The following is a 72089-nucleotide window of genomic DNA, read 5'->3' on the forward strand; positions in this document are numbered from 1 at the left end:
ACCCGACAATCCAGAGACTTTGGTGAGCAAATCAAGTCATGGGCAGATTCAGCATTCGACTCCATTGTGCTGTAAATGTTCCTGCTTATGTTTTTATTGCAATAAATTATCCTTTAAAAAGTTATACTTAGTTTCAAGTATTTACTATTTATTTTGAAATATTATGAATGAGGAAATTATCCATGGCAACTTTAATGTAATATAGTTTGGTATATTTACCTTCGCTTCAGCCCACGGCTCGTGATGATATTTGGTTTTTGGCTCTTTATACGAAAAAGTTTGGGCACCCCTGCTCTACAGTATATACCAGGGGGTCCTGGAGGCCCAGTGTCCTGCAGATTTGAGCTCCTACTCCCAATCAGACACACCTGGGCTATCTAATCAAGCTCTTTCAATTGTGATGAGGCAAGTTGGAGCTAAAATCTGCAGGACACCCAACCTCCATAACCGAGAACCCCTGGTATATACTACAAAACAAATTGGCTATAGTGTATGAGTGTGTGTGTGTGTATGGGTGTTTTCCAGTACTTGGTTGCACCTGGAAGGGCATCTACTGTGTTTAACATATGCTGGAATAGTTGATGGTTCATTTCACTGTGGCGACCCCTGATGAATAAGGGACTAAGCTGAAGGAAAATGAATGAATGAGTATATACTATAACTAAAGTATCTCAATGCATGATTTAACATATTGATCCAATATTTTCAACGTAGGCTCAGTGGGAGAATGTGCCCTGGTGTACATTTTTGAGAACCGAGAAATATGTGCTTGAGGGTACATATGGCTGCATTTTATGTATAAAACAAATGCTACCGGGTGATACCAATGAATGCTTACCTCAGTATGGATGGCTTTTCTAGCATGACTGGTTTGCTTGGCCATGTACTTGGGACTTGAGATGCACAGTGGAGCGGAACCGGGGTTTGAGTCCGACAACGGACGGTTCCAGAAACCAGGGAAAAAAAAAGACAGTGTGAGGTCGCAGTGGAAGCATAGTTTGCTTTTGAAAGCACTATGGGTTGGGTTTAGGGGTGTGTGGGTCAGTCCATATTAAGCTGATATATTATGCATGATGACAAGCCGACCACCTTCTCTCACTACCACGCATGAGAAAAATGTTAATATGCACAAAAATGCACACAGCGGCCTCTGGTGGATTTACGGGAAATGGCACGTATGAGTACCCCAGTAATGTTTTTGAGATAGTTCAAAATGCACACAGCGCCTTCTAGTGGATTTGCAAAGAGCAGCAAGAAATGTAGTCCAGGGGACATATTTACAACGAGCCTGGGTTGCACATTTGCTTATTTTATTTAAATGCCCTGCTGAAAACAGCAGAGATCAGGACACCAATTGTAACTGGAATGGTTTTAATGGTTACAATGAAAACTATATTGGTTTAAATAGAAATAGTAATATCAATCTGCTGTAATCTGCGCTATTGGGGAATTGATTAACTAAATTGTCCGTAGTGTATGAGTGTGAATGGCTGTTTCCCAGTACTGGGTTGCGGCTGGAAGGGCATCTGCTGTGTAAAACATATGTTGAAATAGTTGGCGGTTCATTCCACTGTGGTGACCCCTAGTAAATAAAGGACTAAGCCAATGGATAAAATATGGTAATTCTTATAGTTTAATAAAATGGATTTGATTTTTGGAAATCATCAAGCGACCCCCCCTTCATTGCCTTGCGACCCCCAAGATGTCCCGACCCCCATTTTGATAACCACTGGCCTAAAGAATAACAATATTCAGTAGCAAAATGAACATGGCTAATTTCATTAGATGGGTCTGGATGCAGACTTGTTACAAAAGCAAGCTGAGCTGCATGCAATGCTTTTAATACAGTGTACACAGTTTAATACAGTGACGTCACTAGCTCCATTGAGTGCATTGTCTGACACTGCAAGTTTGAGATATGCAGGTTTAGCTTGCAAATCCAAGTCTGCATCCAGACACTATTGAATTTCATATCTGCTGTAGTGCGCCCCCTGGTGTTGATCTGCATCTCTACAGTGGTGTGCTGTTGCATCTCTCCAGTCCTCTGAGTCTGAACACTCGCGGTTCTGCTGGAATCTCCTCCGGAACGGACAGCGTAGGGTTTTCGTACCCCTGACCGGATGGTTTTTGGGGGTCTGCGGGCTCCACCAGCAGCTCTGGGTCCCTGATGCGCAGAGGGCTGCAGCACAGAGCTGTGCTCCGGGAGATCAGCTTGTCTAGAGGCTTCAGCGAGTGCATCCACTGTGGCAGAAAGTCCCAGCTGCGCAGCGTTTTGGGCAGATGAGCCGGACTGCGCGCCTGCATCAGGTTTACCAGCAGGACAAAGAGTGTGAGCGCGGCAAACGGAGCTCCGACGCCCACCATGGCCTGCCAACCGGCCAGAGAGAGGCCGAACACCAGACACGGCAGCAGCAGAAAACACAGCAGCAGGTACAGCACCGCAAACCAGCGGTACTTAGCGGTGCGCTCGCCCAGAGCCGAGGCCATGCGGATGGGCAGACGAGTCGGCGGGAATGGGTACCACAGCAGAATGCCAAAGATGTTGAAGTAGAAATGACACAGTGCGATCTGGAGGAAGATATGAAGAAGAGAGGAGGATGGTCACCTTTGGGGTGGAGTTAGCTTATCTTTAGTTGATTATTTACATTTACTTTTAGTCATTTTTATTATTTACTTACTTTTTTACTTTAATATTACATTAATTTTGGACTTTATCAGCCATTAAGCTGTTTAGAGTCAGTTTCCTTCACCAAGTGTCCACAAACACAAGGACTTTTTGTGGTTTACAGGAGCTCAGTGTGCTTAAATGCATATCAACACAAGAGGACAGAAAGACCCAATCTCAGTTCTACCCCTTAGACCTTCCCCATACCCCTCGTTTTGCGCGTTCATGTGAAGGGGTAGGGGTGTCCCAATTCTCTTTAGCTTGAAAGTGTAGGTCTAAGGGGAAGGGCTAGATACCCCTTGAAACTGAGATATTCCAGAAGCACACTCAAAACCAAGAGGTGTGAAAATTTACCAGAATACACCATCTACAACAGCAGCATGGCTGCACACGGCAGTGAGGTGATGCACAACTTAGTATTTCTTGTACGAACGTAGGCAGGTAGGCAGGTAGGCAGGTAGGTAGGTAGATAGGTAGATAGATAGGTAGATAGATAGATAGGTAGGTAGATAGATAGGTAGGTAGGTAGGTAGATAGATAGATAGATAGATAGATAGATAGATAGATAGATAGATAGATAGATAGATAGATAGATAGATAGATAGATAGATAGATAGATAGATAGATAGATAGATAGATAGATAGATAGATAGATAGATAGATAGATAGATAGATAGATAGATAGATAGATAGATAGATAGATAGATAGATAGACAGATAGACAGACCTCATTAGCATAAACAGCAGCCCTGAGTGAGAAGCAGCCGTCTGTCCATTAGCCATTAGAGTGTTTGAGCTGCTGAAGATAATGTGAGCATAGACTAAGAGGATTCTAGATGTGGAGTTTTAGATGAACAGCGACAGGAGCGACATAGACTGACAGAAGCATCAAGCACACACTCACACTGAAGCACACATGCACACCTGACCAACACTGACAACACTAGACCTGTTTTACATCTGTCACTATACTGATGCATAAACATTTGAAGCTCCGCCCTCTTTTAAAAAGAGCACAATCTCATTTGCATTTAAAGCGACAGTCACCAAAACGCCACAATTAGAATCAAAGCCTGAAAGGGTCAGTTTCAGAGAGCTGGAGAACAGTATCTGTGTGCTATTTTGAGCTCAAAATTAACACACACTCTCATCTGAGATGCATTTTACATGCATTTTGCAGGCGCCCTTTAAATTCGTACTGATGAGAATGAATGCATGCTAACTCATGTGAGTATTCTTGATGGTTTTATTGCTTAATGTAAAATAAAAATGGATCTGATGAGTTTGAAGAGTAAAGTTGCCTCTGTCCACGATCTGAGCTGTCGATGGGATGATTTATTGATGTTCACAGATGATGCAGAAGGAGAAAAGCTCTTCTGCTGAGGGATCTGAGCAAACCCCAGAGCTCCAGCAGAGCTTGAGCAAACAGTGCTAAAGTAAACGCATTAATAAAGGCGCTTTCCCTCATCACTCATTTAGAAAAACAAGCAGAGGTTACCGGTAAAGCCAACCTGGTCTTTTGAGGATATTTACTGGCATTACTGTGTTAAAGGGGGTGACGCAGTGGTTAGCACTGTGGCCTCACATCAAGAAGATCGCTGGTTCGAGTCCTAGCATGGTCAGCTGGTGTTTCTGTGTGGAGTTTGCATGTTCTCCCATGTTGGCGTGGGTTTCCTCCGGGTGCTCCGGTTTCCCCCACAGTCCAACGACATGCGCTATAGGGGAATTGATGAATCAAACTGGCCGTAGTGTATGAGTGTGTGTGTGAATGAGTGTGTATGGGTGTTTCCCAGTACTGGGTTGTAGCTGGAAGGGCATCCGCTGTGTAAAACATATGCTGGAACAGTTGGCGGTTCATTCCGCTGTGGCGACCCCTGATGAATAAAGGGACTAAGCCAAAGGAAAATGAATGAATGAACTGTGTGTGTGTGTGTGTGTGTGTGTGTGTGTGTTTGTGTGTCATGTGTGTATCTGTGTGGTGCGTGTATGTACTGTGTATTCATTTATGTGTCTTATTTGCTCTGTATGTGTGTATATGTATGTGTGTGTGTGTTTGAGCATGTGTGTATATATAAATATATATAGGCACACGCACCTGTTGTGTTGTGCATGTTGTGTGTGTATATATGTGTGTGTGTACATATGTGTGCGCATGAGTGTATGTACGCTGTGTTGTGTATGTGTGCGTGCGTGTGTGTGTACGTTATCTTGTGTATGCGTGTGTCTACATGTGTGTGCGCTGTCTTATGTGTGTGTGCGGGTGCTTGTGTGTGCGCTGTGACGTGTGTGTGTGTGTGTGTGTGTGTGTCTGTCTGTGTGTGTGTGTGTGTGTGTGTGTGTGTGTACCTGGCAGGCGGCGGGCAGCTTCTCTTTGGGGCTGGCGAGAGCGGCGAGGATGGCAGTAGTTGTAGTACCGATGTTGGAGCCCAGAGTTAAAGGATACGCTCGGTTCAGACTGATCACACCAATGCCTGAGGATCACACACACACACACACACACACACACACACACACACACACACACACACTTTTAAGCAGTGTCAAGTAGCAAAGTAGAAACACTTCCTTACCTTATTTAAGTAGATGTTTTGAGTATCTACACTCACATTATGACACATTTATCTGTATTTTCTCCTCCTTACTTTATAAAAATGCATTGAAATGTGCATTTCTTGTTCAGTGTGTTGAACTAATGACGACAGCATATTTATTTCTGGGTGTACCGTCTCTTTAAATGAGCCTAACGAAGCCTCTAAGAGTCCAGAAATGCAGATGTCGTCCTCATAATGAATGAAACGAGCTCTCGGGTCGCGGCTTTTGTCAGCGCTGATGATCTTGTAACCCTCTTTTCACTATATTAATAATACATCCGGTGACAGTTTAGCACTTCAGGGGCTTTAATAAAAGATGATCTCCATGGCGACTGCAGTCTCAGTCACACGGAGGCTCCCCATTGGCTGAAAAAAAGTTAATAATTATCATAATCATGTGGCAGCGGATGAATCAGTGCTGGATAATGGGTGTAAATTAATGATGAAATAATTGGAGGGGAAAGCAGTGTATTTGCACAGAGGTGAAGCGCTGCTAATGTTTAATCCACACTCACTTCTGCTCGACTTTCTGGAGGGAAAAAACTAAAGCGCTGATTACTTGTGTTGGTTTATTTAAGAGCTGAATCATCACATTAAAGGGGCTTTTCTGAAAAAATACTCATCTTTCAACTTGGCACACATATTAAATATATGTTATATATATGTTATAAGACTGTTTAGATCTTTTGCAGTGTGCATGCTCAGTTTTTCCATGCATGCTCCACACTGAAAAAAGTGTTGCATGCAAAACTGTTGTCAACAATTTATTTGTGTTGAATTTAAAAAAACAAATTAAATTAACAATGTTCAACTTAATTTGTTTGTTTAAATTCAGCCCAAATAAATTGTTTACAACCACTTAACGTAAAAATAAATTGAGTAAATCCAAGGAATCATCTTTGAATAATTTTTTCAGTGTATGCATATATACATTTATGATATTTTAAGTAGAACATAAAACACAAATATTCTAGCTTTTTAATAATCAAAATTTCTGGACAAACCTTTTTTTTTAAATGTCCTTGTATTTAAATTAAATACAATTTAAATTAAATTAAATGTTATAAATTATTTATTCAATTTTTATATATATATATATATATATATATATATATATATATATATATATATATATATATATATATATATATATATATATATATATATATATATATATATATATAATCTTTTTACTTTATTTCATTATTTAATAAATGAATTAATATTTCATTTTATTTATTCATATTTATTCATTACATATATTTTATTTTATTTATAATTATTTATTCATAAAATTTAGTTTATTTGCTTATTTTTATTTATTTATTTATTCCTATTTTTTCTTTATTACATTTTATAAAAAAAAATTTATTAAATATTTTATTTTTATTTATTTTGTTTATATTTGTTTATTTATTAAATTGTATTTGTTTATTTGCTCATTTTTATTTATTTATTTAATTAGTTACTTTTGTTAATTTTTTCTATTTATTTCCTTGTACAGTATTTTTGTTTTGCTTTTGGTACAAATCTAAAAAATCATAAATGAAGACAAGCAAAAATGATTAAAAAGATATATATATATATATATATATATATATATATATATATATATATATATTATATATATATATATATAATTTTTTTATCTTCCTTGTATTTATTTAATTTAATTTTATATTTATTTAATATTTTTGTAAATATGTGTTATGTGTATTTATTTATTTATTTATATCATATTTATTTATTTAATTTTATTAACTTTATTTAATTACTCATTATTTAATTTCATTTATTTATGTTACTTTTTAATTAATTATTTTATATTTTAATAATTAATTTATTAATGTTTTTATTAAATGTTTTTATTATTTAATTTAAACATTTATGTAATTTTATTTATGTTATTTTTATTTATTTATTAATTTATATTAAATTTATTTATTTGTTATTTTTAATGATTTATATATTTTTTTAAATTATTCATTTAACTAGTTTTATTTATTTATTTAATTTTCTTTAATTTCTTATTCCGTTGCATTTATTAATTTATTTATTAAATTTTATTTATCTTTTTATTTCCTTGTATATTATTTTTGTTGGTGACGTGGCGGTGCAGGGGGTAGCGCTGTCACCTCCCAGCATGAAGGTCGCTGGTTCGAACCTCGGTTCAGTCAGTTGCCGTTTCTGTGTGGAGTTTACATGTTCTCCCCATGTTGGTGTGTGTTTCCTCCAGGTGCTCCGGTTTCCCCCACAGTCCAAACACATGTGGTACAGATAAATTGGGTAAGCTAAATTGTCCGTAGTGTGTGAATAAGACATGTGCTGGATAAGTTGGTGGTTCATTCTGCTGTGGCGACCCCAGATTAATAAAGGGACTAAGCTGAAAATGAATGAATAAATTATTTTTGTTTTGTTTTTGGTACAAATTTTAACAATTCCGAAATGAAGACAAAAGCAAAATGATAAAAATATATAAGCCCTTGTTTTGTTCTTACGTTTATGCTTAAATGGAGTCAGAAATATAATCTTGTTTCTTTTTTCAACTGCATCATCAGAAATTTTCAACAAAAGCGCTGATTATTTGTGTTGGTTGATTCAGAGCTGAACAAAACCACTGAATCATCACATTAAAAGGTGCTTACTGAAAAAAACCTATCGTCATCTTTGAACTTAGGACTTCTTCCAAAGTTTTCGAGCTGCACGTAAAGATCTTTCTTTTATTTCTGTACTTCTGCCTCAGTGAAGCATGAAACACAATCCTCTCTGTGGATTTTCACAGCTGCCTGAAACTATTTGCCCAAAAACACTGGAAATTCTGCTGCGTTTTGTTTATCAGACTCTTTTTCACAGAATGACTCACTATATTTAATGCTTTTTACAATATAAATATAGAAACAATCTAAATATATAAAGATTTATTTGAGAAGCAAACTGACAGAAGATTAAGTCTTGTTTACTGGCAACATCACAAACAACAACAAACATAGTCTCGTTTTCCTCATGAATTTATGCGTTTTTTATGACCCTGCTGGCAGATATTGGGCCTTAATTTTAATTTCAATTCATTTTTGATTAAACACTAAGAAAACAAGACTTAATATGTCATTTTGCTTCTCAAGAAAATGTTCATTTAATATATTTTTTTAGATATTTAACATGAGACATTCCTTATTCCTTGTATTTTTGTTGTTTTCCAGCACAAATCTAAAAGTTCTTAAATAAAGATACAAGCAAAATAGTATAAAATATATTATTTACATGTTTAAATGCTTAAATGGAGACATACAGTGGGTGACAGTTCAATATGACCATTACCACCGCACGTGACGCCGCAACAGGACTAAGGGATCAAGAACGTTTTTTAGGTGTAATAGCAGTTTGCAGTTATGCCACCAGGGGGCATGAAGGGACAGGATGCGGATAAACTGAAATGTACAGTAGCTGTAAATACTCTGCTACTTGTAAATGAAGATGAAATAACGGAACAAAGCATTAAAATTCCTTCATAAATCATTAATAACTTGTTAACAAGCTTTATTATCATTGTTAACTTGTTAAGTGCAATGAGGATTCATTTTAGAAATGAAAACTAAAGCAATAAAAGACAACTAAAATGAAAGTTCAAACATAAATAAATAAACAAACAAACAAATAAATAAATGAAAAATTTCATTAAATTAAATAAACAAACAAACAAACAAATAAATTAATTAATTAATTAATTAAAATAAAATAAAATAAAATAAAATAAAATAAAATAAAATAAAATAAAATAAAATAAAATAAATAAACAAATAAATTAATTAATTAAAAATAAAATAAAATAAATAAATAAACAATCAAACAAACAAACAAACAAACAAACAAATAAATAAATTAATTAATTAAAAATTTAATTAAATTAAATAAACAAATAAACAAGCAAAAAAACAAATAAAGTAATTAAAAATTAAATAAAATAAATAAACAAACAAACAATCAAACAAACAATCAAACAAACAAACAAACAAACAAACAAACAAATAAATAGATAAATTAATAAATAAATAAATAAATAAATAAATAAATAAATAAATAAATAAATAAATAAATAAATAAATAAATAAATAAATAGAAAACCAAACTTAACATCACAAACCAGAACAAATACAGCCTTGTTTTTCTTGAATTTTTTAGTTTTTATCTGGCAGATATTAGGTCTTATTCTAAATATGAATTTATTTTTGATTAAACACTGACAAAACAAGACTTAATATGTCATTTTGCTTCTCAAGAAAATGTTCATTTAATGTTTTTTTAGATATTTAACATGAGACATTCATTATTCTGTGTATTTTTGTTTTTTTCCAGCTCAAATCTAAAAGTAAATGTAATGCTTTAATAAAAGCACTTTTTCTGTTATTTTACACACTTAACAGCCGAAGGAGAATGAATGAATGAGTGAATGAATGAATGAACGAATGAATGCATGCATGAACTTTAACTCTTCTGATGGAGATGAAGTTTGTAGATGGAGCAGAAACTGACCGATGAGTGGAGTGAGGGCGGAGGTGAAGACAGAGCTGCTCTGGATGATGAAGGTCATTCCTGCTCCCATCAGCATCGCCAGATATCCAGACAGCCATCCCAGAGGATACGGGAAATCTGATGCACATACACACACACGCACACACAAATACACACACACACAACATACAAAGATCCATTGGAAAACACACTTTACTTGATTTAGGCATAAAAAATGTTGTAAATTTTGTTTATTATTATTTATTTTTATTTATTCTGTTTAGAAATATATAATATTAAAATAATATATAAATGAATAATATAGATTTATAAAATACATTTTAATAAAACACACCAGCCTAAACAGCACCACTCATGGTTTCTACACCACGGTAAACCTTGAAACTGGTTACCGTCCCATGCAGACACTGACCTGTGTTGATGACCCCTTCGATGACCTTTGCCACTTGACCTTTGAGGAGTGAGTTGAGCACTTTGACAATGAACAGCAGGCAGGAGCAAAGCAGCATCAGAGATCCAGCCAGCAGAATGAGTCCCACAGCCAGATCCGACAGCCCCGAATCCACGAACACATGACGACCTAAGTGGAGAAACACGATTTATATATATATATTTATATATATATATATTTATATTTATATATATTTATATATATATATATATATATATATATATATATATTTATATATATATATATATATATATATATATATATATATATATATATATATATATATATATATACATACAGACACAGCAACACAAGTTTATTGGAAATACATGCTTCAGACAATGGGTCCTATCATACACCCTTTTTTGCTATTTCAGACTAGCGCAGGTGTCATTTTCATGTTTTGCACCATGTTATTTAAATAGCACATGCATTTGTGCCACTTTGTTCATTCATGGGCATGCTGGTCTGAAAAGGAATTATGTTAAGGTGCATTGTTGACGAGTCGCTACTTTGAGGCATCTGAAATAGACTAAAAATGTAGACAGCGCCCTCTAGTGGACTTGACGTGAAATGTACAACAAAGTGTACTGTGAGTGACATTTGAAATTTACAAAAACAGCGCCCTCTAGTGGATTTATCATCTAATATTTCAGATTCGCAAAAAAACGTGAAAACAGTGCCCTCTAGTGGATTCATCATCTAACATTTTAGATTCACAAAAAAACTAAAAACAGCGCCCTCTAGTGGATTTATCATCTAACATTTCAGATTCACAAAAAACTAAAAACAGCGCCCTCTAGTGGATTCATCATCTAACATTTCAGATTCGCAAAAAACTAAAAACAGCGCCCTCTAGTGGATTCATCATCTAACATTTTAGATTCACAAAAAAACTAAAAACAGCGCCCTCTAGTGGATTCATCATCTAACATTTCAGATTCGCAAAAAACTAAAAACAGCGCCCTCTAGTGGATTCATCATCTAACATTTCAGATTCGCAAAAAACTAAAAACAGCGCCCTCTAGTGGATTCATCATCTAACATTTCAGATTCGCAAAAAACTAAAAACAGCGCCCTCTAGTGGATTCATCATCTAACATTTCAGATTCGCAAAAAACTAAAAACAGCGCCCTCTAGTGGATTCACCATCTAACATTTCAGATTCACAAAAAAACTAAAAACAGCGCCCTCTAGTGGATTCATCATCTAATATTTCAGATTCGCAAGAAACTAAAAACAGCGCCCTCTAGTGGATTCATCATCTAACATTTCAGATTCGCAAAAAAACTAAAAACAGCGCCCTCTAGTGGATTCATCATCTAACATTTCAGATTCGCAAAAAACTAAAAACAGCGCCCTCTAGTGGATTCATCATCTAACATTTCAGATTCACAAAAAACTAAAAACAGCGCCCTCTAGTGGATTCATCATCTAACATTTCAGATTCACAAAAAAACTAAAAACAGCGCCCTCTAGTGGATTCATCATCTAACATTTTAGATTCACAAAAAAACTAAAAACAGCGCCCTCTAGTGGATTCATCATCTAACATTTCAGATTCGCAAAAAACTAAAAACAGCGCCCTCTAGTGGATTCATCATCTAACATTTCAGATTCGCAAAAAACTAAAAACAGCGCCCTCTAGTGGATTCATCATCTAATATGTACAAGAACACATACACTAAGTGATGCATTTTAGATTCGTAAAAATATAGCCAGCGTCTTCTCAAATACAGATAAACAAATAAAACAGTTTAACAAATAAAACACATTGGATTTTGAATAAATGATCGTATGTTGACACTCACATTTCTCGGTGTTGATGTGTGTGGTGATATTCTGAGTGATCCAGGTCAGATCTCCGTGCTTCCCACAATGCAGTTCAGAGCAGTTTCGGACTGCCGTATGAGTCACATTCACCGAGGACTGCAGACAGAAAGAAAAACCAAGTTTCTCCAAAAGTACTGCAGCAAACAGCGAGTGTGTGTGAAGCGCTGACACACACACGGTCTTGTGAATTATGACATGACAGTGTGAAGAGAATGATGAATGGCAGAAAAGACTTGACAGCAGGAGCTTTTCTTCTCAAGAGCCTGTAAATAGTCTGAGAAATGTCTTTCCAAACACAACCGGACCAGGAGATGTTTACTTTTCTCCTGCAGGGACGGACTTATAAAGCTACTTTAGACTAGCACTCTATAAACCTTGCCTAGATATTACTTCACAACAAATCCAGAGCTATGGAGAAAACACTATCTGACGAAAGTCTTGTGGCCTATCCAAGTTAAGAAAAACAAATATTAACTGGACTTCTAGTTGATCATTTGGTATCAGAAGTGGCTAATATGAAAGGTAAAGGCCTCTAGATGACGCTTATTTGACCAAAATAAAATATAATCATGTCTTGATTATGAATGATTTCATTAGGACAGTAAGGTCTGACTCTGCTTAGACTAAAGTCTGCTCACTGAACCTTCAATAATGTCCAGTATAGAATATGTGGTCATGCTGCAGTGGAAACAGAATCAATATTGTGTCTGACTCCATCATGAGCTTGGAGGACTGCATCCATACATCTCTGCAATGACTCAAATCACTGATTAATAAAGTCATCTGGAATGGCAAAGAAAGCCTTCTTGCAGGACTCCCAGAGTTCATCAAGACTCTTTGTGTTCATCTTCAATGCCTCCTCCTCCATCTTATCCTTGACACACTCAATAATGTTCATGTCTGGTGACTGGGCTGGCCAATCCTGGAGCACCTTAACCTTCTTTGCTTTCAGGAGCTTTGATGTGGAGGCTGAAGTATGACAAGGAGCGCTATCCTGCTGGAGAATTTGCCCTCTCCTGTGGTTTGTAATGTAATGGGCAGCACAAATGTCTTGATACCTCAGGCTGTTGATGTTGCAGATCTCTCGCACGCCCCATACTGAATGTAGCCTCAAACCATGATTTTTCCTGCACCAAACTTGACTGATTTCTACGAGAATCTTGGGTCCATGCACGTTCCAAATTATTCAAATTCAAATTCAAAATTATTTGTTGTTGTTGTTGTTATTGTTGATGCTGTCATGTTTTCTGAAAAAAAAAATATTTTTATAGTTTTAGTATAGTATTATTAATATAATAATTTTATACTATTATAGATTATATTATATTATAAATATTATATATTATATTATATATTATATTCTAGGCTTTCTTTTTGAGTATTATTTATTTTTTGGCACAAGTAGCAGATATTTTATCTTGTTTTAAGCATAAGTAATATGTTATTTTTATATATAAATAAATTTTAATAATCTTTATTTAATAATAAAATAAATTCATAATTAATTATTAATTAAATAATAAAATTATTATTAATGAATAATATAATTAATAATAATTAATTTAATAATAAAATAAATATATTTTTTACATTATTTATTTTTTAAATCACAATTTTAATTAATCCAGCCAAACTAAAATAAAAAAGACTTCCTCCAGAAGAAAAATATAATGGCTAAACCTGTGAAAATATCTTAGCTCTGTTAAAAAGTACTTTAAAATATTTAATAAAAAAATCACTGTATAATAATAACAACAACAACCATAATAATAATAACATTTATTTTATTAAACGTTTTTAGTACCTTATAGTACAAAATAAAGTTGAAGTATCATTAAATATAGGGCGGCACGGTGGCTCAGTGGTTAGCACTGTGGCCTCACAGCAAGAAAGTCGCTGGTTTGAGTCCCGGCAGGGTCAGTTGGCATTTCTGTGTAGAGTTTGCATGTTCTCCGTCATTTGCATGTTGGCGTGGGTTTCTTCCGGATGCTCCAGTTTCCTCCACAGTCCAAACACATGCGCTATAGGGGAATTGATGAACTAAATTGGCCGTAGTGTATGAGTGTGTATGTGAATGAGTCTGTATGGGTGTTTCCCAGTACTGAGTTGCGGCTGGAAGGGCATCCACTGCATAAAACATATGCTGGAATAGTTGGCGGTTTATTCTGCTGTGTTGACCTTCTGATGAATAAGAGACTAAGCTGAAGAAAAATTAATAAACAATAATAATAATTATTATTTTATACTTATACGTTCATTTAAAGTTTATTTCTATTTTATATAGCTCCCAGTGCTCAAGAATGCTCCGCAACAAAAGCAGGAGAACAAGAAAGTCAAGCAAAGAGAGTTCCAGAAAGTAAATATTGAAGAAGAAAAGACATTTTAGATATAGAAGAAACAAAAACTTGAGGTGAAAGAGAAAGTTTAAGGGGGAAGTGTGATTACGCTGGGTGTGGATGTGCAGATTAGGAGTGTGATAAATGTGTGTGTTGGGTTAATGTTACCACCAAGACGGAGGATTTGCACCAGACTTTGATGAGGCTGTGATTCCTCATGGACTCGTCGCCCAGAGCAATGCCTGTGATGACGGATTTATCCAGCTGGAAGAAGAAAAAAAACACCAGTATTACTGCAGGATACTGACAGAAAACACAGCTCAGAACACACAGACTCATCACAGCACTCAAACATCCATAACAGTAGCATTCCTCCACCAACATCACTGCAATATTCATTCAACATATCTGCTCTAATGCTACACACTGCTAACATGTTCACGCATTAACTAACCTGTTTTAGCATGTTGTTAACATGAATTATCAACTACATTACTTAACATGTGGGTAAAATATTTTAGCATGTTTCTAGCACATAGCTAGCATGAATTAACATGTTTTAACACTAGAATGTTTGTATGGTGCAGCTAGTATTATTTAGCATGTTGCTAATGTGTTTCTAGCATGTTTTAATATTATGCTAATCATGCTAGAAATTGAGTAGCAACATGTTAGCATGCTAATAATGTCTAAAGAATGAATTAACATGTTTTAGCATGTTGTTAACCTGAACTAGCTACCACATTTCTTGCATGTATTAGCATGTGGGTAAACATTTCAGCATGTTTCTAGCACATAGCTAGCATGAATCACCATGTTTTAACACTAGAATGTTTGTAAGGTGCTGCTAGTATTATTTAGCATGTTGCTAATGTGTTTCTAGCATGTTTTAATATTATGCTAATCATGCTAGAAATTGAGTAGCAACATGTTAGCATGCTAATAATGCCTAAAGAATGAATTAACATCTTTTAGCATTTTGTTAACATAAATTGGCTAGCACATTTCTTGCATGTATTAGCATGTGGGTAAAACATTTCAGCATGTTTCTAGCACATAGCTAGCATGAATCACCATGTTTTAACACTAGAATGTTTGTATCACGACAATCGATTAAATTAGCATGCTAACTATGTCTTTAATATGTTGCTTGAATGAATTAGCATATTGCTACCAAATGTCTACCATGTTTTAGCCCACTATTTTTACCAGCTAAAATGCTTTAACATATTAATTAACAAGGTGCTAACATGTTTTTTTTTGTTTTTTTTGAATGATCACATTGTTGTTATGTGAATTAGCATGTTTTAGCACACTATCAATATGAATTAGCTACCATATTTCTAGCATGTTTTAACACAACCAAAATGTTTTAGCATGTTTCCAGCATGGTTAGCACACAGCTAGCATGCATTTAACATGTTACAAGAAAGTTTTATCATGTTACCAGTATTATTTAACATGTTGCTCACTTTTTTTGACACCTACTGTGGTCCAGCATGTCTAGCACACTGCTTGCATAAATTAGCATGTTATTAATGTTTAACATGTTGTTTTAAAAATGCTTTAACATATTAATTAACATTTTGTGTTTCTAGCACCAATTAGCATGCTTTTTTAGCATGTTTACCATGAATTAACATATTACCATGTTACCACCTATTTAACATGTTTCTAGTATAAAAACAAACATGTTGTTCACTCTAACACACACACTTGTATAGCTATCTTTATGGGGACTTCCTATAGACGTAATGATGTTTATACTGTATAGGCATATTCTGTCACTCTACTTCTACCTCTAAACCCAACCCTCACTGGAAACATCTGCATTTTTACATTTTCAATCTCATTCTGTGTGATTTATGAGCTGTTTTCCTCATTTGAACCCCCAATGAGGGCAAAATTTACTGGCATTACTATACTTGTGGGGACCTTTGGTCTCCACAATGCAAGTAATACAAGGTACACGCTCACACACACACACACACTCTCTCTCTCTCTCTCTCTCTCACACACACACACACACACACACACACACACACACACACACACACACACACACCTGTATGATGAGTGTGGTGAAGGGTTCGGTGAGGGTCTTCAGCAGTTCTGGAGCTTCTTCTCCACTGTGCATCTGAAAGCTGCTGACCGTCACTCTGGCCAGAAAACTGAGCAGACCCGAAAACACCTCCAGTGGCAGCAGAACCAGCACAGAGAGCCAGTTAAAACAGTCGTGGATCGTCGCTCCCGCAAACGCCCTACACACACACACACACACACACACACACACACAACATCACTGATGCCTCGCATTCATAACTGCTGCTCTTCTCAGTGTTGGGGAAAGCTACCTCTGAAAGTAATGCATTACGATATTGAGTTACTCCCCCAAAATAGTAACTAATTGCATTAGTTAGTTACCTTTGATGGGAAGTAATTATGTTACTTTAGAGTTACTTTAGTGTTACCTTTTCTGACCTCACTGAGGCTTGATCTCTTTCAGAACTTTAATAGAGGAGCTCTGCAATTAACAACACACTGTATAACCTTTGTTTACCTTTAATAAAACACATAAAATAATAATAATGTAGGATAATATTATCTTCTGAGCATATTTATGCTGTATATACAGATTAATGCCAGTTTAAAGCAGTGTTTGCTAGTTTTGTACTTTGTCATATTAGTAAAGTAAAATCACTGTGCATTGAGAAAAAGCCCTATTCCTTTCCTTCATGCGTTCAGAATAATGAGAAAACTTCCAATCACAGAAATGTAAGCCAGAGCCATCTTCATTTCTGTCTGAAACTAATTTTCTCAACATGATCAAGTTAATCTTCATTCAGAATTTATTTTTAAAGCTAATTAGCTCAACTGAGAAGTCACTGGCATTACATTTGTAATAAGTAACTCAAATATGAATCTCTTTAAAAGTAATGCATTACTTGTTACTTAAAGTAACACTATTAAATAACTTGTGCAACCTGTTATTTCCCCCAACACTTATGATGTGAGTTTTTATGGAGAAGTTCAGAAGCCAAATGAAATGAGTTGCTGAATGTTCTGGAAGGAATTTGCAGCACATTTGATCTGTAATGTAATGGAAATGATAAATGACGCACGCCTGTGTTGCACATCAGGAAGCATCCAGAGCTGAATGTAAACGACTTTCTGACCAACACTGAAGGTCAGAAACTCACTCCTCATTATTTGCTGTACTGATGCAGGGATGATGGATTTGCAGGCCAAATAATACTATTTTTATTATAGGCCAAAACTAGAAAACAAGCATTTATCTTCAGGTTTTGAGTCGTTCACACAATAAATCTAAAATCTGTTGTTGTTTTTTACTCGTATTCAACCATTCAATATGTAATGAGGAGCCAAATGTATTCATATTGCTCAGCTTATGTTTTTATTTGACTCTGAAATGCATGTTTATGATTGATTGTATTTTAGTAACATTAATAAAAATTGTTTTATGTGATTATTTAATTTTATATTTAATGGAAAAACCCTATGGGGTTTGGTAATGAACCATGTTGATGTGATGCACTCTTACTGTAGTATACTGTTATTATTCGATATAACTGCATGGTTTCCGCTACATTAATTCTTCCATGACGGTGCGCCATGCCAAGATTCATCCTGCCACGGCTACATTACAGCTTCTCATTCAAAACATTCTATTTATTTAATAGCGGGTGATAATTGCACCAAAACGTATTGAAGGGTAAGTGAATTATAACAGTGCAAACTTTTCTGTAACCGTAGTAGTGCTGTGCATCATTTATGTAACCCTTTAACGTTACATGCTGACTGACTGGCTGACAGGTGCGTGATGTGTGAGGCCAGCAAACACGACGTATAGCCGTTTTACTTTACTTCAGAACGCATTAATACCGGAGCCATTCATAAATATTCCTAGCAAATCTAATAAATGCTCGAGACATACTCGTTATATTAACGCACTAAATCGCACTTCAGCAGCGTTTATTTGAGAGCACACAAGAAGATCTGCACGCTCTTAAAGCGGCTTATGTTTGAGGGGGCGTGCAAGAAGTTTTTGTGCATGAGCAGAGGAAATCGGCGCGCAAGCAAAGAGATCCACATGCTCGTAGGCTATTACATAAATGTGATATCGACTTCTAATACTGCACTCACGACATTTGTCATTGAAATAACGCCACAGGTAGTTGGTAGATCTGTGTAAAAAAGCCACAGCTGGAAAAAACCCTAGAGGAAACACTGCACTGGCATAACAATTAAACTAAAGGTATTAAACTAATATTTCTGTGAGTTTGCATCACCAAAAAACAATATATATATATGTTTTTTTATTAATTTATTTTCACAATAATAGGCTCAGAAACAAAAACAAACCTGTTTTTTTTTCATTTTGAATTAAGTTATTTCTCCTGATGTTATTCATAGTTTTAAAGAGAAACTGTTCATTTGGGTCATTTTTAACTTAATTTGTTGTATTTTTTGCATCTTGAATAAATGCCTCTTGATTTAAGAATGTTTAGTTATTTCTATGAAAGCATGACAAAATAAATCAGAAGAAAATCTGTAAACTACAGCATCACGATAGCTCATACAAGCTTAGCCGGAATGAAAATGAATGTTTAAAGGCAGAAATGTTCCAGCATTTTGATGAAAGATTAGAAAGACGATTTGTTTTCTTTGGAATAACATGCACTGATAAATCATAACATCACAATAACACCCTGAACATGCTTTGACAATGCAGATGGGGATGATTTAGAGTTTACTGATGACTTTTAGAGATTGCACAATTTACATATGAATTTATAACAAGACACTGTTAAAGAGCAGGTCATGTGGTATTTTAAAGTGTCCTAATATTGTTGGAGCCTCCGAAAGCATTAAGGTCTAATCCGTTTTCTAAATCCGTTTGCAGTCATTCCGATAGGGTTCATTTGAATCAGACATTTAGGCCTGTAAGCCCCTCCCTCTTCCATAAGCCAGCTCTGTTCTGATTGGTCAGCTGGTCAGGTCTGTTTTGATTGGTCTTTCTGTGTCTGAAATATAACAGGCATTTTAGAGTGTTTGTATGCCATAGGTGGGCAGGGATTATGCAAATGAGTTACTCTGATCATGTTGATGTGGATCTGATGCAGGTCAAATATCTATCATGCACTTTTCTGATTAACAACTTTGCAGAGTGTTTCCATTGAAGGGCAGCTATGTTTTAGTAAGTTGTTATGTTAACTTAGTTATGTTAGTTAGTTAGTTAGTTAGTTAGTTAGTTAGTTAGTTAGTTAGTTAGTTAGTTAGTTAGTTAGTTAGTTAGATACTATTAGATATTAATCTGAAATGAAATTCAGGCATCCAATACATAAATTACATAAAGTACACATAAAAAACTGTCAAGCTATCAGGGGTTAAAAGCACAAACACACACGCATGCAAATACACACACATGCACGTACACGTACACACACGCACGTACACGTACACACACGCACGCACACACACAAACCATACACAAACAGATGAATGATTGACTGACAAATTAGTTCTTTGAATAACTGTTTGATTGACTGCATAACTGATTGTTCAACTAATTGATTGATCGGTTGATTGACAAACTGACTGGTCGGTCGATTGACAAATTGATTGGTCGGTCGATTGACAAACTGATTAGTCCGTTGATTGACAAACTGATTGGTCGGTCAATTGACAAACTGATTGATCGGCCGATTGACAAACTGATTGATCGGCCGATTGACAAACTGATTGATCGGCCGATTGACAAACTGATTGATCGGCCGATGGCAAATTGATTGGTCGGTGGATTAAAAAAATTAATTGGACAGTCGATTGAAAAAATTGATTAGTCGGTCGATTGAAAAAATTGATTGATCGGTCGATTGACAAATAGATTGATTGGTCGACTGACAAATAGATTGATTGGTCAATTGACAAACTGATTGATTGGTCGATTGACAAACTGATTGGTCGGTATATTGACAAATTGATTTATCAGTCAATTGACAAATTGATTGGTCGGTTGGTTGATCAACTGATTCCTTGATTGATTGATTGGTTGGTTGGTTGACTTATTGATTGATTCCATGATTAATTGACTGATTGATTGCAAGGTTGGCTGGCTAGCTGGCTGGTTCGTTCGTTCATTCATTCATTCCTTAATGGAATTGAAACTCTTTGTGTGTTTCTTTCAAACTGCAAATAAGGTACTTTTCCAAAAGCCATATGATCTGCTCTTTAAGTGTTCAGTGTGTTTGATTAGATGCTGATGAAAGCAGAGTTTGTACCGCTTGAACTCATTCCTCTCCCCCGCCTGCATCAGAGCCACGATGGTGTTGGTAACGGACGTGCCGATGTTGGAGCCCATGATGATGGGGACGGCAGATTTCACCTCCAGCACTGCAACGCAACACAAAGAAGAGAGTCGTAGAAGCTTGGGGGGGGGGGGGGGGGGGTATTTTACTTGGCCCATCACGTTGGCATTAAGTAGTGATTTAACAAATTTGTAGACACTCCCGAGCAACCACTTATAGCAACCCAACAACCATATAACAGCATTAACAAGCACATGAACTAGAAAGACAGTGTTTTGGTTCTTTTGAGTTCTCTTGAATCTCTTGATGATTATATTGTCAGCTCAACACACAAGCACATCAGTTGACTGCGATATGAATTCTGCTACAGCTAATATGAAAGCTAATCTAAATATTCATAATAAGTAACTTATTGTTGTGCAGTGGATATTCATTGTTTTCCAGGTGTTTCCACAGATTCTTCAATCATGCAATCATCCGGGGTTTATTTTTGTTCAGATGCAGTAGTGCTGTGTGTTCCTCTGCAGGAGTGTGTTTTACATCTTTTTCTACTGTGTGTTTTAGATGAAGACCCCAGTATGAATGAACACACACTCTCACACTCCTGACATTCATTCACAGAGAAAAGCAAAGAGCTTTGTGTGACTCAAGGCTGACTCTGCAAGGCATCGGCTTTTCATCAAGAGACGCGATTCTGAAAGCCACCAGCTCAAATACAGACCCACACACACGCACGCATGCATGCACACACTCACAGTGATACTCAGATGCTAAGGACACTAATGAGAACACTTCACTATTTTAATAAATCAATACACTTATTGAAAATAGCATCTTAGATTGGCTAAAAAAGGTGTTACCTAATATTACCTAATCTGATTATGCTCAATTACAAACATAACTAAAGAATTATATAGAAATATATTTTGGGGAAAAATTGCAATTATTTACTATGCATCTCTATATAAAGTAAATATGTAACTATATAAACATCTTGTAATGTAATGTGTGTTTATATAGCGCATTTATGTGTATGGGGGGTCTCTCCACACCACCACCAGTGTGCAGCATCAACTTTGATGATGCGACAGCAGCCACAGGACAATGGCGCCAGAGCTCCACACACCAGCTATAGGGGAGTTGAGACAGTGATAGAGGCAATTCAGTGGATGGGAATTTGCCAATGGAGATAATTTGTCCAGGACATTGGCTGTGGCAATCTTAATTATAACAGCAAAATTTCTGCTTAAAACAAGAAATATCCTCCAATTGGGCTAAGAAATAGAGTTAATTTAAAGAGTTTTTAATTAAAGTTTTATTTCTGACCTTACTGATACTTTCTATTTATGTTATTGTGTTATCTCAGTAACCATTGCCATATGTTATCCCATTAGCTCAGTAAACAAGGCTTTATTCATTGTAATATATATATATATATATATATATATATATATATATATATATATATATATATAGGGTGACACGGTGGCACAGTGGGTATCGTTGTCGCCTCACTGCAAGAAGGTCGCTGGATCGAGTCCCTGCTGGGTCAGCTGGTGTTTCTGTGTGGAGTTTGCATGTTCTCCCCGTGTTGGCGTGGGTTTCCTCCGGGTGCTCTGGTTTCCCCCACAGTCCAAACACATGCGCTATGGGGGAATTGGGCAAATTAAACTGTCCGTAGTGTATGAGTGTGAATGAGACTGTTTGGGTGTTCCCCATGTTTCAATACATGACTTACAAACCTACAAATACTTACTGAAAGTAAAACTGCTTTAAAATGCTAATGTTTAATGCAGAAGTGTGACTGCCAGAGATAAACAGACTACATGTGGACACAACAACTCAAAGCTAAAGTATTAAAGTATTGGGTTTGACTTATTCGGATGCATGTGTGGAGTTGCATTAAAACTATTACATTAGCAGCATCACACAGTTGCAGTAAATTTACATGATTATGGTTCATAAACTCGATCAGTCTCACAAATGTGTGTCTTTCCCTTAACTTTTAATCATTCATTCATTCATTCATTCCGGGGTTTTCTACGATTTGGGTGGGTTTAATTTTGTTAAACGTGAGCTAATTAGCCCAAACAAATCTGGTGGTGAAGTCTGTGTGTGCATCTGCTGTGATTGAGTCTGAACTATAACTCCACAGATCTGCATATGCACAGCTAATGAGCTCATCCTGACTGATCAAACACGAGCAAACAGCAGCCAGAATCCACTAATAATGCAGACAACACTGCCTCATCCAGACAAATATCTCCAGTACAACACTGTTTTGTCAATCTGGCAACCTGCATGTACATTATAAAGGAGGAGGGATCCAGTGAAAATAAACCCTCTGAGATATTTTGAATTAGGACTGCAAAACCTAGATCAATCCTACATACATACTGCTCTTTACTATGAGTCTGAACCTGTAAATCCAGAGCAGATTTTGCAATTGTCCAAATAGTTTTTGCTATGAAGCAGGTTTATTTCCTACCCCATTAGCAGATTATTTAGCTTGTTTTAAGGAAGAACTCCCTTTATTCTCATGCATTATTTCAGAAATGTCTTTAAGTTAAGTTAAATGCATGATGTTTCTCTTACATCCAGAAGACACCAAGCTGACTATGATGGATGTGGAGGTGCTGGAGCTCTGGACCAAAACCGTAACCAGAATCCCCACCATCAGCCCCGCCACCGGGTTGGTCAGGATCACACTGTCCTGAAAGATATCGCCGGCCACTTTCCCTGCAGAGAAGATCACAACGGAGGATTCACGACACACTTCTGAGCCTGAACTGATCATATTAAAGGGTTCGTTCACACAAAAATTACAACTATGCTATTAATTACTCATCTTCATGTTGTCTCAAACCCATAAGACATTCATTCAACTTCATTTAATTGTTTTATATTATCCAAGTGCTGTTTAACAGAGATTATTTTATTCTATTTCAGAGCTTAAAGTGACATTTAAAGGCTTAACTAGGTTAATTACAGTGGGTTAATCAGACAAGTCATTGGACAGCAGTGTGTTTTTTCTCTATCCAATCGAATATATATATATATATATATATATATATATATATATATATATATATATATATATATATATATATATATATATATATATATATATATATATATATATATATATATATATATAAATATATAATTACAGCCAATCTAAAAAAAATAATACTTTCTCTAGGATAAAATAGTTCTGTGAAAAATGTCCTTGCTCAGTAAGAAGTCACTTGGGAAACATTTGGAAAACAAAAAATAATACTAATAAATATAATGTAATGTAATGTGTGTAATGTAACAAAACAAAAACAGATTTATTATAAGTCAAATGTTTAATATTTGTAACGTTTATGTTTATTTGCGTTTCCCAGTTCTGGGTTGCAGCTGGAAGGGTATCCACTGCGTAAAACATATGCCGGAATAGTTGACGGTTCATTCCGCTCAGGCAACCTCGGATAAATAAGGGTCTAAGCTGAAGGAAAATTAATAAATAAATGTTTATATGCTGTGTAAAGTGTGTTTAAGGATGAATATTTACCTCCGGCGAGCTGAAACGCTGAGCTCAGGACGTCCAGAGAACAGACAAACCCATAAAGCAGCAGCAGAAGCAGAGGAATCCTGAGAAAACTGCTGAACATTCCCGCGTTTCGGCTCTCGCTGGAGTCTGAGGACACTGGAGCACATAAAACAGCAGATATACAGTCACAAAATACACTATCAGATACACGGTGTTCCTCTTTTATTCACACTGTTGCTAATAATCGTTCAGGAACGCGCATGCCTGTGTGTTTCAGACTGACGGACAAATTCACTTTTTCTTTGTCACATACACAGTAAGATATGAAACAAAAAACTATAAAACAAATCAAACACTATCATTAAGAATATATATATATATATATATATATATATATATATATATATATATATATATATATATATATATATATATATATATATATATATATTATAAAGAAATATAATATTGCAAAATTATGATATAGAAATTATAGCTATAGAAAATAAAACTAAATATGAAATATTAAATATATACAGTGCTCAGCATGAATGAGAACACCCCTTTTGAAAATTAATATTTTAATCCATTTCTCAGTGAATATATGCAATAATTTTTGGTGCATTTAAACAAAGTTTTATTAAACAGTTATATTGGTCACCGAACATCTTTAGGAATAAAAAGATAACACATTTAAACTCAAAGCAGTTATTGCAAAAAATTTAATTAAATACAAACAACAAAATTTCAACTAAATACATTTTGTTAATGTTTTTTTCTTGATTTTTACTGATTATTCAAATTAATAGCAGCATCCAGACCAACACGATTAGTGGCCAGCCCAGTATTCTGATCTTAACCCAGTAGAAAACTTGAGGGCTGACATCAAAAAATTTGGTTTCTGAGGCAAAACCAAGAAATGCAGATTAATTGTGGTGTGTGAAACTTTTAGATTAATTAAAATAAGAGTTTGGTCACCTAAAATCTTTAGGATTACAAAGAAAATACATTTAAATTTAAACCAGCCATTGCAAAAAAAAACCCCTACAAAATTCATTCATTTTTGTTTTGGCTTAGTCCCTTTATTAATCAGGGGTCGCCAGAGCGGAATGGACCGCCAACTTATCCAGCACGTGTTAAGCAGCAGATGCCCTTCCAGCTGCAACCCAACACCGGGAAACACTCATACACTCATTCACACACACAACGGACAATTTATCCCTATAGCGCATGTGTTTGGACTGTGGGGGAAACCGGAGCACCCTGAGAAAACCCACGCCAACATGGAGAGGACATGCAAACTCCACACAGAAATGCCAACTGACCCAGCAAAGGCTCGAACCAGCGACCTTCTTGCTGTGAGGCGATGGTGCTACCCACTGCGCCACCGTGACACCCCTACAAAATTTTATCTAAATGTAATTTTTTTTATTCTTGATTTTATTCTTGTTGATTAAAATAAATAGCAGCATCTTGGTTACAGACCAACAAGATTAGTGGCCAATCCAGTATCCCGACCTTAACCCAATAGAAAACTTGTGATTTGACATCAGAAATGCTGTTTCTGAAGCAAAACCAAGAAATGCAGATTAATTGTGGTGTGTGATATTTGTTCAAAGGTGCCAGAAGTTGGGCAACTCCATGCTTATTAAACTATTAGATTCATTAAAATAAGAGTTTGGTCACCTAAAATCTTTAGGAATAGAAAGATAATACATTTAAATTTAAACCAGCCATTGCAAAAAAAAATAAATAAATAAATAGTATATAATTTAGTTTCACTTGATTTTTCCTGTTTATTAAAATTGTATTTAATATTTTTCCCAACATATTAATTGGTGGTATACATTTTTTAATTAACTTTCTTTTCATTAAATTAGCTCCAGTTTTGTCTTTGCTACGGACTAATCTAATGTATATGCACAAATATATTATTGTAAAGCATCCTATATAAAATATGCATTTAAAAGAGACATCTGTGTCATTTGAGCACTGTATATACACTACTACACACTGAAAAAAAGAACGGATTTGAAGTACTGGTAGTATTGCAGGGATGCTTTCCAGTTTCCCAGTGTGTGGATGAAGTGTCGGCATCAGCGTCTCCACAGTTGCTCACCAGATCCAGAGACGAGCTGCTTTTTCCAGCATCATGGCATCCCACTGGATCGGACACAACATAATCAATCTCTTAAGGCCCAAGCACAATACATGTAACTATAAATATATATGTGTTTACACTGACAAAGCAGAAAGAAATGGTGTATTTTTAGTGTGCTTATTAACGCCTCATATATATATATATATATATATATATATATATATATATATATATATATATATATATATCAATAACCACAATTTTATTATATTTATTAACCATATTTTTGGATTTGTTGATGTTTTACTCATTTTTTAGAGTACACACACACACACACACACACACACTCCTTGATATCTTACCACTGATCCTGATGGTTTGTTCTGCAGTGGTGATTCTGATTGGCCGTGAGCACATGGTGTTTCTGTGTAAAGATCAAAACACATTCATGACCATTTCCATTTGTTTCACACTGACACTATCGAGCCTCAAGGATGAGTTCAGACATTTAAAGGGCTACTTCACACATAAAATGAAAATGTATAATTATTTTACTCCCCCTCAGGCCATTGAAGATCACTTTTTCTTAGCTGAATAGCTCTTCTTACGAGCTTTTCTAGCTAGTAATGATTCATACAGCAGCAGTTATTTGTTAAAATTAAAAATATCAACAGATATTAAGGACACAGTCTACTAATACTCAATTGGACCATCAAAATAAAACTTTACCCTTTGATTGATGGTCCATTTGAGTATTAAACGACCGTCTGCTTAATATCTGCTGATTCTGCTCCTTCAACAGACATTTAACTGACTATAAGAAACTTTGCTTGTACATGTCAACTCACACTAACCCTGACCTAACAGCCTACTTATAATCTAATCAGAATTAGTTGGCATGTAGATGCAATATTACTTTAATTCAACAAACAGACCATCAAAATAAAGTGTGCGCCTATTTTTTTTATCAAGTAATTAGAGTACTCCGAGTTCCTTAAACCAATTATAAAAGTAATTTAAATGCGATTGAAATGATGTAATTAGTAATTAATTTAACTTAGAAAATAATTAGTTATAAAAAGCAATGATAAAACATTATTTTAAGGCATATATTATGATCTGAAGTAGTTTTTACTCTAGTTTTTAGCTAAAAAATGCTAAAGTTAACATTACTTTCTTAAAAAGTAACATTTTTATTTACTATTTTTTAAGTGACTTTAAGATTGTGATATATTATTTGGCGACATGGTGTCTCAGTGGTGTCACGCTGTGGCCTCATAGCAAGAAGGTCGCTGGTTCGAGCCTCAGCTGGGTCAGTTGGCATTTCTATATGGAGTTTGCATGTTCTCCTCGTGTTGGTGTGGGTTTCCTCCGGGTGCTCCGGTTTCCCCCACAGTCCAAACACATGTGTATAGGGCAATTGATTAACTAAATAGGCCGCAGTGTATGAGTGTGTGTGTGTGTGTGAATGAGTGTTTCCCAGTTCTGGATTGCGGCTGGAAAGGCATCCACTGCATAAAACATATGCTGGAATATAGTTGGCGGTTCATTCCACTGTGGCGACCCCTGATGAATAAAGGGACTAAGCTGAAGGAAAATGAATGAATACGACTTTTCCCCCCAACACTGCTGATAACAACATAATTATAATTAAAGAAAGAGCAGCTCACACACACACGTCTGAATCCATTTTTTACTTCAGAAAACATCAAAACGAAGGCCTTGCTGATCCATTATTGTCTACTTAATTCATTTCCTAAATCTTTTAGATGAGTGAGCGACTGTCAGGAGCGTGAAGATGACAACAACAACATCTGCGTCTCCCAGCTGAACACCTCAGGTTTGTTTCAGCGCTGTTTTAATAACAGGGAAATCAGCTTTTATGTCAAGGTTACAGTCGAATACGGCGCTTTCTCTCGCAGGACGACGTGCTAATGCATTTCTGCAAGCGGCGGCTCTTGAATGTCAGCGCAATTAAAGTGAATGACAGACGATGCTCTTGTTCAGATAAAATATAAGCACAGGTGCCGAACACCAACACACTTCATACGGGTTTTATTTTAGCTGGCATTTAAAGACTTTAAAATATGATGCTCGGGTTTGCTAGCTCAGGGGTCAGTGAATTAAATTACATTATCTGAAAGCATCGCAGACCCGTTTCACATTTTCAAGACTCTCAGAAGCAGATGCCGTCGAGACTCTTATGAATATTGATAATTGTGATTTTTTTGAATGCTGCTAATAGATTATTAGAGGATGAAACAAGATTTCAGCTTTACTACAATGCTGTTTATTTGAGGTGGAATTTGAAGAGGGTGAACGGGAAGCAGTAGTTTCTGGTATAGGGGGTCCTGTGAGAGATGTTAGAAGTAAACTCATATATTACAGGATAGTTAATCGATATTACTGGACCCCAGTAAGACTGCATAGGCTAGAATTAATGAAAAATAACCACTGTTGGAAGTGTGGTCATTCTGTGGGCACCTTTTTGCATTTAACGTGGAACTGTCATTTGATGGCTGCATTCTGGACAAGAGTTATTCAAAACCTGGAGAAATGGCTGGGACAACCTTTACCTTATTCACCAAGAGTGTGTCTTCTTGACGATACATCCACTCTACGGAAGGGCATATCTAAAGCACAGGCTGGGCTGGTTGTTGCAGGATGTATTATGGCTGTGAGACTGGTGCTGTAAAATTGGTAGAACTCAGATACTCCCTCTTTTAAGCACTGGATTGAGCTGATGACTTCTAACGCATCATATGATCGCATGTTGGCAGGAGTTCAGGACTCCACCCATACTTCAATCAGAAATGTGGCAGCTTTTACAGTATTAGGAGAGCATGTAAAGGAAAACTGAATGGCTGTTGTATTATATTTAATATTTATGTTAAATATACCATCAAGTTTCTCTACAAACTTTACTTTTTTTAGTAAGAGGATGCAACACTATTGCGGTTTTACTACAGAGCTGTTTATTTGTAATTAAGTGTATTATTGGACAGAAAATACATCTCAGATTGAGAAATAAAGAAAAAAATAAGAAAAACACTCAAATAAGTTTTATTTATTATTATTTATTTATTAAGTTAACTTTTAGTGGCAACTTCAGTGTATTTTTGGACTGAAAATACATTTCTTTGGACCAATAGATTGAGAAATTAAGAAAATAATTAAGCAAAAATGATTAATATATATTTTATTATTTATTTATCAAGGTAATTTTAAGTGGCAAGGTTTTTTTCAGTGTATTATTGGAATGGAAATGCATCTCTTTTGGTGCAATAGATTAAAAAAAATGAAGAAAACATTTAAGAAAAATAAGTTTATATTTATTTATTTATTATTATTTATTTATTAACTCATTTTTAGCAGCAATATATTTTCATTGTATTATTGGACTGAAAATACATCTCTTTTTTTGTCCAATAGATTGAAAAATTATATTATATATTACATTGTAAATAAAAAAAATAGATATAAACTAATATGGGTGAAGGAAAAGACATCCCATTTTGATTAAATTCACATTAAAACAGTATATAAAAACATGGGTTATATTTATATAAAGTATTATTTAATATATCATCAAATAATTATTTCAATATATCTCATGTTTTTATTTACTATTTAAATGGCTGTCTTCATCAAAACATCTGAAACTACTAATCAAAAATTTATCCACAAATTTAAAGTACAACAAAATCAAAGAGCACTGTTTAACATGTAACTAAAGCACTGCATCACTCAAAATCAAGCACAAAAGTCCAGATTAAGGTTGAATTTCCCTGCCCTTAAACATGCTTTGAGATGAATGCTTAAACACTGACACGTTCCACACATTTGCAGCAAACATGTGATAATAAGATCAACAACACCATTTCGTTCTCAGTTCTGCTACTGAAAGAGTTGCATTAGGAGCCGGTGCTCTCACGCTGACCTGCTTTTTATATAAATGGAGCTGCGCTGCATTAAAACCTCACCCTTATCGGCACAAGAGCACAGCAAGACATTAAATGGCAAGATGGCTTGTGCGATGGCATTCTGAGCACCAGACCGCGCTCTCCATTGTGCCCCTGAGAGCCAAATATGGTTTTATTGAGTGCCAATGTGAATGCAAGCCTGCCACCACACCGCACAGACTCTTTCAGGAATACGTGCACTGAACAATAAGAGTCCCGAAAACATCTCAACACTTCAGACTGGTCTGCGGCTTTTTTAAAATAAATGCCACTTGATTGCCATCTAATGAAATGACATCAAAACATGTATAAATATGCTTTGAAGACACTATACGACTCATTCCAGGATTGCGGGTACATTTAAAACATTCCCATTCATTTTCCTTTAATTAGAATGATACACAACAAATGTGCAATTTACAGTAAACTGAAGTCATTAGTCATGTAAGATAATGCAAAATGCTTAAATGTAAAAAGGAAAATTTAACTGTGTTACTAACTGACAGCAGAGTCGACAGTAACAGAGTCGACAGTAACAGTCGACAGTAAAATAGTCGACAATAGCGAAGCAGATGATAACACTCAACAGTAACAGAGTCGACAGCAACAGAGTCGACAGAAACAGTCGACAGTAACAGAGTTGACAGTAAAATAGTCGACAATAGCGAAGCAGATGATAACAGAGTCGACAGCAACAGAGTCGACAGTAAAAGAGTTGACAGTAACAGTCGACCATAACAGAATAGACATTAACAGAGTCAACAATATCAGAGTCGACAGCAACAGGGTCGACAGTAACATAGTCGACAGTAACAAGAGTCGACAATAGCGAAGCAGATGATAACAGAGTCGACAGTAACAGAGTCGACAGTAAAATAGTCAACAATAACAAAGCAGACGATAACAGAGTTGACAGCAACAGTCGACAGCAACAGAGTCGACAGCAAAATAATCGACAATAGCGAAGCAGATGATAACAGAGTTGACAGTAACAGCGTCGACAGCAACAGAGTCGACAATAGCGAAGCAGATGATAACATGGTCGATAGTAACAGCGTCAACAGCAAAATAGTCGACAATAGCGAAGCAGATGATAACAGAGTCGACAGCAACAGAGTCGACAGTAAAAGAGTTCACAGTAACAGTCGACCATAACAGAGTCGACAGTAACAAGGTCAACAATATCAGAGTCGACAGCAACAGAGTCGACAGCAACAGAGTCGACAATAGCGAAGCAGATGATAACAGAGTCGACAGTAACAGCGTCGACAGCAACAGAGTCGACAATAGCGAAGCAGATGATAACAGAGTCGACAGTAACCGAGTCGACAGCAAAATAGTCGACAATAGCGAAGCAGATGATAACAGAGTTGACAGTAACAGAGTCGACAGCAAAATAGTCGACAATAGCGAAGCAGATGATAACAGAGTTGACAGTAACAGCGTCGACAGCAAGAGTCGACAATAGCGAAGCAGATGATAACAGGGTCGATAGTAACAGCGTCGACAGCAAAATAGTCGACAGTAGCGAAGCAGATGATAACAGAGTCGACAGTAACAGCGTCGACAGCAACAGAGTCGACAGCAACAGAGTCGACAGTAACAGAACACAAATTTATGCATCTTCATCATATCCCTAAGAACACATACAAATATATATTTTAGAGATAACATAATAATTGTCTGTGTTACTGTTAAAAACTGTTTCAAGTAGGTTTTTTTTGCAGACACAAAATATTCGCAGTATTTGACAAAATTTGGTTGAGGATTTACTTTGAAAAACGTTTCATGCAGAAATGGCCAGTAAATGTTACTATGATTACAAAATAACAGCTTGTAACACATTCCCAGCATATTTCAATCCGAGAACATTCCCAAAACCTGCAACGTCCTTGCAAAGTTACTCTTTTAGCATTAAACATATTATTCATGTTTGATTTATTAAATAACCAAATTAACAGCCATACAGTATTTCCCATCCGCCTCTAATTTAGTTATTTTGGAAATCAAACAAGAATAAGACTCTTTCATTCACTGTTTGATGTCTTTGGTAAAATACTCCAATCTTTATTTAAATCTTGAAAAAACAATGAAAAGCCTATACAGTAGAGCAGACAAAGACATATTGCTGGCAAAATCCAGTCATTTGAAACCTTCTTAAACTGTCTTGTTTTAATATACTGAATAATTAATAAAAATAAGAGACGTCAATGATCACAAGGAAGATAAATGAATAAAATTAAAGCTCATTATATGGTTATAAAACAACATATATCACTTAATAAATACCATTACTTAATGTTTTTGATTTCTCAGGATTTTTACTAATATATATATATATATATATATATATATATATATATATATATATATAATATTCCTGGGACGGTACGAAAATATTTTCTGTGTGTTTTGTAAAACATACTATAATGATCTTTGTTTTGTGTGATTGTAAAAAAATATATACATGTTAAAGGTTAAACAATATTTTAAGAGTTGCTTTTGGTTAAATAAGAGATTGAATCTTTTTTTTTGGCATTCCTTTTTATTAATGTGTCTTGTTTTGATTTATTATTTAATTTAAAAAACTATCACAGAACATCAATAATCATATGAAGGATTAAATAGGTTTAAATGTTGTTTTCCCACTCCACAGGACCTTTAACTATAGTATTTTTCATGTGGGTAGACTCCATTAACCTATATAAAATACACTGATTTACTATATTTACGTCAAACAATCCTTTTTTACACTGTAATCTACAGTAAATTTCAAGCGCGAAATCCAGTCATGCTGTTAGTCAGTGGTTTGGCGCGAAAGTTTCCCGCTCGGAGAGCTCACTTGAATCCTCAGTGTTGACCAAGATGGATCAATCTAGTTTGAGAGCTGTTCGGTTTCTACGTGAGCTGCGTTTCATACATCGCATCATGACTGTGTGTCTGTTACTTAATAAAGGATTCAGAAGCGTCATTGTTGATTAGCCGCTTACAGACTGGCCTAGCCTAAAGGTAATGGTGTAAATCTTACCTTAAATTAGGGTCTGGTTTGACTCCTCAGCGGCTGGAAAGGCTCTGTCATCCACAATCCCCATCGTAAAGCAGGTTTATATGGGGAAAGCGTGTCAATAATGACCTTCTCTGACTAATTAACTCGCTCTCCATCAGACTTCAGTCAAAGATCATTTACTGTCAAACCACAGGCTCAATCCCTCATGCTTAAACTTATTAGTGACGTCATACAGAGGTCAGACTCTACTAAAGATTGCAGTAGAAAACTTATATACATACTCTCTGTTTAAACCATACATTTGCCGTCTAGCTCTGACATTTCGACGTCTTTTCACTGTAAAAGCATGACATCTTGTGGCGAGACGCTATTATGTCTGGGGTTTTTCGGATGAGATGCACATCCTTATTCCAGACGTGTATTCTTAATGTTGAAATGCTATATTTTAATACATTATTAATTTAGCAGATATTAGAAATGAAGATAAAAGAAGCACTTAATATCAGTGGAATAGCAACATGTAGGTGTTACAACTCTAATTCCTTCACCGTAAGCTAAATTCTAGTATTCTTGAGCCATAATAGTACACTGTTTAGCTATATATTATTTACAACTGTGTTTTAATGAATGCTCCAGCATACTAGGCTATATTAGGCTACAGTGTAATACTGTAGTATACTTTAGTTTTAGTTTTTACTACAGTAAACTGTGGTGTGTTGTTTAATATACCTTATACAGGGTAGATGTAGAGAATTACATTATTGTGTCACTGTAGCTACTATATTACCACGACAGACCAATTCAGGCATTTTGGTTTGGTTTAAAAACTCTATTGTGTTTACTATAAACGACTATAGTACTTTTTAATTTGGGAAGTCTCAGTTAGCTTAGCGATTATTTATGAAATGTGAAAATTCTCAGTTTCCTAGAATTAATTAGATATGGGTTTATGTACAATCTCAATATTTGTTCTATTTTATATTATTATATTTTATTGTTCTGTATTTGATAACGGGTGATGCAGTGGTGCAGTAGGAAGGTCGCTGGTTCGAGCCTCGGCTGGGTCAGTTTGTGTTTCTGTCTGGAGTTTGCATGTTCTCCCTGCATTCGCGTGAGTTTCCCCCACAGTCCAAACACATGTGGTATAGGTGAATTGGGTAGGCTAAATTCTCCGTAGTGTATGTGTGTGTGAATGAGTGTGTGCGGATGTTTCCCAGAGCTGGGTTGCAGCTGGAAGGGCATCTGCTGCGTAAAACGTGCTGGATAAGTTGGCGGTTCATTCCGCTGTGGCGACCCCGGATTAAAAAAGGCACTAAGCCGAAAAGAAAATGAATGAATTTAATAACGTAAAAAATATTTGTCATTTAAATTATTTCATTCATTCATTCATTTTGTTTTCAGCATAGTCCCTTTATTAATCCGGGGTCACCACAGCGGAATGAACCGCCAACTTTTCCAGTAGTTTTGAATACCTTGATCAGCTGTGTTTGAATAGGGTTGGAGCAAAACTGTGCAGAGCTGCGGCCCTCCATGGAATTGATTTTGAGACCACATTAATCTAGTGGGATCCAGTGAATATGTAGACAGCCAAGTTTTCCATTAACCCTTTAAGTTTCAGTCAGTTTTTGTCAATGTTATTTACATTTTCCTTTTTAATTTTTGTAATGATTTTTTTTGGTCATTTAAAAAAATCCCCTTTCCATCTGTTAAAGTTTAGATGTATTTTAAACAATAAATTTAATTATTTTGAAGTGTTTGACTTTATTATTTTGCTTTATTTCATGCTATTTTAATATATCAAGATAAAAATGAGAACTAGATCAGTGGATGAAGCTGCGGTCACACTTGACTTTTGTCCCCATAGACTTCCATTCATACGCACGCGAATGCGTCAGCCCGGAAATGCAAGGTCATGCATCAAGTTTCGCATGTCGCTGCGGTGCAAAGTTCACGCTTGGTGAACTCTGACCTGCTAAATCACATCACTTGACTGCGTGAGACCAATCGAGGATCAAAACAGGACCTCTCTGTCCAGAAATTTAAAACATGGAGCAATCGCTCGCTTTATTAATGTCTAATCATCTTGTTTAATCCCGCCCCTTTTCGCAGCGCCGCACGACAGAATTTCGCACACACAAAGCCCGGTGTGACCGCAGCTTAATTCGTTCATTCGTACGATTTTAAAAGAGGCGTGGCACCTAACCCCACCCCTAAACCCAACTGTCATTGGGGGATGAGCAAATCGTACAAATTAGATTGTACGAATTCATACGAATTAGCCACTAAATCAAAAAGTTACGAATTGTCGTGAGATTGTGTTGCGTGCGCACACACACACACACACACACACACACACACACACACACACACACACACACACACACACACACACACACCAATAAGCCCAAGTCTATTCTTAGTTTAATTGTTTTTTAAATGTATGTGAGTGCTGTATATGTGCCAGAAAGTTTAACCTGGTGCATTAAATCAATCTGCTGCATCTGACGCGAATGCTTGTCTTTAATATAATGTAATCAACCCAAGGTTTGCAATCTAGTAGAAAAAACAATCAAAAGGCTGTAACCATGAACTACTATTTTTGGGATTTTCAGTCGGTTATGAATAAAATATGGTAATTCTAATGGTGGCACGGTGGCTCAGTGGTTAGCACTGTGACCTCACGGCAAGAAGGTCGCTGATTTGAGTCCCGGCTGGGTCAGTTGGTGTTTCTGTGTGGAGTTTGCATGTTCTCTTCATGTTAGCGTGGGTTTCCTCCACAGTCACATGTGCTTTTGAGGAATTTATCAACTAAATTGGCTATAGTGTATGAGTATCAATGAGTGTGATTGGGTGTTTCCCAGTACTGGGTTGCAGCTGGAACTGCATCCGCTGTGTAAAACATATGCTGGATTAGTTGGCGGTTCATTCCGCTGTGGTAAATAAGGGACTAAGCAGAAGGAAATTGACTGAATGAATAATGGTTTAATAATAACATTAGATGCTTGGAAATCTCCAAGCGACCCCCCTTCATTGACCCGCGACTCCCACTTTGGGAACCAATGAACTAGATTACTGGAAATGAAGTCAGGCTTCCCTTTACTTTAAGACGTCCTTGTTATAGTGTATTCATTTACCTACAGAGTAATATTAATTAACCACAGTTCACCCAAAAGTGAATGTATATTTCCTCATCCGTCACTCGCTCCAAACCAGTGTGAGTTTCATTAATTCTGTTGAACACACACACAGATATTCTGAAGAAACAGCCATTTACTTCCATTGTATTGTTTTGTTCCTACACTATGGATGTCAACTGTTTCCATCCACCTATTTCTTGTGCACATTTTGGATTATCACGTAAATGGAAATGCCAAGATGTGCATGAATTTGGAAACTGTGCATTAAAAACATCCGAGGTGGATAAACTATTTTCAGATAATCAAAAATATGCATAAACTATAAACACATTCAGTGAATAAAGTCTGCGCTTCATCAGTCTGCAGGCTGTGATGTAGTTTTTGACAGATGCTGATCAGATATAGGTGTGTGTTTCAGGGACTTTGCTTTAATGTTGGTCTGCAGCTCTCCACGTTTGCAGCTCTCCATTGTTGCAGATCTGAAATGTTGTTGTGCTGATTGTACAATGCCTCAGCCCTCCGTCAGTCCGTCATCACAGTGCTTCAGTATTATTATTCTTCTATTATTATTATTTCCATCAGAACTGTCTTGAGCATCTGCACTCCCGTCTCACGTCCAAAAGCCACCACATTTACCGCGTTCATTGCGTTTCGTCTTCTGAGGCGCAGCTCATTTATTAGAGGAGAACAAACACCACAGTGGAGAATCCCAACAGTGCAGCAAACTCCACTTCACTCAGCAATATTTCTGACTGTTTATCATTAAGCGACCATTTTATTCTCTTCTGCTTCTCATTGGACGGAAACCCTGCTTTATTCACTAATGTTTTATGCGATATTACAGTTTGAGCATAAATCTAATTGGCAATTTTGGTCAGGAACATAACTACAGGCTGCTTTTTTCCAGCATTCTTCACAATATCTTGTTTTGTGTTGAACAGAAGACAGAAACATTTACAACCACCTGAGTGTGAGTAAATGGAGAGGAATGTTCATTTTTGGGTGAACTGTCGACAAAAACACATGCGTAGGAGGGATGTCTGTAAAGATGAGCTCATACTGGAACAGCAGTGATCATCTGTCTGTCGTGTGCGTGTGTGTGTGTGATTAATGAATGTCTGAGTCTGCGGATTCAGCAGTCCTGCAGCATCACGAACCTGCTCACCTCTGACAAACATTAAACCACACACACACAGCAACACACACACACACACACACACACAAATATATATATATATATATATATATATATATATATATATATATATATATATATATATATATATATATATATATATATATATATATATATATATATATATTCTATAACTCTGAGTTGACTTACCGAGAGATTAAAATCTGAGTTAGGTCAATCAACTTTGAGTAGACGAACTCAGAGTTAAGCGTGCACACCGCGACTATAAAAGGCATTATCAATGGAGCACAGATATTACGAGCCACCATGGCAACATCTAAAAAAAGAGATCAGCATTTCTTTCTCCAGCTGAACTTGATGTGCTCATGCAAAGTTATAGCAAATATGAGCATATATTTAATAAAGCAACACCACTGCATCAGGGAAACAGAGACAGTTAGCGTGGGATTGCTCAAGTTAAGCATGCGTAAGTTTACATTTAAGGTATTTCAATATTTAAGTATAATAAAATAAGTAATGTGTGACGTTTATTGACTTTTCACTTGAAAATTTGGGGAATTGGCCGTAATTTTGAAGTTATTTCAGATGTAAATGCATTGAATTACATAAAATAGGCTACTGCATAGTTTCTATAACAAATCTGACAAAGACTGCAGATAACCGTAACTCAATGTTCAGTGGAAATGTTTAAATTAAGGGTCCCACTCAGCAAAATTGTTTTTAATAGGTGTAAAAGTGCTCCTGTGTGTGTCTGCCTTTATTATCCATCAGTGGTCGAGGTTTATATGACATTTAGAATGTAAGCAGTACTAAAGAGTAGTTTTTAGATTGAGTAATAATCCCATTAATCTAGTTACAGTACATGTCCCTGTTGAAGGTCAGTGGATTTAAGCTAATTATTCATTAAAAAAGGACAAGCCATTCTCGTGACTTTGTTCTTTGTGTGACTGAAATGCAGGCATTAGCTGTGTTTCCATCCAAAGATGTGAATTAAATGTATGCACAAAACTGGATTATCGCATAAAAGACCTACGAATAAAGCAGCGTTTCCATCAAACGATTCAGAAAACAAATTAGCCACTTCCTGATTAACTGGCGCCAAATATCAACAGTAAAAACTGAATTTACTGCGGTAGAAGAAGCTGTGTGAATCTTTTCTTCATTTAATAAATGACTTTCACCTCAGAGGACAATGCCGACATGCAATGAACACGTGGGGGCGTTTGAAGCCATGAGACGTGGAGAACAGACGCTGTTAACAGTTCTGGAGGTCATTAATAATATAATAACACTAATACTCAAACGATAAGACGTTTTAGAAATGACCCAAACAACATTCAGATGTTGTACAGCGTGCTCAGCCTGCTGGATTGTCCATTCATACACATTTTGATCATCACATGATCTCTTAGAACAAAATCACATCACTTTTTTAACGCACATACTGGAATTTGTTCGGTGATTTTCAAAAAGTTATGTGCATCATGGCCTTTCCATCAACCGTTATTTTATATGCGCATCTCTAAAATGCTCATTAAAGTAGGTGGATGAAAACGTAAGGCTGAGGCGAGAAATGCCGCTTCGTCTTTAAAAAAGGGGAAGGAGACCGACAGAAAGTTTAGAGTATAAACCTGTTCCTGACCAGGTTAGATTCACAGAGTAAGATACCACGGTAACTGACTGAGTTAAAGTTACCTCTCTTTCAGAAACAGGCTTGACTTACCCTGCTTTCTCCAGTTTGGCAAACCTGCCATTTTGAAACGGAAAACTCATTTCAGGGTTAAAATACTCTGAGTTTTCACTTAACCTCCTCACTGACACAGGGCCATTAACATACTCAAACACAAAACACACACATACACACAAGTATACTCTCACACACACCACACATAAACATATACTCGCGCAAACACACACATTTATAAAAACACACACATAAATCACACTCATACACACATAGACAATACTTATACATACACCCATATACATTAACATACTCAGACACACATCCATGCACATAAACTAACTCATCCACACACACAGACACACACACACTCATTCACATACCCATATAAATTAACATACACACACACACACACACACACACACACACACACACGCAAATAAACATACTGAAACACACACCCATACACATACAAGCACTACATACTACACACACAGTTTGTGTGTTGTTTAGGCCATATTCACTGCAAATAAAATTGAAGCGAGTAGAAATGATGAGTAGAATGATGAACAGCTGCAGTTATTGAAGCCACAGTGGGTAATTTCCTCCACTAAAGGGCGTTTACTCGCAACAAACAAAGGCGTTTTTTGATGACTCTGAGTGTGGAATCATGGGAGTTGTAGTCTTATTCCAAACAAGAATCAAAACGCATGTCTAAACTCTTAAAAAATAAATGCTAGATTTGTCTTAACACAATAACTGGTCAACTAACCCAACCGTTGGGTTAATGTCATTTAGATAACTAAACCAATGGTGAATTTGTCCATGTTTGACCCAACATTGGGTTTTGAGTGTTTTTTTGGAGTGTAGTCTTGGGAACGACTGCTGTATTTACTCACTCCTGGCTGAACTTTAGCCTGACGAGAGGTTCAAGCGGTCAGTAATTAGCAGTATTAGTTATTAGTGATGATTAATAGTGAACTAGACTTACACAACAGCCTGAGCTGAGTCATACAGTATGATGATGCTGATGCAGATAATAAATCAACCAACAACCATCTGACTTCAGGACACAACCACACCAACAATAGCCACAAATACTGTAAACACGAGGAATAATAAAAGAAGAAGAAATAAGTCAAAATAGGGTTCAGAAAAGACCAGTGAAGAGAATCAGAGAAGTTTTAAAGTAATTACTTCATTAAGGAAAGCATTTTATTGTGATAATGAAAGTGACTGTGCTTCAAAATCAGAACATCCAAAAGATATTGTGTTAAAAATATGTAAATTACTAGATTTAAATATATTTATTGGCACAGTGGCTCATAAAATACAACAATGACCATCATAATAATAATGTTTACACTTTTAATATTCATATAACTAATAATAAATAATTGATATTTGGTGACAGCATGGTGGCTCAGTGGTTAGCACTGTGGCCCCACAGCAAGAAGGTCGCTGATTCGAGTCCCGGCTGGGTCAGTTGGTGTTTCTGTGTGGAGTTTGCATGTTCTCACCATGTTGGTTTCCTTATATTATGTATATGTGATGGACACAAATATACAAAACTTACATAGATATTTAAATTTATATGTAATTACTTCACTAAATGTATGAGTTTAAAACTGAAATGACCAATAAGGTTTCATGCAAGTGTTTATTTAACTTAGTAGAGAAAAGAAAGCTGAAAATTAGACTCAATTATTTGATGATAATTAAAGCTGAATGTAAGATGGAGACAGTCAAAAATAGGTATAGAGGGAGTCTTTAAGTTCATCTTTACAAGACAAAATGTCTCTAAATACACATAGAAACATCATTTTCTAGAGATGACGTGATCTCTCTCGTGTGCTCATTCGAAACGGTTTCATTAAACACTTTTGTTATTAAAAAATTCGAGATTTATCTTGGAGACGCAAAATGTACAGCCACAGTTCTGGAATCAAATACACAAAGATCACGTCAGCTTCAGAGATGCACAAGAAACCAACAAAAAACTACTAAACCAACCTTGCTTAGAAAAACCAGGTGTGTGTGCATGTGTGTGTGAGAAACACAGATGAACAGCAGCATCACTTCAGCTCTTCTGTAGATGATGCCGGGGTCACATTTTCTTCTGCTCCCTCCTGAAAACAAACAAAACACACACACACACACACACACACACACACACACACACACACACACACGGGTGTCACATCAAGGGTGTCCAAACTCAGTCCTGGAGGGCCGGTGTCCTGCTGACTTTAGCTCCAACTTGCTTCAACACACCTGTCTGGAAGTTTCTAGTATACCCAGTAAGAGCTTGATTAGCTGGTTCAGGTGTGTCTGATTAGGGTTGGAACTAAACTCTCCAGGACCGAGTGTGGACACCCCTGCTTTATATCATGCTGGATAAACCTCTCAATCAGTTATTATATTTACAATGTTTAAGAGCCAATTACATTTGTTTATTGAGCTAATTAGGAAAATTAACTACTCTCATGGTCTCAAGTATGTATATACTGTATTTATCCTGCGAGAGAGAGGGATATATAATGGTATAAACACAATCAATGCTTGTTTCCTATCCTGATGGGGTGATTGAGTGCGTATCAGTTTGCTCCTTACCTTCACCTTCTCCAGCTCTGATCCTCCAGGCAGAGACTTCTGGGTAATGTGGAAGGCCTGACCAATCAAACACAGGCATTTTAGGCACACACACACAAGCAGCTTTACACTTCTGTTGTCAGATATAGACTAGACACTCCAAGATGTTGTGAAAGCTAGAGGAGCAGTGAAGACATGCTTTAATATTCATCATGGAGGAATCACTGACTGGTTTACTGATGAAGATTATTATTATGATGATTATTTATATTCCTGCTCCACCTTTTTAGCCTGCTGGACTTCATCTGTAGACTTTGACCTGCTCTTCACTGCCTGCCTCTGAGGAGAAGTGGACTGAAACACACACACAGATCAGGAGAAAGTAATAATGTACATGGCCACTGTCAGATGTGTAGTGTGTCGTTAAGTGTTTCTGAATCTCACCTTCTGATCCATGACTGTTACGAGTGATCACACACACTCTTGACGAGCCTGCAGACACGCAAACAACAGCTCATTACACATGGAAACCGAGAGCATGTGTCTAACTAACACTAGGGGGCACTGCAGCACACAAAGCCTACTAATGAATCTATGAAACATGAATGTTATATTGGTTTTAGTTGGTTTTTTCATGGCTCATATGTTAATCCACATGAAATCTGTCTGCTGATTTTTGAGTCCATCATTCAATCTATTTATTTATGCAAATATCTGTAACTATATATTGATTTGTATATTAATAACTGAAGAGTTCACATGCAAAAACCTCCAAATACCATCTGAAATTGTGGTTATATTCAAGTATTTCACTTTAAAAGCAATGAAAAGAACTTATTTATCACTATAAAAGTACAATTTCTGAGCCTGCACACAAGATTCGGAGAAAATGCTAATATTAGAAGAAAATATTAAATGGCTTTTAGAGGTTTTTGCATCTAAACTCTTCAACTACATTAATATTGATTTCAGGAATGTTATTAAATATGCATGTTTATATTATTTAAGTACAATACAGTTTGTAAAGTAATATTTTCTGTCTTAAAAGTAATTATAGATATATTAGACTTTCATTATTTACCAAACTGGTGTTTCTCATTGATTTTGCATTATAAACCTTAAATAAAAAATAATGTTAGTATTATTTCTACAGCCAATCACAGGTTGTAATTTAATAAACTTATAAAATATTCATAAACTATATTAATATTATACTTTTTCCTTTTAATATATGTCAGTATACCTTATGGGTGACTTAATGTTATTGACAGTATTTATTTTAAGGCAACTCTTCATTAAACGGTTTAGTTTAATCCTATGTCCACTGTGTGTGTGTGTCTTGTATTCATCATGTTATGGGGACCAAATGTCCCCACAAGTATAGCAAAACCAGTTAATGTTGACCATTTTTCTACATAAGAAAAAAGGGCTCATAAATCAGACAGAATGAAGTATTTAGATGTGAAAGTGCTGACTGTTTTGCTGTGAGGGCTGAGATTAGGAGGAGAGAATATACAGTCTGTACTGTAGAAACATCATTACAGATATGGAGAGAGAGACCATAAAACTGTGTGTGTGTGTGTGTGTTTAAACTCTGGATATTGTGTTGTGATCATGGAGAGCTCACTTCCAGTCCATTTAAATCACACCAAGCTGACATTTATGCTCCAGAAAGACAGACACACACACACACACGGATCTGAACTGATGAGCAGTGACTGATCTTCATCTTTGAGTTAAACACTGATAGTCTCTTCAGCTCTCGAGGACAGAAACACTTTGTGGAGAATCTCTTTAAGAGGCTGCTGAGGTTTCCAGGGTTTACACAGAGAAGTGTAGCTCATAAAATACAACACAGACCATCATATTAATAATGTTTACACTTTTAATATTCATATAACTAATAATAATTGGTATTTGGTGACAGCATGGTGGCTCAGTGGTTAGCACTGTGGCCCCACAGCAAGAAGGTCACTGATTCGAGTCCCGGTTGGGTCAGTTGGCGTTTCTCTGTGGAGTTTGCATGTTCTCCTTGTGTTGCCATGTGTTTCCTCCGGGTGCTTATTCTACTAATAAGCACTGCCCACTATATTGTGTATTTAACCGAGTGCTTGCTGTAGTAGTACAGAGATCTTTCGATCAAGGCCACAGTGATGGCGAGTTCTTATTAAAGGATTCTGCTTTGAAGATACCAGACAATCGTCCTGGTTTTGTCGAATCTTCAAATTCACCAGGTGGAATGGGAGATTCACATCATGGATGTGCAGCCGACAAATCTGTGTGATGCTATCATGTCAATATGGAGCAAAATCTCTGAGGAATATTTCCAGTTCCTTGTTAAATCTAAGCCACAAAGGATTAAGGCAGCTCTGAAGGCCAAAGGGGGTCCAACCCAGTACTAGTAATGTGTACCTAATAAAGTGGCCGGTAAGTGTAAATGTTCATATGTTTAAAAAAAAAAAAAAAATCTAAATATAAAAACGTTCAAAGACTTAAGAAGCTGATGAGCTTTAAACACGTCATAACAGTCTTGTGAAAGGCTCCACTGAATCTACGCCATCTATAATAACAGACAGGTAATAAGACACTGGTTAATAGTGAGCATTAACTATTATAGTGTTACCATGTTTCTTCTTAACTCTTCTCAATAACTTTTAAAGTCTGCATGAACCGGAAGCTGTGATCGTCACTTTGTTTTCATATTGTGATGCAGTTCCTAGAGAAACGGAATATTAAATGACATAAGTGGGCGTGGCTTGATTTCTACTGCGAGCTGATTGGATGCAGTAAAGTAGGCGTATCATTCAGAAAGCTGGGGAAAAGGGTTTGGGGAGAGTTATTACACAACCTAACAGACTCCTCCTGCTCAACATTTCTGTTTGTTGTCAAAGTGACTGACCGTTAGAGGGGCGTGGTTAAGTATGTTAGCCACGCCCAATACCAAGACGGACCTAAACTGAAAATTAAACATTTTCAGATTTCAATATTAGATTACAAGAGCAAAGCATTTTATTTTTTCTTAATGACCTGCACAGATGAATTGTTCAGCACACAACTAGCAATGCGAGCTGACGAAATCAGTAAGCTTAGTTTTGATTTCACGTGTACTTTAAAAGTCAAGAGCAGTTCCTGAATCATCAGCATATTCCTGAAAGGAGCTGTATATACTGTATATATCCTCCACCGCTGAAGCACAGATTTAATAACACACACACACCTTCATCTGTTCTTCAGCATCAATTATTAACACTAAACCCTATACACACACACACACACACACACACACACACACACGACAGAAAAACATCATCGATCAAATACACAAAACAAACATCATGGTCAAATATGAAGCTGGATGAATACAAAGCAGCAGAAACACACACCACACACATACAGCATTACAGTAAATGTACTGAGTGTATCCGTATTAAACACACAGTGAATGAATGAATAAAGAGTCTCTTACCTTCCTCCTGTATGAAGCTGCGAGTGAATCAATCCTCTGATACACAGCGCTGGTGCTCCATCCCTCCCTCACACACATCATAGATCATTCACAATCACACACACACTTTCAAACACTACAGCTCATGGTCCATTAATAACCTCTCTCTTTCACACAAACACACACACACACATCACGGACCATTCAGAATCACACACATACACTATAGCTCTTGGTCCACTCACAATTACACACACACACACACACACACACACACATATATATACACCCACATTTCAAACACACACATCATGGACCATTCACAATTACACACACTCACATTTGTACATTTATCTAAACATCTCTCTCTGCACCAGAGGTCTGTGCATTTATAATTCCTGAATCCTTTTCATCATACTCCATTCAGTGGATTATGATGAAAATAACTCATGAAATTCTTTATATTTGTAGTTTATTAATAAAGAGCAACCGATCAGTTTTAGTTCCTGCATTCTAAAATAATTTAATAAGATAATCAGCGAGACATTTGGGACCCATTTGGTGTCAAAAATCTCTTCACAAAATAATTGTATAATATTATTTGCTTTAGATTTGATAGACCGGTACATCCTTTATGTTTAAAAGGCTCCTGTTTTATCCCTTTTACAAGATGTATGATAAGCCTTTGGTGTTTCCAAAATGTCTGTAAAGTTTCAGCTTAAAATACCCTCAGATCATTATATAATGTAGAATCTGCCCACTTTGGTGTCTGAGTACAGTGCAGCTGTTTTTGTAGCCTGTTGCTTTAAATGCAAATGAGCTGCTTCTCCCCGCCCACCGCTCCAACCTGTGTGTCTGCTTCTCATGCATTCAGTGTTGCCAGGTTGGGCAGTTCCCATGGGCGGTTTTGAATTTGATTGTGTGCGTAAAAAATGGCATCGGCAGGTTGACAATTTGAAACGTAAATTTAATATGCAACTTATTTAACAAAACATAACCGTGTGCTCCTACTTCATTGAGTTATTAGTGACCAGTGCATAGCGCAATCCGCGTGGGCCCACCTGCAAGAGGAGGTGAAGGAAAGCGACATCAAAATCGGACTCCCCTTCACGTGCACACACATCACGCAGCGCCTGCAGTTAAACTCACCGCGGTTTATCATAACACTTATCGATCATTTTTTCCCGCAAATGACAGCAAGAATAAACATAGAAGCGTTGTCTGACTGAGAAGCAGCACCTAATTATGGTCAAAAGAGTTTAAAACGGCAAATGCAACGAATTTGTACTCCATTTTGAAAGTAAAACATACTCTAATACTGTAGGTAGTGTAACCTACACAGCAATAAGTGCAGTGTGTAGGTGAGTGGGGGGGCAGTGTTTCGATGTGATCTGGTTATGTTCTGGACCTGTGATGGTGGTGTTGGTTAAAAAAAAATTAAGACAGTTAAAGTGACTAGGATAATTTCGATTTAAATAAATTAAAATATTATTCTAATATTTTAGCCGTTTTTTGTGCGTTTGGGCAGGAAAAAGTCAGCTATATCTGGCAACACTGGCAGCCGTTTATCTGACGTAATGCATGCAGTGGATGAAGCTGTAATACAGCTCAGTAGTCAAAACTACCAAGTACGACCATTTCTCCTCTGGCCAAACGTCTTGTGCAGAGCTGCAACAACAATCAAGAATGCGTGATTATATACACGGTCATGGCTTTATAATATATAATATATAACCAGTGTTGCCAGATGTAGCTGATTGATTCCCCAAAAACTATCCGAAACCTGCCAAAAGGCACAAACAATCACCCAGAAATCTGAAGGCTGTCATAAGCGGCTGTAATGTGGAGACCGGGGTGGGGTGGGGTGGTTGGGCGAGAGATGGCATCTCTTGCGAAAATCATAAATGGTTAACAAGTGAAGACCAGGGGGGGCGGGGGTTGATTTGGTTCGGTCGAGGTGATTATAACCAGGTAATAAGTGAAGATTGGGGATTGAGGATGTCTGGGCCTGGGGGCAGGACGTTTCAAAACCACTCAAATTTTCTGTACCTGCCTATGTCATTTTTTACTCGCACAATCAAATTCAAAACCGCAGAATCTGGCAACAACAGCACCAAATTTACCCAAAGAGGAGCCAATCTGAACACACACAGGTTAAATGCCTCATTAGGTTAATTTGGCTTTTGCGCTAACAATATTGTTTACCGTCTGTTATAAACATTCACAATGATCTTGAAAGCACTCGTAGTCCTGCATTAATAAATGTGTATGTCTGTTTTATTGTCCAGGGTATGCTTTAGATTAGACAGAAACAAGCAGCACCAACCAAACAACGCACTCAAAATGTCAATAAATAAATAAGAAGTGACCAGAAGCAAAATAAAAGTCCTGCTGATGAATAATGACACCATGCAAAGTGTAAATGAGAGAAGATTCGTGTTTAGATCTGCATTTGCGATTGAGTTTCACCACATGAAGCAAAGAGTGCAAGAAAATTGACATGCATCACACACCGTGCACATTCCCCACATCAGCCTCTTAAATCACTCACTCTGAAACACAAAACATCTAATATAAAGTCACTCTAATGTGCTCCCATATCAAACATGTGCGGACAAATAAAAGCAAAACTTTATAATCGCACACAGCAACAATCTGATATGAAAATAAATAGTCTTTTTATACAGGGAGATGTAGTTTGAGCTATTTCTGATTTGTTTTCAACTTATTTTAAGGGGCAGTTCATGCAAAAATGAAAATATGCTCATTTCCTCAATTATTATTAACTTCGTTCTTCTGTTGAACACAAATGAAGATATTTTGAAGAATGCTGGAAAATAAAAAAGCAGTCATTTACTTCTATAGTAGGTACAAAAACATTAATGGCTGATTTTCCCCCCCCCCAAAAATAAGTATCTTCAGCTGTGTTCAACAGAAGAAAGAAACCCTGAGGAAATGATGACAATTTTCATTTTTGGGTGTACTGTCCCTTTAAGATGATCCTCCATCATTCATCTGCGCTTTTAAAAGAGCTCTGTACTGTAATATACAAAATATACACACAAACACTCACTCACAGGGTTAACAATCTCTACAAACATACATTCTCACTAACACAAGACTCACTATCACATCCAGAAACGTGCACAAACATTCATTCACACACAATGCACTCACACAAGCATACATTCTACTAGACCATTACACACACACTCACGATCACATGCACACACACGAACCAAAAAACCAACACACACACACTGAAGCAGTCTGACACACAGCTGACCGGCGTTTGGTTGTTTGTGTGTGTGTGTGTGTGTTATAGTGCGCACTCCTGGTCCTCTGCTCCTCCTGCTGACAGCTGCAGGAACTGCGGGATCTCCAGCTGCTCTTTAGTGAGTAACCCACGCTGGTCATCAGCCCGACTGCACTGCGCTCGAGACAGCAGCTCCACCAGACCTGACAACACACACAACACAACAATACACAACAAAACTCACAATACTTAATCAACAACAACATTCACAACCCATCAATACACAACAATAAAACTAAAGGCACTTGAAATCAAACTCTACTGTCAAGGTGAAGACTAGAGTGGAGGTTCTAGTATGATCATTATGTAGAGCGTGAGTTTTACCATCCACATCCTGCTGTTTTCTGGCTCTGCTGTTTGCTCTGGCTGATGGTGAAGAGGTCTGAATCTCCAGAGCAGCTGAAACACACACACACACACAACACACACAACACACACACACACGTTATGCAAGTTATGATTTACAATTTCACACAGTCGATTTAAAGAATAAATTGCAGCAGTTTCAGATTATATTTTTCATTATTCATAGTTAAATTGCTAAATTTAATGCAGTATTTCTTCAGTAAAGGCTGAAAAATGAGCATTTATTATTGTTAATGTTTATTTAACCTTATCAAACATTAATATTTACAAATACTGTAAGAATTGGGTTCTTTGCAGGGTTGCCAAGTCTGCAGTTTTCCCGCATAAATTGAGCTACTTCTAACCACTTTCTGCAGATTGTTTACATATCGCATCGATTATATTTATCATGATCGTTATTTAAATATTTTACTGGAGGAAATTAATATTTGATGAATTATTATTCTCTTTAAGCTTTATTTTAGATTTTAAAAATGTATTCAATAAAATTTTTTATATAAATTAATTCAATTGCACAATTACAGCAGTTAACGAGTTTTATTGTTTTAATTCAGATTTTGCACTATCATGCAAATGAGCTCTGCTGTGATTGGCTGATTTCTGTACATGTGAAAGGAGTTTGAGCATGAATGTTTGTGAATGGTGATTAGTACGAGCGCTGCATCTGAACACAGAGCGTGAAACACTGCTGAGATTCAGCATAAAAACACTGCAGTGACAGCAGAGAAACAACAGCAGCAACACGAGCCGACAGCAGAGCAGAGCTACACAACTGCACTACAAGAGGAACAAAAACTTAACTTGGGTCTTATTCTCTCTCAGGTCAAACTGTGAGTTCAGTTTTTGCCTCCAAAGTATGATCTAGGGCGACTCGGTGGCTCAATGGTTAGCACTATGGCCTTACAGCAAGAAGGTCGCTGGTTCGAGTCCCAGCTGGGTCAGTTGGCATTTCTGTGCGGAGTTTGCATGTTCTCCCCATATTGGTGTGGGTTTCCTCCACAGTCCAAACACATGCGCTATATTTTGTAACTAAATTGAACTAAATTAAACTAAATTGGCTATAGTGTACGAGTGTGTGTGAAAGTGTATGGGTGTTTCACAGTATCGAGTTGCAGCTGAAAGGGCATCCGCTGTGTAAAACATATGCTGGAATAGTTGGCGGTTCATTCCACAGTGGCGACTCCTGATAAATAAGGGACTAAGCTGAAGGAAAATGAATGAATGAAGTATGATCCAGTTCAAATAGATTTTTTCAGGCAGAAAATTTCTAAATTAGGCACAATTTATGTTGGCATACTAAAGAAATGTACTATTCTGAATCATTAGAACAACTACATAACATTTTATAATAAGCTGACAGTGACCATAAATTCAAAATATAATCAATACAGTAAATGTCATTGAACAAAAACTATTGCACATAATTCATTTACATATAACATACATATGTTAGAATTATACATAACTTCATAATAGTAAATATAACTGTATTTGCTGTATTTTTCTACTGTTACGAATGTAAATAAAATATTAAACATAACAGAATGTTTAAAACTATTACATTAAACAAATAATACAACAATTATTCATTTCTTATTTTATTATTTTTATTTAATTTCAAATAAACTGACTATAATTATATTATGCGTATTCAGTAATTATGCATAACAAACTGATATTAAGTGTAATAATTAACAACTAAACAGCAGTACTAAAAACTATAATAATAATAATAATAATAATAATAATAATAATAACAATATTGTGTATTTTACAACATTTAACAAATTTATGTTGTCATTAGTTTTCTATAACAAATAAATAATAAATAAATAAAATATAATAATTTTAGCATTCATGTTAAATAAATCAATATATTAATTAATAATTTCTTAGTTTACTAGTGTTATTTAATTTCAAATAAACTGACTGATAATTATGCATATAATTACGTATACTTATTTATAATTATACACGTATCATATACTTTATAATAGTAAACATAACTTTAGTATAACAAACTGATATTAAGTGTAATAAATAATAAATACACAACTAAACAGCAGTACTAAGAACTATAATAATAATTATAATAATAATAAAAAAATAATAATAATAATAATAAACAATAATAATAACAACAACAACAACAACAACATATATATATAAATAAATAATAATAACAATAATGATAATAATAATAATAATAGATGATGATGATACTAACAATAATAAATAAAAAATAATAATAACAATAATAATAATAAAAATAATAAAATAATAATAAAATAATAATAATAATAATAAATAAATAATAATAAAAATAATAATGGTAATAATAATAATAATAAAAAAATTAAAATAATAATAATAATAATAATAATAATAATAATAATAATAATAATAATGTATTTTACAACATTTAGCAAAATTATATTCTATTATTACAAATATAAATAAAATATTAATAATTTTTAATACAGTCATGTTAAATAAAAAGAGATCTATTAATTATAATTACTTATTTTACTAGTATTATTGAATTAAACTGACACTGGCTACTAATAACACACACACACACACCTCTGTCCATGCGCACGGTTTTGCTGGCAAGGCGAAACACACTGGTGCTCATGTTCACAGCGTCATTTGAGCCACTCTGGAATACATAAACAATAGCAGAAAAGACATGCATGTTGATTATGTATTTGAGCATCTTCACAACATTGTTGATGTGTGTGACTGAAGCAGAAGGTGTTGTGTATCTGCGCACCAGAGAGAGCTGCACATCCTGCGGCCTCAGCTGCTGCTTCTGCAGGACGGATGACAGAGCTTCACCAACACTCTTACTGGACTTGGCTATGATGCCGATCGTCCTTCCTAAAAACACCATCTCCAGCCTGCACGCACGCACACACACACAAACAGTGAGAAACACACACAAAGAAGACACAGAGACAGACAGAAAGACACACACACACACGCACACAGATTACATATACACACACATAGATATATGAATTTAAGACTTGCTGCTCTGATTTCAGGCCACTTTAAAGGGAAAGTTCACCCAAAAAACTAAAATTGTCACAATTTATTCTCCTTTCACTTGTTTTAAACCTGTTTGCGTTTCTTTCTTCTTTTGAACACAAAAGAAGATATTTTGAAGAATGTTGGAAGCCTGTAACCACTGACATCTGTAGTGTTTGTTTCCTACACTAGATGTCAATGGTTTTCAGCTTTCCTCAAAACATCACTTGCGGGAGAGTCCATAACGAGTACATTTTCATCTTTGGGTGAACTTTACCTTTAAAGGGCCATGAAACCCCCCTTTTTCAGTTCAAGTCTACCTCTGAAACTTTTCAAAAAAATGCTCCGAGATGGGCGTGGAGCAGCGCTGCCAGCAGAGGGAGGAGTGGGCGTGGCCGACAGTGCAGGGGAAAAAGAGTGGAGCGAACTGTCAGTCGACTCACAAACCGTGAGGAGACGCATGACTTTACAGTTTACAAAGTTAATACGCAGAGAAATAAACAGTAAGTAATTTAATGTCCTGCTACATTTGTCATTTGTCATTTCATAGACACATAACCACAATTTGTTATATGGTCATAAAGATAATCATGTTTATATAAACACTATAAATGAGGAGGACTTCTCTCCTCCTTGCTCCCTGGGTCTGAATGCAGACACTGTGGGTAGCAATGTAGTCTCTTGCCCTGTCTATTCTAACCATTCACCCTGATGGTAATCTGGAGGATTTTAAACATGTGTGAACACAGCACAGATAAAGGCGATGTGTCTCAATGGTAACGAACTGATAAAAGAGAAAGTCCGCTATTCTCGAAATCTCATACAGCTCTCCCGACAAAAATACTTGCTGCAATCCAACAGCTTTGCTGTATCAGCCCGGAAACATGCAACAAACCCCCTGGATCATGGAAAACAAACACATACGACCTGTGTGATTGTGTTTCCCAGCTTGGCAGGTCTGCCTGCCTTCAGAAAGCACTTGCGCTCATGAATAATTAAGCAGCAGGCTCTTCTCATAGGATAGGAAAACACAGATATGAATAATAATGAGAAACCGACACGTCATCACTCCACTTGCAGTTTTGTGCTATGTCACCGATTTTGATCCCGCCCCAAAATTTATTTTAAACCCGGAAGATGAAATCAGCTGGCAAAAGCTAAAAAATACCCAGTTTCCCCACAATTAAAGCTGACAGGTGCGAATGTCGTCTTAACAGATGCTCAACACAAATCTGTTAACATCTCAAAAAAAAAGTACTCCAGGGTTTCTTGAACCATTAAAGGTGCAGTATACAAGTATGACACCCAGTGGTTGAACTAGATATGGCACCCCAGGTTCAAAACGCATGCAAGCGCAGGTTGCCAGATTGACAACATCAACAGAAGCGAGCTTGACTATCGAGCCTAAAGGCAGATTTAAACCGTGTTATAAATAAAAGCATCCGATTGAAGGAATGTTTACCATATTAATAGGAGTTTTATCCTAACCAACACCTGAAATTGATATTTTAGGCTTCTTGCAGCTGAACTACAGAAAACTGACAGATATGCTTTATTCAGTGTTAAATGCTAATAATGTGAGTCTGAATGCCATTTTACATCACATTTAATGCCATATACAGAAAGCAGCAGCAGATAGTTCACCTCAGATCTGGAAAATAAACCGCCTGAAATTGAACTCTTGAACAGACTCAGTGCAAACCAACACATATCAGTGATTCAGCATCTACATTTAATAATGTTAAAGAGGTTTAAGATGTATTAATTAGATTATAAACCTGACCATTTGGCTGGAGTGCAGTGAGTGCACTATTCTGTGCTTCTGAATGGCTGTATTTACACTTCTGTCGTGTTTCCTCTGATGCAAACAGCCAAATTGCTCATCACTGTGCATCTCGACACATAGCGTGTTGTTAGGACACACGGTTACAATGTAACCTGCTCACCAAATGTTTACGCTCGTAATATTTATATTATTTGCTAATTAATAACCTCATGTGAAACTCTGAATCTGCGTCTCATTTAGGAGTCTGCTACTGTCCACTGGAGGCTGCATTTCGGTCATGGACTCATGCTATGAGAGCCTTCCTGACAGAATGAATGAAATACACTGTTTTCCACCAAGGCAACCCGGGTGCTGAAATATAATAGGCTAAACTGGCATTGGGAGGGATAAAAGAACCAAAACAAAACGTAACGCACATGTTCAAAGCAGAATATCTGACTTCAGCATTGTTTTTCAGATAAACAAGAATGTTCACTGAGCATGTTTCTGAAATATCTGCAAACATATGATGGTGTTTTTATGCTTTAGAAGAGTCAAACACTTACATACAGCACCTTTAAGACTTTAATTCACAAAAGAGAGGTCAGAGTGAGAGAGAGAGAAAAAGACTCACGCGAAAGTGACTTTGAGCTCCAGACTGAGCTGCTGATCTCCGAACACTGAACAGTCCTGATCCAGAGACAGAGGCTGATGAAAACACACACACACACCTCAGTCATTTCATAAACACTCAAATAAAAATCAATAACTTTCTCTTAAAACTTAGCCCGGTATCATAAAAATGGTTGAATCTCACACACTCAAGAGCCATCTAAACAGCTATAAAGAAATTATTGTCATGTGTGCCCATTCACAAAACGTTAGGTACATGGAACAAAACAAACGGTGGCAATACACACATATGAAGCAGTATTCAGAAACGTTTATGCTCAAACTCTATTTCACATGCACAGAAATCAGTCAATCACATTAGAGCTTACTTGACTGCTAATAATAAAATAAAATAAGTAAACACAGGTATCTAATGTTTAAAGTATTAAATGTGGGAAGCCACAGTGCTCGGTTTTGGGTATATGCTTTATAAATATTCCAAGCATTACAAGGTTCCTCTTTGCATATTCACACAGATGACACATAATTAGACTTGCCAACCAAACCTGGCATGTTATTCCTGATCCAGCTTATTAGCTTGTGTGAACGGCAGATGGGTGAAACATGAGACGGGTGAAACATTCCTTGTTAAACGATAACAAAACTCAACGAGTAACAAGTTGCTCTACAAGTCAGTATGATGGGATGAACAACTGAATTTGCAATGTGTGCATGTGTGTGTGTCATGATTGACCAATCAGAATCAAGTATTCCAGAGAGTCTTGTAATAGTCGAATTTAACATCAGCATAAGAAAGCCTTGGATAAGCAGACAACATGTTCAACTATAAATGATTTGGGTGAATAACTGGATAAAATGCTATGAAAGTATAGCTGAGTAAATATGATTGCTTTTAATTTGTGTGGCCAAGTGTGAAATATTTAATTAAGGAAATGGTTATTTATTATACAACACACTAATATTGCATTAGCTAGATGTTGTATGTAGTATAATTAACACTAAATTAAAACCTAACCTTAACTACTAATCAATGGTACTAATGGATCCAAAGTTTGCCAAGAAAATCTCCCCCACACCATTACACCACCACCACCAGCCTGAACCACTGATACAAGGCAGGATGGATCCATGCTTTCATGTTGTTGAGGCCAAATTCTGACCCGACCATCTGAATGTGGCTGCAGAAATGGAGACTCATCAGACCAGGCAACGTTTCTCCAATCTTCTATTGTCCAGTTTTGGTGAGCCTGTGTGAATTGTAGCCTCAGTTTCCTGTTCTTAGCTGACAGGAGCGGCACCCGGTGTGGTCTTCTGCTGCTGTAGCCCATCCGCCTCAAGGTTGGACGTGTTGTGTGTTCAGAGATGCTCTTCTGCAGACCTCGGTTGTAACGAGTGCTTATTTGAGTTACTGTTGCCCTTCTATCAGCTGGAACCAGTCTGGCCATTCTCCTCTGACCTCTGACATCAGCAAGGCATTTGCGCCCACAGAACTGCCGCTCACTGGATATTTCCTCTTTGTCGGACCATTCTCTGTAAACCCTAGAGATGGTTGTGCGTGAAAATCCCAGTAGATCAGCAGTTTCTGAAATACTCAGAGCAGCCCGTCTGGCAGCAACAACCATGCCACGTTCAGCATCACTTAAATCCCCTTTCTTCCCCATTCTGATGTTCACTTTGACCTGCAGCAGATCGTCTTGACCATGTCTACATGCCTAAATGCACTGAGTTGCTGCCATGTGATTGGCTGATTAGAAATTTGCATTAACGAGCAGTTGGACAAGTGTACCTAATAAAGTGGATGGTGAGTTTAATGTAAATCAGTAGAGCAATAAATTGACTTGGGTTTCGTTCTAATTAAAGACGTTTACTGAATTCTCCTGCTGTATAACAATAAACCCCAGTCAAAAAAAAATAACATAACACTATCATATCTTGTAATATTACTTAAAGAGCCCATATTATAGATGAAATAGGGTCATATTTAGGTTGTAAGGGTCTCCAACAACAGTCTAATATGCATGCAAGGTCAAACAACACTTTGATGGTCTTATAATCTGCATTTATTTTTACCTAATTATCCCAACGACTCCCGTATGAATCGTTCAGCGATTCATTTGTACCCAAACCCGTCCTCAGCGCGAAGCTAATCTGCGCTGATTGGACCAATGACAGGCTGCTGCGATTGGTCGACGACACTGACAGGCTTCAGGGCGAGACAGAGTGAAATGCCCAGAAGATTATCAACAATATAAAAGTAGTCACAGTGTACACACGCTTCATAGTGGATTTTGGCTGCCAGTGGGTGAATGTAAATACAGACGATGGACTAGAAAATACTGACGACTAACTATTTTATCAAGCAAAAAGTCCAAGAACTGGCGAGGATATGTCCTAGCAGTCTACTTGCTCTTTTTACACACACGCACACACAGGGCCGGCGCGTCCAGAATAGAGACGGCGCGGCGGCGACACCTCCCTCCCCCTCCGCGTCCTCAGTTACATCCGCGATTACAACCCTAAGATTTCAACCGCGACACCCCCTAAAGTCCTCACTTTACAAACGGGTCCCTTTGATCACCCTTTGCCTAGAGCTTTACCCTATTCAGAGACACGCACACACACACATCAACCTCCTAAGAGGAGACACTCACACAAACGACCGTCCTCAGAGGAGCCACACACACACACATTACACACACACACATAGCTGACTATCCATAAACAAAGCGGCACGCGTCGCATTTTCAACGTAGCTTTACACGCGATATGAGAATATAAAGAGTTAACCTGATACAGCACACGCGGTTACAAGTAACAAAACACAACTAAATGCATAATTTGCAAGCTAGAGTAAACGAGGCAACAATTTTAATCGCACGTACTTACACTGGTGAAATGGGGGAAGAAATTGATCCATGATCCACTGATCCTTGTTCTGACAGTCTTTACCGATCCTTCCTTTAACAAACGGATGAAGTCTTCTTTGTAAGCAGGTAGTTTCCAGAGGCTCTCGATCTGCTCAAGGCTAGGCTATATGCTAAGGTTTCATCTTTGGGTGAACTGTCAATAATCTCCATCTGCACAGCGTGACTTCATTCTACCGGTGTCTGTGTGTGTCTCTGTGTGTGTGTGTGTGTGACTTTTTTCTGTTAGTGGGCGGGGCCGCAGGTTTCAAATCTCCCGGGCTTGCGCGTGCAACTACTTGTGTTTCGTAGCTGCGTCATCGCGAAACACCTAATAACTCGTTATCAAGACGACTCGTTTGAAGCACTATGAGTCGACTCTTTTATAGATGAATCAACAGTTTTAAACATTGTACACTTACAGATTTAAGCCTTAGCTGGATATTTCACTTCACTTAGAGCTGTGTGACACACTACATGGAAGGGCATTTTCAAAAAGCCATAATATGGGCTCTTTAAAACAGTCCAATAAAGGTGGAGCAAACCATCATAAGCAAATGAGTAGGGGTGAAATCAGCAAATGTACACAACTAATGATTACGTGTAAACGGTCCATGAATTTCGGCACTATTATTAACTGTAATAAAGCAAATTATGGCTCTTACATGTTCAATAAAAAACACTTTGAACAAAAAATATATATACATATCACAATTAGATAAAGACTTGAAGTCTGACCTTGTCTTTTCCGCGCAGGTACAGCAGGACGTCCCGCAGAGGAAAGGCTCTTTTCTCACACAGGCTGCTGATCATATCTCTGAGGCTCAGGCCGGCTCTGGCAGACACCAGGCTGGCTGTCCCGTCCGGCAGATACACGCAGCAGTATTTATCTGCGGTTGGAGATCCAGAACTCAAGGTCTCGGGATCTGAGACAGCAACACTGCAGCGCCCGTTCTGACACAACAACAACAACACATTTAGTACCACTGACTACTGTAATGATAATTCACACTCCAGACTAGGCATGGGACGATAACCGGTTTCAAGGTTTACAAGGTTTACTGCGGTTTGGAATAGTCAAGGTTTTATAAAAGCTAGCATTTTTGCTCTACCGTACACATGGTGTATGCACTTTATGTGTTTTTTTATTTAGTATTTTAGTGCAGCAGTATCTCCAGCAGTAAAGGAGCCTCCGTATCAAAAGCTACATAAGATTCAGCAAACATCTGAAAAACAAATCTCTTATACACCAACATCCAGCATGCTGTAGAGCTGAGCAGTGGAGTTGCTTTACTGTATATCCACAGAAGAGAAAGATGTCCAGAGACGCCTTTTCAAGATGTACAGAAATCTGTGAAACTGATGAAGACAGCAGAAGGCAAAGATGTATTTGAATTATTCAGCCTGACATGATTACAGCTCCAAAATGTGTTAAATGCTGTTAAAAATAGAATATATTGTGTTCAATGGGGATAAAAGTTGTTGTTTTTTACCGAGACACTTAACAAGAGCACATTTTAGAGCAGTGATCACAACACCGTGATATTTTTATCCAAGGTTATCGCACCGTCAGAATCTTATACTGGCCCATGCCTACTCCAGACTCAAGATCACACCTTTTAGCTCTTTATTTATTTATCTTTAAACCCTCCTGTTGTCTCATTCAGTAAAAGCCATTCGCCCTTTGAGTCAAAAATAAGCCGCCTTCAGTATAACAAAGTAGATGAATTTAATTTTAATCCTTAAATCTGTTTTGCATGAAAACTCTGTGAACATGCAGGTTTTCCCTCATCATTCCTTTGGCTTAGTTTCTTTATTTATCAGGGGGCGCCACAGTGGAATGAACCGCCAACTATTCCAGTATATGTTTTCGCAGCGGATGCTTTCTGTCGCAACCTAGTACTGTGAAACACCCATACACTCTCACATTCACACACACTCATACACTACAGCCAATGTAGTTCATCAGTTCCCCTATAGCGCATGTGTTTGGACTGTGTGGGAAACCGGAGCACCCGGAGGAAACCCACACCAACACGGGAAGAACATGCAAACTAGTTTTAATAAAATTCACCTAATGGACAACTGTTGTCCTCTAAATGTGTGCAGCCTTCATGAAAATAGAAAATAATTCTTTTTTGTCTAAAGCTGGGGTCATTTTAGAAAAAAAGTCACCAAACATAAAGATAAAAAACATTGTTTATCTCTTTCTGCTGTTAAAACAACTCCTGGGTCATTTTGACCTGCAAGACAACAGAAGGGTTAGTGCAATATTAACAGCATTGGCTATATTCATAGCAGCTATAATTAAATATATAATAGGGTATATACAGAGCTAGTGTTTCTTCCATATCGATAAACTTCCGGTGAACAGTCAATGTGCCTTTTTTTTTTTTTATGGTTCCTTTTACAGCATCGATGTTGTAATATATTTAAAACACAATCAGTGAATAAGACTTCAGCATTCATTTAGTTGTTAAAGAGTAAAACAAGACCGTGTAACCACTAGCACCAACAGGAGCAGCAGACGAGCGCAGAAACTACATTGAAAAAACTGTAAATAAATGTTCATATTTTAAAGATAAGCCACAAAAAAAATTTAATTTAATGCAGTGCTTCTTGAACATTCTGAGAACCACTTTATATCTTTAACAATCACTAATCTTCACTGCCTGGTTGCTAAAGAAAACAGAGCGATTTTGCCACAGCATACAGTTCACCGGAAGCGCTTGACCCAGGTTACTGGAAAATTAAAAGTCCTTCCGCATACTTCTGCTTATACCCCAATCTCAATAATAACTGCTTCTTAATCATGCATTGTACAAAAATAATAACAATAACACTGATAAAAACTCTTTCAATTTGATCAAAGATAAATCTTCGAAAATAAGACAGCTTTTTAAACATTACCCCAACAATATTTGCTAAATATAAAATGTTCTCTAACATCATTTATACATTCTATTAAAATAGGTCTTATAATCCTACTTTATTACAGATAATATAGTATATTTAGACACTACATATTATTATTATAGTTAAGCTACAAATAAGTTTCTCTTCCCCTTTCAATAAATATGTGCTTCGCTGATTTACCTCCGCTCTGCCGGATCCAGACATTAACTCCAGACTGCTGTTAGACTTCACCGAGATCTGAGACTCCTTACGAGATACTGCCACTCGCTCGTACGACTGATCCGCTGGAAAAACACACACACACACACACACACACACACACACACACACACACACACGCACACACACACACACACACGCACTTAGTACAATTCATGATCAATAACTGAAAACACAGAACAACAATAGCTAAGCTTCAGATACGATCCTCCATGTAGTGTCTATTTAGATGTCTGTGAATGTAAAAGGATCATATATAATAGTGTGTTTGGGTTCTAGCAAGTGCAGTAACTGTAGACCAATCACAATAGACAGGAGCATATAGCCAATCGGAGCAGAGTAAAGCTAGATCTGACCAATCGGAGCAGAGTAGAGCTAGATCTGGCCAATCGGAGCAGAGTAGAGCTAGATCTGACCAACCAGAGCAGAGTAAAGCTAGATCTGGCCAACTGGAGCAGAATAAAGCTAGAGCTGACCAATCGAAGCAGAATAAGGATAGGTCTGACAAATCGAAGCACAGTAGGGCAAGATTTGACCAATTACACCACAGTGAAGCCATATCTGACCAACTGGGATTGAGCGGTGCCAGATCTGACCAATCAAAGTAGCATGAGATGTGACCAGTAAGAGCAGAGAAGAGGTAGATCTGACCAACCGGAGCAATGTAGAGCTAGATCTGACGAATCAAAGCACAAAATCAGAATGACCAATCAGAGCAAGGTAGAAACGAGTCTAAACAATTAACGGAGAAAAGCCAGATGTTACCAATCAGAGCACAGCTGGGATAGATCAGACCAATCAGAGCACAGAAGAGCTAGATCGGACCAATCAGAGCACAGTAAAGGTAGACTTGACCAATTGGGGCAGTGTAGAGCCAGATCTGACCAATCAGAGATGAACAGAGCCAGATCTGACCAATTGGAGCAGAGTAGAGCCATATCAGAGCAATCAGAGAAGAACAGAGCTAGTTCTGCTCAATCAGAGAACAGTAAAGCTAGATCCGACTAATCAGACCACAGTAAAACCAGATCTGACCAAGCAGTATATAGCAAATAAAGAGGTTTAGAAAGACCAGATCCTTGAACCTGCAGCTTTAGACACTGAAAGAATAGGGCTAATGCTGTTATTGGGCCAGGAGATCGCTCTCTCTTTTTTATTTTATTATTAGTATTAGTTTTCAAGTTCTGTCACTAATTTATTGCGTTTTCAAATCACAGCACAAAAAACAAACAAACAAACCAAATATTAATTTCAAATGTTGACAATACTCCAATGAAGTCTACATAATGATTAATATACTAATATACACTCTAATGAAGTCTACATAATGACTCCAATGAATAAAGACTACATAATGGTGCAACTTTTTTTTCTTTTTTTTAGGGGGGGGGGGGGGGGGGAACAGAAGTGTTTTAGGACTCTGGATGGATGTAACTCTATTGTATAGACTTTAAAAATGAGGAAACCGCATTGAGTCTGTCTCAGTTTTATGCTGATGCTGAGATCTGATCTGTCTTTGTGTGTGTGTGTGTGTGTGTGTGTGTGTGTGTGTGTGTCTGACACTTTCTGCTCAAAAACTGCTCATGCATACAAAATTCAACAAACAGAAAACTGATATTTCCCACTGCCACACACACACACACACACACACGCACACACACACACACACACACACACACACACACACACACACACACACACACACACACACACACACACACACACACACACACACACACAGAAATACAGAAATAACTGACATAAACTGGTGTGAACACTAGTGTTGTCTATGCCTGTCACAATAATCAATATATGGACTCATCACACGGACATGAGCGCAATCATATCTGGTGATGCAGTAAATATCGTCCATACATAAAAAATAATCCTAGCAACATTTTATCCGATTGTGCAACATCTCTACCTCTACAGGAGGTGTCGGTGTCAGTATGGTTAAAAACACTCTAGTATCTACTATAAATCACTGTGGTATATAGCCTCCCGAGACCCCGCACACTGACTTGTGTCCTCTGTAGTGGACATTGTGTTTTCATGAATTTTCTTTGAATTTTTTGAGCTACTCTGTCAAGTCCTGTTGTACTGTTCCGAGGACATCCTGGGCTTTCTAGTGATATGTCATTTGATTGGCTGGCATGTTAGGAATCACTTCTTACACTGCATCCAGAATGGCCGGCATACAAACAAGAACATTTTATGGGAAGGAGAGAGGCATGTAAAATTGAGCTTTTTAAATGTTTTTTTTTACTATTATTATTACATACATATATATATATATATATATATATATTTGTTTATTAAAGTGTCAGGAACAATACATTTAGCTTTCAAAAGCTGTTAATTTGTGTGCATCAAAATATCATCCTCTTTTAAATGTGCACTATAGTGGACACCAGGACCATCTTCATGTAATTAATGACTGCATGTTGTAGGAGGCAGAACTGAAGCAGAGAGGATTCTTTATAAGATAGTTGAGGGAGACTCTGATTTAAAGTCTGACAATCAGACAATTAGAGAATGACAATCAATTTAAATCACTTTTGTTCAATTTGTTTTGGATTAACATCACTTTTTTTTGTTTTGTTTCTTTCAGACTAAACTGTTTCAGATTTTTCAATACAAAAAGGAAAAAATGGCTTTTGTTTAGGTATTGTTACATTAATATTGGATTATTATCCCTTTACAGCCAACTACTGTGCAGTTTTGCTGTCTTGAGTTTGGCGGTCATTTCGAACTAAAATGGTCCTGTGGTCCACTACAGTGGACATGCTGTAAGATTAAAATTAAAAACAAAATGTAAAAACTCTAAATTGTAAAATTTTAACCCAAATGATGCAGGAAATCACAGAAAAAAAACAAAAAAAACAAATAATAATAATGTTTTTTGGAGTCTCAGGAGGATCTTCATGTGGGTGTCTGACAGCTGAAAGTGGATCTGGTAGCGGATATCACTGTTACTTTAGATCTTGCACTTTTGTTAACATTTATTATTTATTTAGGATGAGTTTTCTCATTTCTATTCCAATGCCTGATTATTAGATTATTAAATTATTAAAACGACTATAATTAAATGAAATATTCAGTGTTCTTTGGAGGAGTGTACTTGCATTGTGTTGATATCATATTGTCATTCAGCCATTATATAATGAGTGGCATAAAATGCTCTTAAAATAACAATATACTGAAAAAAGTGTTGCAAGCAAAACTGTTGCAAACAATTTATTTGTGTTGAATTTAAACAAACAAATTAAATTTAATAATGTTCAACTTCATTAGTTTGTTTAAATTCAGCCCAAATAAATTGTTTACAACCACTTAATGTAAAAAATTGAGTAAATCCAAGTAATCATCTTCGAATAATTTTTTTCAATGTACCATTTATCGTAATATATTTTGGTGCAATACACTACCTGACAAAATTTTAGGAACAACAAATAATAACTGGACTTCTAGTTGATCATTTGGTATCAGAAGAGGCTTATATGAAAGGTAAAGGCCTCTAGATTACACTTATTTGACCTTGATTTTGAATGATTTCATTAGGACAGTAAGCACTGATGTGTATGTGTGTGTGTGTGTGTGTGTGTGTGTGTGTGTGTGTGCGTGTGTGTGTATGCATTATAGAGTGAGCAGCAGCAGTGGTGTGTGTGTGCATTTGTGTGTGTGTGTGTGATTGTGCAGACTGATAGAGCAGAGCTGAGTCAGATGTACCTCCCCATGAGCCTCTGTTCTCTAACCTCTTCTTCCGGCTGGCCTTGCTGTCTGATGAGGGCACTTTCAGCTCCACGCTCTGCTCCAAACACACGCACACAAGCGTATACACACACACACACACACACATACATATAAGGCCTTCGTCTGCTGTGGTCTGTGTTTCTCTCACTCAAAGACTCGGCATTATTTTCCCACACTCACAGATTCAGATCAGGCTCTTAAAACTGGGGTGGAAACTATTTGCTAATTACTAGTAAACTGCACAATTAATTTACAAAGAAACAGCAAGTGACACACTTAATAACTACATTTACAACTGTGAATGCATATTTACTGCATCCTAAACATATGTAAATGTACAAGCACTGCGCATTATATACTTTAAGTATACTATATTTGGGTAAAAGATGACAAAATGTTTAAGAATCTAAAAAATAAAACATTACAGCTTAAAAAACATAATAATTTTGACAAATTTGAGTAATCTATTTAATTTTCTTTAGCCATAATTTTGACTATCATACATTTTTACCACGATTTAAAGAAAACACTCACTAAATGTTATTGAACAAGCAGAAATATAATTCCATAAGCATCATAAACATAATACAAGTATTATCACTTCAATTCTGACCTGTATGTATTAAAATATACTGTAATTATGTTAAAGGTGCAGTGTGTAAGTTTGACACCCAGTGGTTGAACTAGGTATTGCACTCCTGGATCAAAACACATTTTCACTCGCCTCCTCCCCTGACGGGTCTACACAAGCGCAGGTTGCCAGATTGACGTGAGAGTGCCTGACTATCGAGATTTAAGGCTGATATGAACCGTTTTCTAAAACTTAAAGCATCGGGACGCAATAGAGGAAATATTTTCTATACTAACAGAAGGTTTTGTTCTAACCAACACCTGAAATTTATATTTTAGAAACGGCTTCTGGTGAACAATGATAAGCTCGGGTAAACCTCATGTGCTTTATTCAGTGTTAAATGCTAATAATGTGAGTCTGAATGCCATTTTACATCACATTTATTGGCATACTACTGAAAGCAGCAGCAGATAGTTCACCTCAGATCTGGAAAATAAAATAAACTGTTTGAGATTGAACTCTAGAACTGAGACTCGGTGCAAACCAACACATATCAGTGATTCAGCATCTACATTTAATCATGTTAAAGAGGTTTAAGATGTTTTAATTAGATTATAAAGCTGACCATTTGGCTGGAGTGCAGTGAGTGCACTATTCGTCTGGTGAAAACAGCCAAATTGCTCATCACTGCTCATCTCGTCATGTAGCGTGTTGTTAGGACCCGGGTTTACAATGTAACCTGCTCACCTAATGTTTACACTCGTAATATTTATATTATTTTCTACTTAATAACCTCATGTGGAACTCTGAATCTGTGTCTCATTTTGGAGTCTGCTACTGTCCACCAGAGGTCCCATTTCAGTCACGGACGCATGCTATGAGAGCCTTCCTGACTGAATGAATGACATACGCTGTTTTCCAGCAAGGCAACCCGGGCTGCTGAAATATAACTGGCTAAACTGGCATTGGGAGGTTTAAATGACCAAAACAAATACAGACGCTCCGGCACGTAACGCACATGTTCAAAGCAGAATATCTGACTTCAGCATTGTTTTTAATTACATGCTAACATATTATGGTGTTTTTATGCTTTAGAAGAGTCAGAAACTTACATACAGCACCTTTAATATATTGATTATGCTTCTTCAGTTTTAATTAACTCTGCTATGCTATAGTAATGGAAATTATTTCGCCCACATTATGACATTTTGATGTTTTCAAAACATTACAGTGCACACATACATTTAATATAGATATAATACAATATATAAAGAATAAATATAGAATAAAGAATCTATGTATATACAAATACCTAAAACCACACCAAAATAGGACGTTTTATAAGGACTCAAAGCAAATAAACTGAAGTGAAAGTAACAGCATTTACATTGTTATTGTTGCACTGTTTCTGCATAGATCATGTGACACTAAATACTGGAGTAATGATGCATCATGGGAAAATGTTTTAAAATATTTTAAAATAAAAGTGCATAATTATTTCTCATAATATTACCTTTTGTACTGTGTTTTTGATCAATTGGATGCATAAATCAGCGAGCAGAAGAAACAAAACAACTATAAATGCATGTCTTGAAGGGTCTTCACCTTTCTGTTACTGGGTGGCGTTGCGCTCTTTTTGGACATCTTGCTCTTGGGCTCCGGGGTCCCGATGCTGGGCAGAGGACGACTCTCCACGCAAGCCAGCATGCAGTTCTGGTAGAGCGGAGAACGAACAAACCTGGTGTAGCTGTCCATCTTCATCAGCTTGAAGATCTGCGAATCATAAACAATTACTGGAAACCACTGGAGATTTCAGCATTTACAGCCAGAACTCTTTGCTTCAAAATATTAGTGTCGCACTTATTAAAGATTTCTAATTGCTAATTGAAGATTTATTTATTTATTTTTATTTCTGTTTATTGGTTCAAGTTTCTTGTTTATTTGCATAAATGCATACAATTATTCCTTCATGCATCTAATATTAAATGTGTTTTCCTTGAATTATTTAGTAAAAAGGATTGAGTTCTTTTGGATTACATTTAGATTACTTTTGCAAGATGTCATTTGTAATCAGTAACTTATCTGCCCTTCTCTATATACAGATGAGCTAAAATTACTTAGCATAACAAAACCAAATGAAATTCATCTAAATGAAATCCAAAAGTGTATTTTTCATTTCACTGTATTTAACTCAATGCACAAGTAATCTAAATGTAATCCAAAAGAACTAACTTCACATTTAAGCAGAAATTAATTAGCATCACAAAAGTAATCTAAATGTATTCAAATTGTATTACAGACCACAAATTGTCATGTAATTTGTAATCAGTAACTGTAATCTACCCAGCTCTACTGTATATACAGACAACTCATATTTACATTTGTGATTCAAAGTAATTTTTTTAGCTCAATTAAATGTAAATATGAGTTGTCTGTATATACAGTAGAGCTGGGTAGATTACAGTTACTGATTACAAATTACATGACAATTTGTGGTCTGTAATGTAATTTCTTAGATCACACATTTATGATAATGTAATCAGAATACATTCGGATTACTTTGGTGATGATGAGATATTTTCGCTCAATCGAATAAAAAATAAGTGCTTTTGAATTACACTTAGATTGTTTTTGCATCGAGATATTTTTGCTCCACTAAATGAGAAAAGATATTTTGGATTACATTTAGATTACTTTTGTGATTTTAAGTAATTTTTGCTCAATTAAAAGTAATCTAAATGTAATCTAAAAGCATATATTTGTCATTTAATTGAGCAAAAATATCACAATGCAAAAGTAATCTAAATGTAATCCAAATAAACTGATTTTCACATTTAATCAAGCAAAAATTACTTTGCATCACAAAATTGATCAACATATAATCCAAAAGAACTCCTTTTTCATTTGATTGAGCAAAAATAACTCATCATCCCTAAAGTAATCTAAACAGATGTAATTTGTTATTAGTAACTAACCTACCTGGCTCTCCATACAGACAACTTATTTTTACATTTAAGCAAAAATTACTTAGCATCACAAATGTAATCTAACTATAATCTAACAGAACTAACTTTCCCTTTTAAGAAAAAATTACTTGGCATCACAAAAGTAATCTAAATGTAATCCAAAATAACTAACTTTAACTTTTGAATAAAAATTACTCTGCATCACAAAAGTAATCTAATTGTAATCCAAAAGAACTAATTTTAACTTTTAAACAAAAATTACTCTGCATCACAAAAGTAATCTAATTGTAATCCAACAGAACAAATTTTAACTTTTGAACAAACATTACTCTGCATCACAAAAGTAATCTAAAAAAAAATCCAAAATAAACTTTTCATTTGATCGAGCAGCATAAACATCTCCATGCAAAAGTAATCCAAAAGAACTAACTTTCACTTGAGCAAAAATTACTTGGCACCACAAAGTAATCTAAATGTAATCCAAAATAATGTTTTTCATTTGATCGAGCATAAACATTAATGCAAAAGTAATCTAAATGTAATCCAACAGAACTAACTTTAACTTTTGAACAAAAATTACTCTGCATCACAAAAGTAATCTAAATGTAATCAAATACAACCTTTTCATTTGATTGAGCAGCATAATTATGTCAATGCAAAAGCAATCTAAATGTAATCCAAAAGAACTAACTTTCACTTGAGCAAAAATTACTTTGCATCACAAAAGTAATCTAAATGTAATCCAAAAGAACTTTGAGCATAAATATCTCCATGCAAAAGTAATCCAAAAACCTAATCCAAAAGAACTAACTTTCACTTAAGCAAAAATTACTTAGCAACACAAAAGTAATCCAAAAGTACTCATTTTTTAATTAAACAAAAATATCTCAATCCTAAAGTAATCAAAATGTAATCCAAAATAACTAACTTACACATTTGAGCAAAATTAACTCATCACAGAGGTAATCTAAACCGATGTGATTTGTAATCAGTAACTGTAATCAACCCGGCTATAATCAGACAACTCGTTTTATCATTTGAGCAAACTCAAAAATACTGTGCCATGGCATGCTCACCCTCACGAATGTGTGTGATTTTTGTCATGCAGTGTGATATTTTGTACCTGCGCCTGAGCTTTATTGAACATGTCGGGCGTGGGCATCTCCAGCTCGCGCTCCTCCGTCTGCGCCGTATCATCGATATTCACCGCATGCAGAGAGCTTTCAGACAGAAACGTGTCGTAGATCAAACGTGCCTCTTTCTTCATCTGATGAACACAAGACATCATTTACCTTTTATTTTCTCATTATGACTGAACACTCGATGCATACAGATCACAAATGAGGACACACACACCAAAGCTTTAGTGAATATGAATCTGGACTATTGTTGTGGTAGCCTGTGGTTTTGGAGGACTGCTAACATGATAAAATACCTCTCATCTTGTATTGAATCGTGTTATAGAAATAAATGTTGCTGCCATCTGTCAATTATAAGCACATCAGCACAATGATGGGCATTCAGAAAGGAGAAGGTTTGAGACACAATTATTGAATAATCATCTAACTGCGGTTATCAATAGTGCATTTTTAGTTTATTATAGTACTTGTTTATGTTTTGTGCTTCAATTTGATGGTTGTAAAAATTATAATGGTGTGGTAAATGGATACAACAGTACACCTATTAAAAAGGAAGTGTTTCAGACTAAATTTGACTACTTCATATATTTTTATTGAAAGCTTCAGAGGGAAGCACTTAAGCGAAGCACTTAAAGGGATAGTTTACCTAAAACTGAAATTCTGTCATCATTTACTCTTGTTTAAATGTAGTTGCTTTACTCTGTTAAGATATTTTGAAGAATTCTGGAAGCCTGTAACCCATAGGTGTCAAAGTCTATTCCTGGAGGGCCACAGCTCTGCATAGTTTCGCTTCAACCCTAATCAAACACACCTGATCCAACTAATCGAGGTGTTCAAGACTACTGTAGATCAGATGTGTTTGATAGGGTTGGAGCAAAACTGTGCAGAGCTGCGGTCCTCCAGGAATTGACTTAAACACCTATGCTGTAACCACTGACTTCCATTTGTTTTTCATACTATGGAAGTCAATGGTTACTGGTTTTCAGCATTCTTCAAAATATCTTCTTTTGTGTTCACCAGTAGAAAGAAAACTCATAAAGGTTTGGAATCACTTAAGGGAGAGTAAATTGTGAGTACATTTTCACTTTAGGGTGAACTATCCCTTTAAATGTCATCATACTAAGACATAATATTGATTTTAAACATTTCCTAAATGATGTTTAACAAGGAAATTTTCACAGTAATTCTGATAATATTTTTTCCTCTGGAGAAAGTCTTATTTGTTTTATTTCGGCTAGAATAAAAGCAGTTCTTAATTTTTTAACACCATTTTAAGGTCAATATTATTAGCCCCTTTAAGCTATAGTTTTTTTTCGATAGTCTACAGAACAAACCATCATTATACAATAGCTTGCCTAATTACACTAACCTGCCTAGTTAACCTAATTAACCTTTAAATGTCACTTTAAGCTGAATACTAGTGTCTTGAAAAATATCTAGTCTAATATTATGTGCTGTCATCATGACAAAGAGAAAAGAAATCAGTTATTAGAGATGAGTTATTAAAACTATTGTGATTAGAAATGTGTTCTCGGTGTTCTCTAAATGCGTTCGAAAAATCTCTGTTAAACAGAAATTGGAGAAAAAAATAAACAGGGGGCTGATAATTCTGAATTTAACTGTCTATCTATCCATCCATCTATATAATTTTATGCAACTACCTGTGGTACTGTTATAAGGATTTCATAGATTTATATTACAATTATAATTTCATCTTAATTTTCTGTCTATAATAATCAGCATCTGTAGCAAGTTGTGTATTTTTGCTCAGTCTGAAACTTCCACGTTGTCATAAGCCCCTTTCACACATACAGACCTTCCATCATGTGTGAACAGGCCCTTTTGTAAAATACCGGTGAATTCATTCCAGCAATTTCCGGGAAAGAGAAGTTGTAACATTATTGGTAATTTGCTGGAATGCTGCTGTGTGAACACAGAAGGAAAATTACCGGAAAGAGCGCGTTCATGATTAGAACACGATGACGTGAGACGTCGACTCCAGCCAATCAAAACATTCAGACACATTCACATCTGCGCTGTTAATGTCTTTGAATATTTTTTTCCAGACACATTTAGCTGCTAGATGTTAGTCAGATTCATTCTTAATGCCAACTGTGTTAAATATGATAAACCGCCGTTTGTTTACCTTGAAGCTGCTTCAGCTGCTTGACGCGTGTGCACGTGTGAGCAGCCAGTGAGCGCCAGCACACACACATATTATGTACAAACAACAGTTTCTATGTTTATAAATACAAGCGAGCCGTTTAAAGCTCATTTCTGGTTAATGATGTCAGAATGCACCGGTATTTTGTAATGGATGTTTGAATGATCTTTTCTGGAAAAATTCCAGAATGTCCTTGCCTGTCTGAACAGAGCTTCATTGAATTTACTGGTAAAGTCGTTCCAGAAATTTTCCACATATTTACCGGTATTGCTGTGTGAAAGGGGTTATTACAACACACTATAAAAGTCATACATGATGCTTTGCACACTGCATTTAAATGCAAACAATTTATGTATATTTCAAAATTTGTGATTTATTAAATCTCATATTATAAATGTGTCCATTAATACTTTATGTAATATATTTGCATACCTCCTCCAGTCGGCTGGGTGGGATTTTCTTGAACTTCTCACAGGCTTGATAGAAGAGAATATTCTCAGCACTGACCTCAGATCTGAGAAACTCCTGCGAGACATGAGTCAAAATTAAGAGAGTTTTTCCTTAAAACAAGCTAAATAATCTGCCAATAAGCAAATTAAACTGGTGTTTCCTTTAAAATAAGATTATTTTGCTTGTTTAAAGGAAAAGCTCACTTTATTTTAACTCATTATTTCTGAAAACAAGGCTATATATTTTGCTTGTCTAGAAAATGCTTCTTGATTTAAGAATTTTTGATATTTGTACTAGAAACAAGACAAAACTCAAAGTAAGAAAAGCATTTTTGGCAGCATATCATGAGTTGTACATACATTTGTGAAGCTGAAACATGCAAACACACACAACTACCCTCAGTAACCTGAAATGTTGATCTGCTCAGGCTTGAGTAAAGTCATAATGTCATTATGCCATGTGTTTGACCATGGACAGAAAAGTAGTAAAGACAACCCACCTATATTTAAGTATACAGACATTTGTTAAACTAATTTCCATGACT

The 72089-nt window shown here is 36.3% G+C and overlaps 2 protein-coding genes and 1 long non-coding RNA gene across 4 annotated transcripts in view; all 3 read right to left on the reverse strand.

Annotated features, from left to right (window-relative positions):
- Positions 1-1900: 1900 nt before the first annotated feature.
- Positions 1901-33410, reverse strand: slc34a1a (solute carrier family 34 member 1a). 2 transcript variants are annotated; one of them, XM_056472202.1, is made up of 13 exons: positions 33362-33410; positions 26734-26795; positions 26311-26433; positions 24292-24426; positions 23331-23474; positions 20709-20820; positions 16472-16667; positions 14578-14670; positions 12049-12166; positions 10199-10366; positions 9787-9903; positions 5012-5136; positions 1901-2568 (listed from the first exon to the last, which is right to left on the reverse strand). In XM_056472202.1, the coding sequence occupies exons 2-13, from the start codon at positions 26786-26788 to the stop codon at positions 2011-2013; spliced, it is 1944 nt and encodes a 647-aa protein (XP_056328177.1). In that variant the 5' UTR covers positions 26789-26795; positions 33362-33410; the 3' UTR covers positions 1901-2010. The 2 variants fall into 2 exon arrangements, with proteins under 2 accessions (XP_056328177.1, XP_056328176.1); XM_056472201.1 differs by having other exon boundaries at positions 14575-14670.
- Positions 33411-41024: 7614 nt separating this feature from the next.
- On the reverse strand, positions 41025-45521 carry LOC130241247 (uncharacterized). Its single transcript, XR_008838839.1, has 5 exons — positions 45376-45521; positions 42354-42401; positions 42192-42263; positions 41931-41987; positions 41025-41446 (listed from the first exon to the last, which is right to left on the reverse strand). It is a non-coding gene; the product is annotated as an uncharacterized LOC130241247 (long non-coding RNA).
- Positions 45522-47773: 2252 nt separating this feature from the next.
- Positions 47774-72089, reverse strand: part of rgs14a (regulator of G protein signaling 14a) — a 31078-nt gene continuing 6762 nt past the window's right edge. Inside the window, 11 exon segments of the mRNA XM_056472251.1 lie at positions 47774-48813; positions 48995-49069; positions 51620-51695; positions 51810-51936; positions 54466-54539; positions 58106-58321; positions 60464-60567; positions 64232-64310; positions 66432-66599; positions 68916-69059; positions 71528-71620. Coding sequence (XP_056328226.1) covers positions 48674-48813; positions 48995-49069; positions 51620-51695; positions 51810-51936; positions 54466-54539; positions 58106-58321; positions 60464-60567; positions 64232-64310; positions 66432-66599; positions 68916-69059; positions 71528-71620 — 1296 coding nt within the window. The 3' untranslated portion in view covers positions 47774-48673.

This window comes from Danio aesculapii, chromosome 14 (assembly GCF_903798145.1).
Source record: "Danio aesculapii chromosome 14, fDanAes4.1, whole genome shotgun sequence".
Taxonomy (NCBI): domain Eukaryota; kingdom Metazoa; phylum Chordata; class Actinopteri; order Cypriniformes; family Danionidae; genus Danio; species Danio aesculapii.

Coding starts and splice junctions, on each gene's coding strand:
- slc34a1a (XM_056472201.1), bottom strand. CDS start 26,788: ATGTGCTCACGGCCAATCAGAATCACCACTGCAGAACAAACCATCAGG. Junction 24,427..26,310: donor GCATCCCTGCAATACTACCA/GTACTTCAAATC, acceptor TATGTGCTCCAG/TGTCCTCAGACTCCAGCGAG. Junction 16,668..20,708: donor GAGAGGAATGAGTTCAAGCG/GTACAAACTCTG, acceptor GTGTGTGTGTAG/GGCGTTTGCGGGAGCGACGA.